This window comes from Nycticebus coucang, chromosome 14, assembly GCF_027406575.1.
Source record: "Nycticebus coucang isolate mNycCou1 chromosome 14, mNycCou1.pri, whole genome shotgun sequence".
Lineage (NCBI taxonomy): Eukaryota > Metazoa > Chordata > Mammalia > Primates > Lorisidae > Nycticebus > Nycticebus coucang.
The window spans coordinates 81,192,491-81,264,579 of record NC_069793.1 but is presented as its reverse complement, the minus strand read 5'-3'; the positions used below and the strand labels follow the sequence as shown (position 1 = coordinate 81,264,579).

General features: G+C 38.0%; 1 protein-coding gene and 1 pseudogene across 7 annotated transcripts; both read right to left on the bottom strand.

Moving 5' to 3' along the window:
- Positions 1-13,020: 13,020 nt before the first annotated feature.
- Positions 13,021-47,775, bottom strand: EED (embryonic ectoderm development). Of its 7 annotated transcripts, XM_053561531.1 has the most exons (13): positions 47,640-47,775; positions 42,693-42,845; positions 40,329-40,421; positions 37,004-37,069; positions 35,304-35,429; positions 34,560-34,641; positions 29,363-29,454; positions 27,135-27,268; positions 24,530-24,635; positions 22,994-23,068; positions 15,146-15,304; positions 13,744-13,817; positions 13,021-13,358 (listed from the first exon to the last, which is right to left on the bottom strand). In XM_053561531.1, the coding sequence occupies exons 1-13, from the start codon at positions 47,751-47,753 to the stop codon at positions 13,232-13,234; spliced, it is 1,401 nt and encodes a 466-aa protein (XP_053417506.1). In that variant the 5' UTR covers positions 47,754-47,775; the 3' UTR covers positions 13,021-13,231. The 7 variants fall into 7 exon arrangements, with proteins under 7 accessions (XP_053417506.1, XP_053417509.1, XP_053417507.1 ...); XM_053561534.1 differs by lacking the exon at positions 35,304-35,429 and having other exon boundaries at positions 36,974-37,069; XM_053561532.1 differs by lacking the exon at positions 22,994-23,068.
- A 16,959-nt stretch (positions 47,776-64,734) lies between these two features.
- LOC128565418 (trifunctional enzyme subunit beta, mitochondrial-like) lies at positions 64,735-66,661 on the bottom strand (annotated as a pseudogene).
- Between the last annotated feature and the right edge of the window lie 5,428 nt (positions 66,662-72,089).

Sequence of the window (72,089 nt, the reverse complement as noted above, 5' to 3'; positions counted from 1 at the left end):
CTGGACTTATCTCTCCTAAATCACTGTGTTTCAAGTTGCAGGTGGTGGTCATTAGTGTGTTTGGAAATGAAGGAGTCACAACCAGCAATACAAAAAAAATGAAATAGAAAATCTCAGAATGCATCATTAAGTATATCATTTCATGGAACTTTCTGTCTCTGGAATGTATGTACGTGTGTGACTGGGATATTATGTATGGTCTGTTTCTACTGTGGGTTGCAATAAAAGAAAAGGTTTAAAAATCACCGTCCAAGCCTGAAGATGCAATCAAGCAGAATAACTGTTCCCTTTGCCTCAAATGAACATTTTAGTTCTTTCAGCATTTCTGGACAAGGTGACCATCAGTTCTTTAGACCTTTACCTTTCTCAGCCATTTGCTTAAAAACAACTTTAACATGACTGAATGTCTAACAAGCCCTTTTCCAGCATTCTGTAATAGATGATACACCCAAGGGTACATCTTAGTCTTTTCTCACTTCATTCTTTCAGCTTCAGGGGTGTATGACCTAAGTAATAGTACAAAGCACTGAGCTCAGAAAGGCCCAGTGCTTGGCTTATTGTTTTTAGTTTTTAGTTTTTAAAAGACAGGATCTTGCTCTGCCATCCTAGCTGGAGGACAGTGGCAAGATCATAGCTCACTGCTGCCTCAAACTCCTAGGCTAAAGTGATCCTCCTGCCTCAGCCTTCCAAGTAACTGGGATTACAGGCACACATCACCATGCCCAGCTTTTTTTTTTTTTTTTTGAGACAAAGTCTCACTATGTTGCCCTCCATGGAGTGCCATAGTACCACAGCTCACAACAACCTTAAACTCTTGGGCTTAAGCAATTCTCTTGCCTCAGCCTCCCAAGTACCTGGGACTACAGGTGCCCACCACAACACCCGGCTATTTTATTGTTGCAGTTGTCGTTGTTTAGCTGGCCCAGGCCAGGTTCAAACTGCCAGCCTGGGTGTATGTGGCAAGCGCTGTAATCACTGAGCTACGGGCACCGCCCAAACCAGCTAACTACTTTGTAGAGACCGTGTCTCACTATGTTGATCAGGCTGGTCTTGAACTCCTGACCTCAAGCAATCCTCATGAGCCACCAAGTCCGGACCCATGATTGGTTTAAAATTCTGCTGTCCCTATCTTGAAATTCTTTTTTTCTTTTTTTTTTTTTGTGGTTTTTGGCCGGGGCTGGGTTTGAACCCGCCACCTCCAGCATATGGGACAGGCGCCCTACTCCTTGAGCCACAGGCGCCACCCCTCTATCTTGAAATTCTTAATAATTTTATCTTTAAACTTGTGTTTTGTAAGTGAAGTCCAATGGAACAGGCAACATGCGTGAGTACAAGAGATGTCCCTTGCCACTCCGTTAACATATAGATATGCAATTCCCCTTGAGCACGGAGTTGCAGTGAATCCAATGTGTGCCATGCAGTGAAACTCAAAACAAGTGCCAAGTAAAGCATGTTACATCTACTACTGGGGGCAGAGGTGCTGACAGCCCAAAGAGGCCATACTTCGCTTTTTTTTTTTTTTTTTTCTTTTTACAACAAAGTCTCAGTCTGTCACCCTCTGTAGTATGCTGTGGTGTCATATCCCACAGCAACCTCAAACTCTTGGGCTTAGGCGATCCTCTTGCCTCAGCCTCCCAAGTAGCTGGAACTATAGGCACCTGCCATAACAGCCAGCTAGTTTTAGAGACAGGGTCTCACTCTTGCTCAGGCTGGTCTCAAACACATGAGTTCAGGCAGTCCAGCCACCCGGGCCTCCCAGAGTGCTAGGATTACAGGCTTTAGTCACTGTGCCAGGCCATGGTTTCAGTTTTAACCAGAACTTGGTTTGAATGAAGAAAAAAGACAAAGAGTATTTTTTTTTTTTTGTAGAGACAGAGTCCTACTTTATGGCCCTGGGTAGAGCCCCATGGCATCACACAGCTCACAGCAACCTCCAACTCCTGGGCTTAAGCAATTCTCTTGCCTCAGCCTCCCGAGTAGCTGGGACTACAGGCGCCCGCCACAACGCCCAGCTATTTTTTGGTTGCAGTTTGGCCGGGGTCGGGTTTGAACCCGCCACCCTCGGCATATGGGGCCAGCGCCCTATGCACTGAGCCACAGGCGCCGCCCAAGACAAAGAGTTTTAAGAGACACAAACCAAGAAACCCTATTCTTACTTACTATGTTGCTTCTTTGATTAGCCACCATTTGTATTGAACACAATGACATAGAAAAAGGAAAAGATAAGGCAACTAGTAATTCTTTTTCCTTTTAGTTCATCCTTAAATGTAAATCAAATATACAGTGCTGCTATGTGTGGTATTGAATAAAATAAAACATTTAAGTTACTTTTGTGCAGCATTTCCACTGCCCTGGCAAGAACAAAACACATGAGTATACAAGCCACAAAATACCAATTATGCAATTTCTGTAATTTCACATAAAGGTTAAAGGTTCTTATGTTTGCATTTAAAACTATCAACATACAAATTCATGCTAATAATTTTTTTTTTTTTGAGACAGGGTCTCGCTCTGTTGCCAGGAGTACAGTAGCATCATCATGGCTCAATGCAACCTCACCTTGTGGGCTCAGGCAATCCTCCTGCCTCAGCCTCCTGAGTAGCTGGAACTATAGGCATACGCCGCACTACACCCAGCAAATTTTTCTTATTTTTCTGTAGAGATGGGGTCTCACTATTGTCCAGGCCTAAATTTTTGACTTTACTTAGAACAACATTAAATAGTAAATTTAGAAACATCATGACAAGAAAGAAATTATGGAAGAAAGGAAAAACCTGTATAGTTAATACCTTTATCCTTTTTTTCATGATACTTAAATAAGGGGCTTGCATGTTCATTTTGCAACAAGCTTTGCAAATTACATAGGTAACTTTGTCTTTAGTACTAAAAACAGAACTAAGAGCATTTTCTGTTCCTCTTGAAATAGTCTACATAGCTTTGACACCACACATGGGATCCGTGAAGTGCAGAGGGCTCCAGGAAGACTTTGTTCTGAAATCCAGAAATGTTCTCTGTTTCCACCATCCAAGCCCTGGCATGTGTCAAAATGACTTTGGCTCTCTTGGGGACAGAGAGCATTCTCTTGGCCTGGATGGACCCTGCAGCCTGGGGGTGCTTAACCCTTCTGTTGAACAGGGTCTTATCCACTTTGGGGTTTGAGGTCAGGTGAGCTAGTTGTGTACTTTCAAAAGTGCCCTTACTGTCCAAGGTACAGTTATAATCCAGAAAGGAAATGAACTCCATGGTGTGCAACTACATAGAAAACTCAGTGGGGGGCGGCGCCTGTGGCTCAGTGAGTAGGGCGCCGGCCCCATATGCCAAGAGTGGCGGGTTCGGACCCAGCCCCGGCCAAACGGCAACAAAAAAATAGCCGGGCGTTGTGGCGGGCGCCTGTAGTCCCGGCTGCTCGGGAGGCTGAGGCAAGAGAATTGCGTAAGCCCAAGAGTTAGAGGTTGCTATGAGCTGTGTGATGCCACGGCACTCTACCGAGGGCGGTACAGTGAGACTCCGTCTCTACAAAAAAAAAAAAAAAAGAAAAGAAAACACAGTGGGTTGTCACAGTACCGGAATAATTTTTTTTCTTTAACAAAGATCCAAATAAATCAAAAGGAATACATTTTTTTTTTTAAGGCTGAGTCTCACTTTGTCGCTCTTTGTAGACTGCTGTGTCATAGCTCATGGCAACCTCAAACTTCTGGGCTCAAGTGATCCTCTTGCCCAGCCTCCCAAGTAGCTGGGACTACAGGTGCTCACCACAACACCCAGCTATTTTTAGAGACAGGGTCTTGCTCTTGCTCAGGCTGGTCTGAATTTCCTGAGCTCAAGCAATCCACCTGCCTCGGCCTCCCAGAGTGTTGGGATTACAGGCGTGAGCCACCTCATCCGGCCTTGAATACTTTTCTTTAAAACAGTACTTTGGATTGCTGTTTTATAAAGAAATACTCTTGATGAATGACTAGAAGAGAGAGTTTAGATCAAGGGTCAGGCCCTAGGTAGACTCACAGTATGAGGATACCACTCTTGGTTCCAGTTGTCCCAAAACAAAACCCAGGGACTGCCACGTCTTATTGTCTTTCAGACTGTGATGTAGAAGGCTTTAGGAGAACCTGCTGTCTTGGTGATCACTTTGCCTCACCACAAAAGGCTACTGCAAAGACATGGCATCAATTGGATCCTTCAACCATCTTGAAATAAACTGTGGAGGCTGCTTTTCCTCCACACATGATATAAATCAGGGTGAAATTCTGGGTTTGTTGGGGACTAAAGCAGACTGGCGCATCAGTGGCTGTGACTGTAGTGAAGGTGGGATGAGACATGATGGTAAGGAAGAGGCCAGAACCACCCACTACCTCTTCCAGCTTTATCACACGCCCACATACCCAGCAGTAAGTCATCTAGTTACTTCTTCAGTTATTGCCTGTGCTTCATTCATCTGTTCCCCCTCCTCCTGGATCTTCAACTAAATATATTGTTAGGCCTTTTCCCTTTATTCTCAGTATTTCTTGACCTATCATAGTCTCCATTTGCTTGATTCTCTGCATCACATTTTGGGTGATTTCTTAAAGTTTTATCCAACTCCCTGATCTCTGTTTAGCTGTGTCTAATCTGTCTAACCCATTGAGAAGTTTTTTTTTTTTTTTTTTTTGTAGAGACAGAGTCTCACTTTATGGCCCTCGGTAGAGTGCCGTGGCCTTACACAGCTCACAGCAACCTCCAACTCCTGGGCTTAAGCGATTCTCTTGCCTCAGCCTCCCGAGTAGCTGGGACTACAGGCGGCCGCCACAACGCCCGGCTATTTTTTGGTTGCAGTCTGGCCGGGGCCGGGTTTGAACCCGCCACCCTTGGTATATGGGGCCGGCGCCCTACCGACTGAGCCACAGGCGCCGCCCCATTGAGAAGTTTTTTACTGGAACAAATGCATTTTTCATTTCTAAAAGTTTTAGTTGTTTATTCCCCAAATCCACCTGGTCTTCTCTCTGCCCATTTTTGTGATTGTACCTTTTATTTCCCTAAGGGTTTCATTCATTCAACCAATAGTTGTTGAGCCCCTGTTATGTGCAAGGCACTGTTCTAGGTGCTGGAGTTATACCAGTGAAATAAAACAGAACCCACCCTCATATAGCCTATACCAAGCCATGGGATTATGGCGCATAGAATGTAGTACATGATATTTGAAATGGAAAATAAAGCCAGAAAGGGGAGAGTACAGGGAGGAGGAAGAGCTGCAATTTTAGATAAGGTAACTGTTTATATTCGCTACCTGATAATTCCAATTATCTGAATTGGTGGTCTAAATATATTGTTTATTGTTTCAACTCTCAGCCATAGCTTGTTTCAAGGTCTACTTTGTGATCTTTGATTATAAACTATTTGATTGACCTAAACCTTCAGCAATTTTAGGGACTTCTTTAAAGATTTCTTTTGTTTGTTTGTAGAGTGCCGTGGCATCTTAGCTCACAGCAACCTCAAACTCTTGGGCTCAAGTGATCCTCTTGCCTCAGCCTCCCCAGTAGCTGGGACTACAGGTGCCTGCCACAACACCCGTCTATTTTTTAGAGATGGGGTCTCACTCTGGCTCAGGCTGGTCTTGTTTTGTTTGTTTTTCTTTGTTTTAATAGCTAATATCCCCAGAAGGGGTTATCAAACTATGGCTTGTGGGCTGAATCTCGAATGTTGCTTGTTTTTTTTTTTTTTAATTTTTTTTTTGTAGAGACAGAGTCTCACTTTACTGCCCTCGGTAGAGTGCCATGACATCACAGGACTCACAGCAACCTCCAGCTCTTGGGCTTCCACAATTCTCCTGCCTCAGCCTCCCGAGCAGCTGGGACTACAGGCGCCCGCCACAACACCCGGCTATGCATGTTGCCTGTTTTTATAATTAAAGTTTTATTGATACACAGCTATACCCAGTCATTTACATGTTGTCCATGACTACTTTCATGTGATAGCAGCAGAGTTGAATAGCTATGACAGAAGCCATATGGCACACAAATCCTGAAATATCTACTATCCAGGCCTTTACAGAAAAAAAGTTTGTTGGCCCCACGCTACACAAATATATGAGGTCTGACAATTAAGTTCATGAACTCATCCTAGAAAAAGTGAATATTATACCTCATGGGCACTATGGTCACCTTCAAAGTACTCCCCTTAGGAAACTATGCACTAACACCAGCACCTAGTCCACTCTTCAAAGCAATTTTGGGACTCTTTTTATGAATTGGCCATCAAAGCTGTCATCATATTACTTACTATTGGTGTCCTGAATATCATCAAAATGTCTCCTTGTCAATATTTCCTTTATCTTCAGGTAAAGAAAAAAGTCACCAGGTGCCAGATCAGGTGGGTAGGGAGTGTTGCAAAACAGTTATTTGTTCTAGCTAAAACTCTCTCAAAGACAGTGCTGTATGAGTTGGTGCATTGTGGTGATGCAAGGTTGGCCAAGATTCTCAGGTAAGATTTTCCTGTTTCTCTACCAGTGCTTACTTGGTCTGCTGTGTTTCTCAAAGTCGGCAAATGATTCTGACCCACAATTCAGTGAAGTTTTGCATCTTTTTTTTGTAGTACTGCTTATTACCGGCTGCCCTGACCTCTCATCAGTGATGCTTTCTCTTCCCCCAGAAAAATGTTTAATTCATTAGTACACTGTTTTCTTCATGATATTGTCCCATAAATTTGGACTAACATGTCTCTGATTTCAGTTCTCTTCTTGCCAGGAATGGAACAAGAAATTTAATGTTTGCTGCTCTAATTCAAGCTCCAACATTCTTGCAGTGTCATACAAAAACTTGCAACAATAATGAAGACCAGGCTTAGTGCCCGTAGCTCAGGGGTTAGGGCACCAGCCACATACACTGGGGCTGGCAGGTTCAAACCTGGCCTGGGCCTGCTGAACAATAACAACTATAACAAAAAAAAAGCCAGCATTGTGGTGGGCACCAGTAGTCCCAGCTACTTGGGAGGCTGAGGCAAGAGAATTGCTTAAGCCCAAGAGTTTGAGTGAGACTCTGTCCCCCCTCCCCCAAAAAGTATTTAACTTTCTAAAGGGTGTGAATAGTATTTATTTTTTAAAATCTCTCTTAGAAATATAGACTAGGGTGGTGCCTGTGGCTCAGTGGGTAGGGCACTGGCCCCATATACCGAGGGTCATGGGTTCGAACCCGGCCCCGGCCAAACTGCAACCAAAAATAGCCAGGCATTGTGGTGGGCACCAGCTATTCAGGACGCAGAGGCAAAAGAATTGCCTAAGCCCAGGAGTTGGGGGTTGCTGTGAGCTGTGATGCCACAGCACTTTACCAAGGGCGATAAAGTGAGACTCTGTCTCAAAAAAAAAAAAAAAAAAATATATATATATATATAGACTAAACTTTTACAGATAAAATGACGTCTCAGATGTGCTTCAAAATAATCCAGCAGGTGTGTGGATCAAACAAGACTGGCTATGTATTTGTAATTGTTGAAGCTAGACTTTCAGTATACTGGATTCATTACTATCATCACTCTTCTGTATGTTTGAAACTTTCAAGAATGCAGCTAATAAAAAATCCTGTCTTTTCAGAAACATAATAAATAGCCAGTATCTCAAAGCTGGTTTTATCCTTCCTCAGATTCTCTTTGACCCCATGTAAGAAATATACTGGGCTTGGTGCCTGTAGCTCAGCAGTTAGGGCACCAGCCACCTACACCAGAGCTGGCAGGTTCCAATCCAGCCCAGGCCTGCCAAACCACAATGACAACTACAACCAAAAAATAGCCAGGCATTGTGGAGGGCACCTATAGTACCAGCTACTTGGGAAGATGAGGCAAGAGAATTGCTTAAGCCCAGGAGTTAGAGGTTGCTGTGAGCTGTGATGTCACAGCACTCTACCCAGAGCAACAGCTTGAGGCTCTGTCTCGAAAAAAAAAAAAAAAAGAAAGAAATGTACTGAACAACTGTTGGCTCAATGAAGAAATTAATAGAGAAATTAAGATACTTGAAAGCTAGGCGTGGTGTGCATGCTTGTAGCCCCAGCTGCTCAGGAGGCTGAGGCAGGAGGATTGCTTGAGCCCAGGAATTTGAGGCTATAATGTGATATGGTAATGCCTGAATAGCCACTGCACTCCAGCCAGGGCAACACAGCAAGACCCCATCTCTTTCTTTCCCCCCCTACACACACACACACACACACACATACAAATAAATCTTGAAATAAATGGAAATGGGAACACTACATATCAAAAATCATGGGCCTCAGCAAAGACAGTTTATAAAGGGAAGTTTATAGAATTAAATGCCTGCTTTAAAAAAGATCTCAAATAATCTAATGTTATACCTCATGGAACTAGAAAAAGAACAAACTAAACTCAAAGTTAATAGAAGAAAGGAAATAACAAAGATCAGAGCAGAAATACATGAAATAGAGACTAAGACAATAGAAAAGGCAACAAAACCAAGCGTTAGTTTTCGGAAACACTGAACAAAATTGACAAACCATTAGTGTTTAGCGTCTACTAAGAAAAAAAAAGGTAAGACTCACCACACAAGGACACTAGAAGAATACTACAGGCCAATGTTCCTTATGAATATAGATGCAAAAATCTTCAACAAAATACTAGTGAACTGTACTCAACTGAACATTTAAAAATTATAGGCCTGGTGCAGTAATCCTAGCTCTCTGGGAGGCCAAGACGGAAAGAACCCTTGAACTCAGGAGTTTGAGTGGGAGCCTGTCTCGACTAAAAAATAGGAAACTTAGCTGGGCATTGTGACAGACACCTGTAGTCCCAGCTTCTTGGGAGGCTAAAGCAGGATTGCTTGAGCCCAGGGGTTTGAAGTTGCTATGAGCTAGGCTGAAGCTATAGCACTCTATCCTGGGCAACAGAGTGAGACTTTGTTTCAAAAAAAAAAAAAAAACTCATCCTCCATGATCAAGTGGGACTTATCCCTGGGATGCAAGGATATATGAACATATGCAAGTCAATAAATGTGATTAACCATATTAACAGAATGAAGTACAAAAACCATACGATCATTATAATAGTTCCAGAAAAAGCATTTGGCAAAAGTCAGAACACACACACACACACACACACACACACACACACACGCACGCCTTTTTTTTGGAGACAATCTCACTCTTGCCCTGGGTAGAGTGCCATGGTGTCAAAATACCTCACAGTAACCTCAAACTCCTGGGCTTAAGCAACCCTCTTGCCTCAGTTGCTTTTTACTTTGTTCTTGAGACAGAGTCTCAGTATGTCGCCCTGGGTGGAGTGCTGTAGCATCACAACTCACAGCAACCTTCAACTCTTGGGCTTAAGCAATTCTCTTGCCTCAGCCTCCCAAGTAACTGGGACTACAGGCACCTGCCACAACACCGGCTATTTTTTGGTTGCAGTTGTCATTATTGTTTGGCAGACCCGGGCTGGATTCAAACCCGCCAGCTCTGGTGTATATGGCTGGTGCCCCAGCTGCTTAGCTACAAGTACCAAACCAGTTTTTCTATTTTTAGTAGAGACAGAGTCTCACTCTTGCTCAGCATGGTCATAAACTCCTGAGTTCAAGCAATCCACCTGCCTCAGCCTCCCAGAGTGCTAGATTACAGTTGTTGAGCTGCTGTACCCAGCTGATTCAACTCTTTCATGATAAAACTCTAAAAAAATAGGTATGGGGGCAGTGCTGTGGCTCAAAGGAGTAGGGCACTGGCTCCATATACCAGAGGTGGCGGGTTCAAACCCAGCCCCGGCCAAAAAAATAGGTATAGGACTGTTCCACAACACAGTAAAAGAAACATGACAAGCCCATTGCTAACATCATAATGGTGAAAAGTTGAAAGCTTTTCCCCTAAACTCATTCTACAATGTATGTATCAAAACATCCCATTATACCCCATGAATGTAAATGATTGTCAATATCCCATGAATATATACGATTGTCAATTTAAAATAAATATATACAGTAGAACCTCCACAGTTAACCATCCCCTTACATTGACCACCTCAAGTTGACCTAATTTTCATAGACTGGACATGCACCACATGTACGCATCAGTACGGTAGGCCTAGTTCCTTATGTTGACCAGCTCCAGATGTTGACCAGTTTGTTATGGTCTGGGTGGTGAACTTACAAAAGTCCTATTGTATTTGTTCTTGCTTTCTAATTCCTAATACAAGAGTTTCTAAGACCCTTGTAATGGGGTGGGGGGGGTTGTCTTTTTATATGCTAACAACTGGTAGCTGTGGGGCTCTAGATAGCTTCCACCAGGAAGAGAAATGCTATTCCTAGTATTTCAGGGTTAAGAAGACAGAAATAAAGCATAAAGAATGTAACTGATAACTGCCCTCTGAGTTCTCTCCTGCTGGACCTTTCCTTGATCTGTACTAGCTTTACCCCTTAAAAGTTCATTAGGATCCAAAGTAATCAAAGTTTCTGAGTTTCCTCTGTGGAGAGTTCTATTTATAAACACTGATACTTTGTGATTTTTATTTTTTTAAGGGTTGTTCAAAGAAGGGAATTTTTTGTTTATAAATTTGTAAACAAAACTCATTCTATCTTGCAATACATATGGGCACTTTCTAGTCCAAATTTATGGGACATTATCTTATTTTCCCAGACACATCTTGCTATTTCATCAAACCAAGAATTTATTACTCATCAGTTAATCCCAGCTATATTTTTTCTTCATTTTTTTTTTTTTTGTGACAGTTTTACTTGGTCGGCCTTGGTAGAGTGCTATGGTGTTATGGCTCACAGCAACCTTAAACTCTTGGGCTTAAGAGATTCTCTTGCCTCAGCCTCCCAAGTAGCTGAGACTACAGGAGCCCATCTTAACGCCCAGCTATTTTTTTTTAGAGATGGGGTCTCACTCCAGCTCAGGCTGCTCTCAATCCTAGAGCGCTAGGGTCACAGGCATGAACCGCCCTGCCTGGCCGCCTAGCTGTATTTAAAAAATAAGAAAAAACTGAATTACAAAGAAAGATGTAATATTGAAACAAACTGTCATTCTTCAGTCTTTTTACTGAACTGCCCAAAATATATCATTTTCTAAGTATAAAAGAAGAAACCATCTTCCTAGTCTGCTTTTTTTTGAAATAGTGCCTTGAGCTGTTGCCCTGGGTACAGTGCTGTGGCATCACAGCTCACAGCAACCTCTAACTCCTGGGCTTAAGCGATTCTCTTGCTTTTAGCTTCCATAGGCGCCCACCACAATGCCTGGCTATTTTTTGGTTGTAGTTGTCATTGTTGTTTGGCAGGACCGGGCTGCATTGGAACCCACCAGCTCTGGTGTAGGTGGCTGGCGCCTTAGCTGCTGAGCTACAGGTACCGAGTCTGCTTTTAGAGCTTTTATCAAACACAGTTAAGAATTAAAAAATTTTCACTTCCTACTCATGAAGAAAATTGACAGAGGATATTTCTCAACTTTTGTATGGATCAAAAGATGAATAAACACAGCACTACTCTAGACTCTAATGATGGTAATCAATTGTACAGTACCAGTGAAAATTTCAGCCTGAAATCTTCAGATGACCCTATCCTAAAATTTTCTCAAACTCAAGAATCAAGTACTGAGTAATATATATATTTCTAAGGACCAAAAGGAAAGACACTTTCACCCCGTTAGTCGTGTAACAGAAAGAATTTCATCTTGCAGTAATTTGGCCACTTCATTTTGCTAAAAGGATGTGACATTATTCCTTATCTTTTATGATGTAAGTCAGAATTTACTTTCAGAAATGTTTGCTGTTAAGTTCCTATTAAAATTTCTAATTATTAATTTTTTAAAAAAATCCTAGCACTCTGGGAGGCCAAGATGATTGCTTGAGCTCAGGAATTTGAGATCAGCCTAAGGAAGAGTGAGGCGACCTCCACCCCCAATCTCTGCTAAAAATAGAAAAAATAGTTGGGCACTAGGGCACGTGCTTGTAGTCTAGCTACTTGGGAGACGGAAGCAAGAGCATCTCTTGAGCCCAAGAGTTTGAGGTTGCTGTGAGCTGTGATGATGCCACAGCACTCTACCCATGGTGACAGAGTGAGACTCAGTCTAAATAAATAAATAAATAAAATAGAAGGCCCACTAGACCAAGATGGTTAACGGAAGATTTTCCTGTTTACAGTTAGGCACTACACTATTTTTAGGGAAGTAAACCTTTCAGAGAAAGCTCCAGTGTAATACTATATATCAAAACCAAATTTTAAAAATATACATACTTATAGAAACAAGGTTCATGAATTTTTTAAAAAACTTGACAAAATTCAGTGTTTTGTATTTCACCTTGGCTTACCTCATTTTACCTTAACTTTATGACCACTCAGGCTGTCTTCACTCCCTCTGCTTCAGATTAACCCCTACTTTGGTCCCTTTGCCCACAAAGAAACACAGTGTGCCCATATCTAAGACAAAATAACTATTCTCAATCCTATGGTCTCAATTTACTTACCTCTCTACCAATAACATCTTTCTAGAAAAGGGGACGACTCACTAAATGAACACACTCCTCATTAAGCTCATATGCCCTCTCTGCTCTAACAATAATATTTCCCCTAATGCCCTAGTTGCAAATTTACTGGTGAACAGTTTTTTAAACTGTTAACAACAAAAAAAGGCTAAAACATTGTATGTCCTAACTCTGTACAATTTTAAACATTACTTATAAAACTATTACAGAAAAAAAAACTTAAAAATACAAAACCATAGGAAACAAAATCTCCATAATTATAAACAAAATATATTTAGGGCTCATTGTGTGTCAAATACTATTCTAATCACCTCCTAATCTTTTGATACTCTCAATAACCCTGAGGTAAGTAATCATTATTCCTGTTTCACACATAAGGAAACAGGCAATGAATGACTTATCCAGGGTCACACAGGGGCAGACCCAAGATCTAAATTCAGTTTAGTTCTATCACTTACAATTAAATCTCTATATTATATAGCTTTCTCTAGTTAACTACAAAAAATGACCACTACAGAAAAGATAAGGCATAATTTTATTACTTTCAACGTTTTCCATCACAATGACAATAAAATAACACACAACTTTACAAAAATAAATTTTTATTAAAAGCAGTAGAGTCTGAGCAGGAAGACAGTACAAAGAATGTAAACCATGTAAACATCACTACATTCAGCTCAGCCTGATTGAATGCTGAAAGACAACTCTAAAATGCTCTATGTGCCCTTACTAGCAAGATACATTAATTCTATTTTACACAGACAACACACTATAATTTTGATTAGGCAAAAATATTTTATCGAAGTCGATCCCAGCGCCAAATACTGGCATCATCACAAACAGCTATAAGAATGCTGCTATCCCTGCTAAAACTGGTTTGTCGAATAGCTGCGCCACATTTATGGTGAGTCAGTGTTGTACATCTAGAGAAAAAATATAACAGGTTAAATTAAATACCATAGCTAATATCAGTGTCTACCTTAAACAATGATTAGAAAATAAGCACACATCTTGAGGCATATTAAACAGAATATACTATACTAAGAGCTCAGGGCCAAATTTTACAAAATTTGGGCATATTTTAAGTTCAAGAAGTACCACATAATTTAAATAAAGAAGAAATAATCTGTCCCTAAGGTACTCATGAAAAACAATCATCACTGGAATAAAACAGAAATACTTTAACTGAGACTAGCAAATGTTAAAATGAGTTAGGCATGGCATTGCAGATATCAATTATTTTCTCCATATTGGCATAAAATTTGAGAAACAAGCAGAAATTTTGAACAGAAATTTCTAAATACTTACTTGGCTTTATGAGGATCTTCTACTTCTAAATCCCAAACATAAAGTTTGCCAACTTGATTGCCCAATGCAAGCATCTGTATAAACATGTTTTTTAAAACATCAAATTAATAAAATCACCAACCTCTAAGCATTCAAGCAATCCTATGATACCTTTTTTTTTGGAGACAGAATTTTACTTAGTCACCCTCGGTAGAGTGCCATGGAGTCATAGATCACAGCAACCTCAAACTCTTGGGCTCAAGCAGCTCTTGTTTCAGTCTCGCAAGTAGCTGAGACTACAGGTACCCGCCACAATGCCTAGCTATTTTTAGAGACGGGGGTCTCACTCTTTTGCTCAAGCTGGTCTCAAATTCCTAAACTCAAGTAATTCATCTTCCTCAGCCTCTCAGAGTGCTAGGATTACATGTGTGAGCCACCATGCCCAGCTATAAGATATTTTTGTTTTGGAGACAGAGTCTCACTTTTGTTGCCCTCAGTAGAGTGCTATGGCATCACAGCTCACAGCAACCTCAAACTCTTGGGCTCAAGCGATTCTCATCCTTCACCTTTCCAAGTAGCCAGGAATACAAGCGCCTGCCACAACGCCCACCTATTTTTAGAGAGGAGGTCTTGCTTTGGTTCAGGCTGGTCTCAAACCCATGAGCTCAGGCAATCCACCCGCTTCAGGCTCCCAAGTGCTAGGATTATAGGCGTGAGCCACCACACCCAACCTTGTAAGATATCTTTCTTATTTTAAAAGTCCTCAGCTCCAGCCTTTGCTTGTGTTCTTGACAATGTCCTTGTATCTTATATTCATGATTTGTAAATACGAATAAGACCAATTAATACTCAACAGGTACCTTGAGCAAAAAAGAAGGCATTTTGCAAATTTATGAAAGACTTTATAATTTACACTGTTGGCAGAGTACTCACTTTTTCTTCTGCCTTCGGGAGTTATGCCAAAGCTGTGGAAAGCTCTTCTAAAGCTTTCTTACAGAAATAAATACCCAGGTACTTTGCTTCCACAAAAATCCAATAGATTTCTTTAAAATATTAAATAACTAGTATTTTATCTGTCTTCCATCATAATTTTTCTCTAAGTTATTCTAGGGAAAAGTTACGTAAGATTAACACTCTAATTACTAAAACACTGAATCTTAGTAATGTTATGTTAATGTTTACGTTACGGAACATAAACACCTAACTTTCATCACTGATACCTAACTACCAATTGCACTTAATAAGCACTGCAAATGGTGTGCAGAGCCATAAAAGTTGAGTGAGTAACAACAAAGGGCAAAATAACACAAAACATTAAAGTAGATTCTTAAAGGAAAAAGAACATGGTTACAACAGAAAAAGCTAGAATTGCACTGGCCTTGCATAAATAAAATCATTTCAAAATGTCAAAATATGTTGATACCTTTTGCCAGAAATCCATAGAAAACCTCATGTACCAAATGTCACACTGGCTATAATCAAATCGCCCAAGAATAGTCACATTAGACTCACTGGGTTTAATTTTATCTATATCATCTTCCATTTTGCCAGGTTTCCAGCACACAATGGCATTTTCACAAGACTAAAAAAGAGAAATGAGAAAAAGAAATGTTAATTGTAGAACTGAATTTTAAATGTTAAAAGCAGGGCTTTTCTCTACTATGGTTTTAGAATAGCTCTTAGAATCTGGTTAATCCATCTACCAAGCACATTGATGTATATTCATTTATATTTAGAGTCAATGTCTGCACTTTAGAACAAAAAAATCTGATTATCAACAGAATTAGACAATACAAAAAAGAATCACACTGTCTGCAATGTTTACTTTGAAAGTCACAATTTCTCTTCCAAATCAAACCAAGTTCAGCTCTACATACTCTGATACCAGAGACTTTGTTTTATGGCGAAGGTACAATTACAAACACATAATACTATAATACACAGCTCTTTGTAAGCCCTTATTTACTTGACTAGTTTCATCTTTCCCTATTCAATTTCTCATTTCACTTCTAACCACAGGGGAATCCCAGGGGTCCCCTTTACCTTGTTTGTTAACTATTAATCCTTCATCCACCGTGTTGTGCCACATAGTAGGAACTCAGTACATGTTGATAAACTCACAGAAAGGGCCTTAGAACTGAGGTTATTAACAGGGCAATGGAAAAGAAGGTGGTTTAACATTTAGACATTGATAAGAGAGTAAGATTGAAATACGCTGCAAAGTTATATTTTTCTTATAACATCAAATCTTTGTCCACACACTTATACTTAAGCAATAAATAGTAAAGAATGCAATGGAAGAAAAACTGTAAAACTGTACGCACTAGTCATAGAGAGGTCACTACCAAAATTTTGAGATGGCTTGTGTTATGGTCCATTATTTCACTTCTTTTTTTTTTTTTTTGTAGAGACAGAGTCTCACTTCACTGCCCTCGGTAGAGTGCCGTGGCGTCACACGGCTCACAGCAACCCCCAGCTCTTGAGCTTAGGTGATTCTCTTGCCTCAGCCTCCCGAGCAGTTGCATTATTTCACTTCTAAGAAACACAGTGGACAGCATCCTTTCTGATTCACCCATACAAGTTTCAACTGGCTTGGCTTATTGGTGGGAGCTCAGCTGGGAGGGCTTGGTTTGTTTCTGTTCATGTGGATTTTATGTTTCTTGATTTTTGTGTATCTCAAAACTTTTTGTAATAACCCACATATTATCGTCTAGGTCAGTAGCTGGCCAACAAGGGGCATATGCCAATGTGTCTGGGCTCTAGTGAGAAGAGACCAGAATGCAACTAAACATCTTATGATACCATCCACAAAAAACAACTATATGGCCCAACCTTAATAGCACCAGGATTGAGAAACCCCTAGAGTTTTACAGGACAGCCTACACAGTCACAGGTGATAGTCCTGTGGGAGTCACTGCCATTCACAAAGTTTAACAACAAGGGCCACTGGACGATTAGGGAAGGAATAATACATTCTTTTTTCTTCTCCATTTTTTTAGACTTTTGAAATCTTAGTGCTATATATCTGTATATGAGTTTTTACCTGTAAAGTACCTTAGAAACCACCTCGTTTAGGAACTCTTGACTAAGTGCATAAATGGAACAATAAGCCTGTGTAGTTTTTCCAAAAGACTCATGTTGGCCCCAATCCTGCTGAATCAGAAACTCTGAAAGTAAGGGCAAGGCAAAATAAATGTAAAATAGCTCTTCAAGTGCTGCTTACTGACTGTACTGGCAAGGAATTCTTAATCACTAGAGCTCCGTCATGGGAAACTAAAGCATGGGAGGTAAAAAGAAGTTGCCAGAGCTGGAGGATGGCTGCACTTCAAATTCATATAGAGAGCTTTACAAAATTACAAATTCACAGGACCTTGTGGCAGATTTAGAATCTCTGAAGGTGAGGTCTAGGAATCTATTTTTCCAATGCTTTCCTGGTGACTGATGCAGAGCCAGATTTGAGACCACCAATATATTTTGGTTCAGCCTCCCACCTAAAATTCAGAAATTCTTTCCTGAGGAGTGATTAAGTCCTAAGAACAGAAATTTTAAAAAGCTACTGACTTTCTACTTCTGTTAGAAAAATGATGGAGCAGATGTAATTTTTCCACCAAGTTCAGATTAAACATCTGAATATCTATCGTATAAGCAAACAAAAGACTCTGAAAAGCAAGACAATCTTGGGACTCTTGGAACAGGAACAATATAGTATCGAGTACTCTGGGTTTTCTTTTGTCTTATGTATCCCAGATCGGATGCTAGAGAAGACAGCAAATCAGAAATACTAACGTGTGAAGAAGGGAAAAAAAGCTTCAACAAAGACTGCTCTTTTGAGCCTAAGGACCAATAGAGAGCAGCAGCCTAACAAGACATAGAATTTTCAGAAAACAAATGCTCAACTCCTGCCAAACAACACAGGAAAAAAAAAATACAGAAAAATCTGTGGATCCATCTTCACCTGAACCACAAAGGCCAGCCAAAAACGATTCTCAGGTTGTAACTAAGTGCCTCAAGTGCCTACCACCCTTTGTGGTAATGGAGTAAACCTCCCCCGTTCTGGCTGGGGTGATATCAGAAGGACTAGTACAGTCAGGATGTTCTTAACCACTCAGCAGTAAAGCTACCAATTACCCACAATGTCAGGGAGACCACTAAGGGAGCAGTAATTAGGCATCCTGGTCCGGCCTAGCCAGGGTGGTGTCAGCTGAGACCTATGGAAAGCTGTCAACCCCACCCAGCAGTAACGAGGCACCAAAACCAACCAGGTGAACCTGGACTTCACCCCCACATGGTAATCATGAGGTAGTGCTCCCCATTTCCCCAGCTTTCTGAAAAAGCTATCAGAGAAAGCCTGCTGTAAGAGAAGATCTAGCTAAGATTAGAGTTTCATAGTATCCAAAATATCCAGGTTTCAATCAAAGATTATTCATCAAACCAAAAATCAGAAAACCTCAACTTTAAAAAGATAATCAACAGATGCCAAACTGAGGTAATGCAGATGTCAGAACTATCTGACGTGGATTTAAGATAGCACTGATGAACCCAAACACACTCAAAGAAAAAACTAGCCTCAGCAAAGAAAAGGAAGATATGAAAAATCAAATGAAAACCTTGGAACTGAAAAATACTATTTTAACGAAAATAAAAAACTCAACTGATGGGCTCAACACCAAGAGGAGTCAGTAAATCTAAAGTCATAGAATAGAAATTACCCAATCTAAACAAAACAAAAACAAAAAAAGAACAGACTTTAAAAAAAAAAAAAAAAGATTAAGTTTCAGGGACCAAACAAAAACTCTTAACATTATTTTATTCTTTTTTTGTAGAGACAAGAGTCTCACTGTACCGCCCTTGGGTAGAGTGCCACGACGTCACACGGCTCACAGCAACCTCTAACTCTTGGGCTTACGTGATTCTCTTGCCTCAGCCTCCCGAACAGCTGGGACTACAGGCGCCCGCCACAACGCCCAGCTATTTTTTTGTTGTTGTTGTTGCAGTTTGGCCGGGGCTCGGTTTGAACCCGCCACCCTTGGCATATGGGGCCGGCGCCCTAGTCACTGTGCCACAGGCACCACCCAACATTATTTTCTTATCAAAATGAGAGAAAAGAGTAGGGCTGAAAAAGAATTCAAATAATGACTGAAAACTTTCCAAATCTGGAACAAATTATGTTCCCAAAACAGAAACCTATTTACAGAATCTAGAAGATTATATAAACCCAAAGAAATACACATCAAATCATATCATACTCAAAACCTCAAATTAAATACAATGAATCTGAAAACTAAAAGCAAAGAAATAAACCCTAAAAGCACTAAGACAGAAAGAACACAAAATTATAGGGGAAAAATAATTCCAATGATAGCAGATTTCTCATCTAAAATTATGGCAGCCAGAGAGATAGCATATTTTTCAAGTGTTAAAAGAAAATTGTGAAGGAAGAATTTAGTAAATATCTTTCAGGAATGAAGCAGAAATGAGGCCATTTCTCAGACAAAGAAAAACATTAAGAATTTGTTAACAAAAGACCTACCCTAAAAGAATGAACAGCTACAGAAAATTTTCTAAACAGAAAGGAAATAAGAAGTCTTGGAATTACCAGTAAGAAAACAACAACAACAAAACAGAAAAAGCAAAATGAATAAATGCAATACTCTCCTTTTCCTCTTGAGTTTTCCAAATTACATTTGATGGTTGAAGCAAAACTTATGATACCATCTGACATGGTTACCAAATGTAAAATAAATATTCAAGACAATTACATTATAAAGTGTTGTAACAGGAGGGAAGGGTTCTAAACTTTACTCAAACTGATAAAATGATGATACGTAGCATACTGTGATAAGTTACATATAGATAAAACACCCAAAATATTACAGATCAATAAAATACTATAGATAAATGAAAATGGAATTCTAAAAAGTATTCATGTAAACCTAGAGGAAGTTTGGGGGGAAAAGAGAAATAAAAAAGCTAAATGGCAGATTTAAAGCAGTAAACTGATGTTAAAGGTTAAATATAAATGGTCTAAAAACAACTAAAAGATAGCAGAGTGGATTAAAAAAATTATGATCCAATTGTATGTCAAACTTACTAAAATATAACAATATACATAGATTAAAAAACAAAAGGTTCAGGGCCAAGTAAGGTAGCTCACAAGTTTGAGACCAGCCTGAGCAAGAGTGAGACACACCCCTCCCACCCCCGGTCTCTACTAAAAATAGAAAAACTAGCTGGGCATTGTGGTGGGAGCTTCTAGTCCCAGTTACTTGGGAGGCTGAGGTAGGAAGATCACTTGAGTGTAGGAATTTGAGGTTGTTGTGAACTGGATGAAGCCACTTCACTCCTGCTTGGGCAAAAGAGTTAGACACTATCTCCAAAATATATATATATTACATATTTATATACAAAAATATATATGTATACATAAAAATGAAAGTTCAAAAAAGATTACATAATGATAAAAGGGGCAAGTCCCCATGACAAAGCAACACTAAATGTGAATGTACCATACAACTGAACTGTAAAACATGATAGAACTGAAGAGAGAAAGAAAAATCCTCAATTGCAGCTAAAGGTTTCAACACCTGCCCCTCAGTAACTGATAATAAAACAGTATACACACACAAGAAAAAAAGTCAACAGGGATATGGCATTCAGTAACACCATCAAACAACAGAATCTAACACTTACTGAACATTCCACTCAATAGAAAACACCTTATTTTCAAGCTCCTGTGGACCATATCTAAAATAGAGCCATAAAACAAATTCTCAAAAAAGTTAAAAGAACTGATTTAACAACCTAAACTCCCACCTTAAGAAACTAGTAGCTGAGCAAAATAAACCCCTAGCAAACAAGAAAGTATCAATAACATTCAAAACAGGAAAAATAATGAAATAAGATCAATAAAATTGACAATTCTCTACAAGACTGACAAACAGATGCAAACCAAATTTGGCAATGTAATAGGGGTTATCACTAGAGACTCAGGAGATACCAAAAGGCTAGTAAGAGAATACTACAAAACTCTGTACATATAAATTTTACCCTACATGGAATGGACCAATTCCTTAAACAGCAGAAACTGTGACTCATACAATATGATTAATTTGCATAGCCGCATAGCTATTAAGGAAATTGAATTCATATTTTTAAAAAAATCCCTCTCAAAACTACACAGAAGCCCAGCTGGGCAAGGCAGCTTATGCCAGTAATCCGAGGACTCTGGGAGGCCAAGGTGGGAAGACTGCTTGATTTGAGATCAAGAGTTCAAGACCAGCCTGAGCAAGAGCAAGACCCCCATCTCTACATAAAAAAATAAAAAAAGAAAATTAGCTGGTCATTGTGGCAGGCATCTATAGTCTCAGTTACTAGATTAAAAAAAAGTAAAAAAAAAAAAAAAAATTCAGACCAATAAATACAGACACAAAAATCCTTAACAAAGTATTAGCAACCAGAACTCAACAACATATAAAAAGCATTATATGGCATGAGCAAGTAGTTTACTCCAGGGTTACAAAGCTAGATCAATATTCATAAACCAATTGATTTAATCCACTATTTAACAAGATAAGGAAAAACATCATGATCATACCAACTGATAAGAAAAAGCATTTGACAAAATAACATGCATTTGTGAAAAAATCTTGCAAAAACTTTAGAGGAGACAGAACTGTCCCAACTTGATAGAGAATATCTATAAAAAACATACAGGTAACCTACTTAATGTTGAAAGACTGACAAATCAAGAATGTCCTTACACTGGTATTCAAGGTAGAACTGAAAGTTCACCAGTGCTATATATAGGGAAGAAAAGAAAAGACAAGGCATACATGTCAGACAGAAACAAACAAAATTATCCTTATTTGCAAATGACATGATGATCTATATAGAAAATTGCTAAGTCATTTACAAGAAAAACCTCCCAGCATAAGTAGTTTAGTTCAGTCACAGGATTCAAAATCAATAAGCAGGGTGGCGTCTGTGGCTCAAAGGGGTAGGGCACCGGTTCCATATGCCAGAGGTGGTGGGTTCAAACCCAGCCCTGGCCAAAAAAACGACAAAAAAAAAAAAAAAAAATCAATGAGCATAAATCACCTGTTATTTCTATATACTAGCTGTGAACAAAAGTAGAAATTTAAAATATAAAATATCATTAACAATTGTTCAAAAAACTTTAGGTATAAATCTAACAAAGCATAAACAAGATTTATATGCTAAAACTACAAACTGCTGATGATAAAAATCAAAGATCTAAATAAAAGAATAATACGATAGTCATGGATTAGCAAACTTGGCATGAAGGTATCATTTCTCCTAAAATTATATATAGTTTTAACACAATTCCAACCAAAATCTCCTTCCCTGCAAAAAAAATCCAGCAAGATGTTTCGTAAATATAGACAAGATTATTCTAAAGTTTCTATGGAAAGGAAAAGAAACTACAATAGCTAAAACAATTTTGAGAAAAAAAAATACGGGGGGAGAAATCTAATTCCAAGACTTATTATAGAACTAATACAGTTAAGCCCATATACATAATACTAGTGGAAAGAAAGACATATAGATCAATGGAACAGAACAGAAAAACCAGGAACAGCCTCACATAAGTATGGTCAAACAATTTTTGATAAAGTGCTAAAGAAATTCAATGGAGGAAGTATAATCTTTCAACAAATCCTGCTGGAGCAACTGAATATCCACAGGGGGGAAAAATGAACTTCAACTAAACCTCATACCTTATTAAAAAAAAAAACAACTAAAAATGGAACATCCATTTAATGTAAAACATAACAGTATAAAACTTTTACAAAAAGCCACAGGATATGTTTAAGGTCTAGGGATTGGTGAAGAGTCCTTAGATACAACATCAAAAACATGATCTACAAAATGTTTTTAAAACACCAGTAATTTGGATTTCATAAAAATTAAAAACATCTGCTCTGTGAAAGACCCTAGTAAGAAGATGAAAAACAAGCTACAGAATGAAAAAAAAAATTGCAGACTTCATATCTGACATAGGATTCATGTTTAGAATATATTTGGAATTTTCGAAACTCAAAAGTAAAAAAACAAAATACAACAAAACCAATCCGATGAGAAATGAGCAAAAGATACAAAGAGACATCACTACAAAGGATATATGGATGGTAAATAAGCACATGAAAAAGATGTTCAACATCACTAGCCATCAGAAAACGCAAATTAAGACCATGATGAGATATCACTACACACCTATCAGAACAGCTAAAATAAAAAATAATGACAATACCAAATGCTGGCGAAGATTCGGAGACACTGGATCTCTCATACATTGCTGGTGGGAATGTAAAATGGCACGGCCACTCTGGAAAATAGTTTGGCAGTTTCTTAAAAAACTAAACAAACTTAACCATGTCCCAGCAATTGCCCTCCTAGGCATTTACCCAGAGAAATGAAAACTTTAAGTCCACACAAAAACCTGTACACAGCTATTAATTACCAGCTTTATTTGTAATAGCCCCAACTGGAAACAGCCAAAATGTCTTACAATAGATGGTTAAATCATCTGTGATATATCCATACCATGGAATGCTACTCAGTAATAAAGGAGAACTACTCATACAGGCAACCAACTTGGATAGATCTCAAGAGCATTATACTGAGTGAAAAAAAATCTGAAAAGGTTCAACAGTTTTGAAACGACAAAATTCACATGACAACCTTCATTAAACTATACATACACATTGTACCAGTGTTAATTTCCTGGATTTGATATTGTATTATAGTTACACAAGATGTAACCATTGGGGAAAATTGGGTAAGTCAAATGACATCCCTCAGAACTATCTTTGGAACTTCCTGTGAAACTATTTCTAAGGAAAAAAACAAACAAGAAACCTATAGACAATAAGGCAAAGAAAAAAATAAATCAGGCTCTGCTCAAGAAAATGAGGTGGCCTGAAATCCACATCAAGAAAAGAAACTGGATGGCAATTTCTCCAAATTTGACAATCTTAAATGTTCGTATAACATCACAAATAACTTCTCTAAATTATCAGCTAAACACACACACACACACACACACACACACACACACACACAAATGTTTCCCGATTTACAATGGTTTATGATTTTTTTACATTATGATTGTATGAAACCATCATAATTTTGACATACTCAAATTTTGAATGTTAATCTTTTCTTGGGCTAGCTATATGCAATACACAAGATTTTGAACACTATTATAATACTACATATAGGCTTTGTGTTAAATGATTTTGCCCAATTGTAGGAAGTGTTCTGAGCATGTTTAAGGTAGGTGAGGCTAAGTTATGATGTTTGGAATTAAATGCATTTTCCTCTTATGATATTTCCAATTTATGATGAGCTTATCGGGATATAATCCCTTCACATACTGAGAAGCATCTGTATCAAAACACTAAAACAGAGGTTGGCAAACTATAGGCCCTGAGCCAACTCCAGGCACCTGATTCTGTAAAAAATCTTACTGAAATACTAACAAACACATAAAACAAACTACTAGCTTGAGATACTGGTTATCTTGTAGTAAGATGAAATATCAGAGACACTATCACACTGGAAGCTACATTTCTCATCTTACTGGAGCACAAGGAATTTTAATTCACGAGGATGTTTTATCCCTAAAACAAGTTTCTAAATATATTAAAATGAGACTTAAAAACAAAGGGCAGTTTCCTATCTGCCATCAATTTAAGAAACTACATAAAAAGTTCCCTGCGAAGTTCCAACACACACACAAACACACAGAAACAATGGAAGTACAGCTTAACTGCAGTTACCATACCTTAGAAAGTATCAAATCGCCTAACCATCGCACACAATCAACATAATTCCTATGTATGTCTCTGGTAGAAAAATCAGGAAAATGGATTTTCTGAGAAATAAATGGCCTGAAGGAAGAATGGAAATGTAAAAAGTTAAAAGAAAAAAATTACCGTAGAATCACACTCTTTTTCATTTTTGGATTTATAAAACTTTGAAAAATAAAATTTATGACTATTAATTCCTCTGTGTACCTATATAACTGAATACGTTCTTACTTGTTTATTGAGAGCTGAAGTCTCATTTCACTTTTATTTTTGTCACATTTAGTTTATAGCGGCTCCTGCCTTTTACTCTATATCTAGCCCCAAATTAAACACTTTAATACTGGCTATCCTAACCAAAGATAAAGACCTGACTGTGGGGATTACTAAGTTTTTCATAGAAAATATACTAAGCTACTTACTTAATCCTGTAAAATTTAATGGTATATGAAGTCATCTTTGTAGGAACAATGAAACATTATTCCGAAATCTGCTAAAGGTAAGTTTAGATGAGAGTCCTGCCTTGAACATTAATTTCTGAAAATGACACCTTGCATGAATTTCAGTTACTAATTAGGAATTTTTCAAATAATTTCTGTATTTGGGAAACCACCATGTGGCACTATTTTTATTTCTTTTTTTTTTTTTATTGTTGGTGATTCATTGAGGGTACAATAAGCCAGGTTACACTGATTGCGCTTGTTAGGTAAAGTCCCTCTTGCTATTTTTATTTCTTAAATATATTTGTGAGAAGACAATCAACAAAACAAGGTGCTACTAATTTTGGAGTGATTTAATACTACACCTGACACGTCTAATCTAATGATTCAGTTTTTAATCAGAAATAATGCAGAAGTATAATATGCCATAAATTAATTGTCTTAAGAAATTCACATTCTCTCTTTACCTTTTCCCTCACATGTAAAAGGTACATTGGGCCCATCATCTCAAACAATCTTTCTAATTCAAAGTCTGGGATCTTGCTTATTAAAACATCATTGATATAAATTCCTAAATCTGCTGTAATTAAGTTAATAGCTTTATAGCTAAGTAAATATTATAAATATGGGCTAAGAATCTCTCAAGAAGACTACCACAACTCAATGTTACATTTTGTAAATTGTGAAATATAATTTGTATTCATTCCAGAAACCTAGAAAATAATTAAAATATATGAATTTAATATTATACTAGCCCCTGGTGTTTTAAAGGAGAAATTTGAAAGTTGTAATAATCCTTAAAGGCTACTGAGGCCTGATGAATGTTAGCACACTTATATATATTTACTGATGCTTACAAATTTAACTAACAGTCTATTAATAATCTAGGTTGAGAATTTAGCTCTTTGCTAAAACAAAAGTCAAAGTTAACATATGCAGACATATGATGTTTATAATGAAAGTACTAATGACAGCCTCATAAGATTCTAAAAGGACAATTACTGTACTAATTGAGAAATTAAAAAAATACATATGTTATACATATATATATTTATTTTTTATTTATTTATTTATTTTGAGACAGAGTCTCACTCTATCACCCTGGGTTGAGTGCCATGGTTATAGCTCATAGCAACCTCAAACTCTTGGGCTTGAGCAATCCTCTTGCATCAGCCTCCCAAGTAGCTGGGACTAAAGGTGCTTGCCACAACACTTGGCTAATTTTTCTATTTTAAGTATAGAGAGACCAGGTCTTGCTCATGCTCAGGCTGGTCTCCAACTCCTGAGCTCAAGCAATCCAACCATCTTGGCCTCCCAGAGTGCTAGGATTACAGGTGTGAGCCACCCAGCCCAGCCTCAAAAATGTATAAAGAAAACTTATACATTACACCCTATAGTACCATAAAGCAAAGCTCCTACATTTGAATTTGCTCCATTTATTATGAAGTGAGCATCATTTAGAGCAGTGGTTTTCAACTGATAATGCTGCAAAAATTTTTAAAAATCCTTAATTACATTATTTTCAAAAGCAGTTCAAAGCACAGTAAGTATACTTTTTTTTTACTCATTTTTTTTTTTTTTGACCAACATAATTCAAGTGTGTCACGAAGTTTAACTATAGGTTCAAGTGTGCTGTGAGATACAAAAGGTTGAAAAACACTGATTTAGAGGAAACCATCAATATTATCATGAATTAGAGGTAAGAACCCACCCCTGCTTTTTTCAGACAAAGTCTCTTCTATCACCCAAACTGGAGGGCAGTGGTGTGATTGTAACTCAGAGCAACTTCCAACCCCTGGGCTCAAGTGATCCTCCTGCCTCAGTCCTAAGAGTGACAAGAACATGCCACCACATCCACCTATTTATTATAATTATTTTTTTGTAGAGAAATTCTTTTGTTGTTAAGACTGGAAACTCTTGACCTCTAGTAATCCTCCTGCCTTAGCCTCCCAAAGTACCAGCCAAGAACCCCATTTTTTAAAATTGTGATACACTGTCATGAATTAAAATTTACACTGTTAACAAATCGTAACATAACATTATTCTAAAGTGTCCTTTACTTTCTCTACCCCATAAGTTTAAATGTTTTAAAATTATTCAACAGTACAACATAACAAATTGTTTTGAATACTACAATTATTACCTGTTAGTTTTATTTGGGTTATAATCATAAGATTCCTTAATTGCATTCATCATTCTCTTTGAATTGATCCTCCAAAGTTTAAGAGAGTGATCCATACCACAGGACATTATTTTTTCACCCAAAAGATCATAATCCTGTATGTAAAATGAAAATTTTAAATTAAGTATATAAATTACAGTCCCAAATTATATTTATCCAATTTTCACCTGATGTGATATAGTGAACATTATCTTTTAAACCACAATACTAACTACATTTTGGGTTTGACCTATATAGGCCATAATATAGTTTTGTTTTATTTATTTATTTATTTTTATTGAGACAGAGTCTCACTTTGTCACCCTTGGTAGAGTGTCATGGTGTCATAGCTCATAGCAACCTCCAACTCTTGGGCTCGAGTGATTCTCTTGCCTCAGCCTAGTAGCTGGGACTATAAAGGAAGATTTACAGTTTTAATTGGTTTGTCAAAACCAGAGTATGAGCTTTTACAATACAAAAAGCAAGAAAATAAATTACTTGAATTTGGTCTTATCTATTCAATTGTCTTTAAACATTTCTCTTGCTTTATTTTGAAGGTAAACTGTACTATGCCAGAATAATTACTCGATGACACTATATGCTAAATAGTTACATTACTATTCCTGTCCAATTCTGATCAAGCAATGAAGATACATAAACCTTTAATAGGTGAAATTTAACTTTACCTGTTCTTCTAAGTCAAAACATTTCCAACATTTACTTTTAATATCACTTTTTAAATACATAAAAAGGTCTAATAAAGAAAATAACCGATTTCAACTTCATCATTTGCTGTTTACTAATTTTTGATAGGCACCTAACAGATTCATCTTATTTTACAGGTGGACACTGAGGCCCAGAGATGCTACTTAATTTAGTGTAAAGCACATGAGTTAAAGAAAATCTCACTCATCTATTCTTCTAGCAGGGAACTCCTAGTTTACACAGAAATGATCCTGATTTCATTTTAACAGATGATAGAGAATTCTATTAAAGGAAGATGTTTTCCTTATTAACTTAGATATTATGTCTCAGTCTAACTCTCCAGTTAATCATGAATACTGTTTTGTAAGAGTCTGAAAACTTCAGGTGTGTGTTACTTCTAATTACCTCACCATCAACAGCAATGATACATCCTTAAAGAATCGATAGTTCTAATTTGTAGTTATTTTTTTTTTTTTTTTGGCCGGGGCTAGGTTTGAACCCACCACCTCCGGCATATGGGACCGGCACCCTACTCCTTGAGCCATAGGGGCCACCCTAATTTGTAGTTATTAATAAAGGACAGTACACTTGGCTTTTATACATATAATGCCAGATATGGAACACTGCTGCAACTCTTAGAACGTCCAAGGGCATCCCAAGGTAGGTATGATTCTCAAAAACACAGATAAATCCCAACTATAGGAATATTTAGTGCCTCCAATTAATATGCTACACACTTCAAAATATACACACCTTCACATACTTAAATTTAAAAAAACAAATAGGAAAATTTCTAAAGGAATTAAGTGAGATCTACATGAAACATAAATAAAGCTAAAATAATGTAAAAATCTGAAATCTGAGTAAAAACACTTATAGATCAATGGATTATAAAACATCAATATAAAGACATATTTGAGCCAACTCTTGGCCTTTTATAATACCATTCTACCCAAAGAAAAGAGCTGAAAACAAGTTATGCAAAACTCAGTGTAAGCACAATAAAGCACTTCCTAAAAGTGAATAGTTTATGTTTCAACTTCACAGAAAAGATTTAAAAAGCTTGTTAATGGCTAATTTTTTTCCTTTAACAACTGAGAAATAATAAAACATTAATTTAGTGGTTTTAGACTAAGAGAAAAGGAACAAGTTCATAGTACTCATGCAGGTTATTAAGAATCAAATACAAAAAAAAATAGCTTTTACTGGCTTATTCCTTCATATGTAAGATTAAAATCTTATATGTCAAACACAAGTGAAATGTCTGCCTGACAGGCTATATGAAACAAACACATGCTTTCATATAAGAAATTCCATGGGGGCGGTGCCTGTGGTTCAAAGGAGTAGGGCGCTGGCCCCATATGCCGGAGCTGGCGGGTTCAAACCCAGCCCCGGTGGAAAATTGCAAAATAAATAAATAAATAAATGATACTTTCTTCTTAAAAAAAAAAGTTCCATGGGGATTGTTCAGAGCTATGTACACTGCCCTGCAGCTTTCGACTTACAGCACTTAGAACTTCATCTCTGTGCCCTTCTACGCCTCCAAATATTGCCACCAGAGTGTCCGTTTGGATATTCCATAATCGTAAAGCATGATCTAGTATAAGCACATAAAAAAATTCAGATGAAATTTCATTCATTTACTATGAGCTTTCAACATCTTCTTGACGAAAAACTGTCTACAGAAGTTTGGACTTCTTAAATTATGCACAGTAAAACCTAAAAATGGAATCCGTATTATATAGCAACTTAAAATATTTACATCACATATAGAATTAACTAGGTGTTAGGTGAATGTGTCCTCCAAAAAGCATGTGTTAACCTCGTATGTAACACAGGGCCCTAATATGAGGTGTTAAGGTCATAGGGCTTCATCCTCAGGAATGAATTGATACCAGTTACAAAATGGCTTAATGCTATAAATTCAATCTCCTCCCTCACACCTTCTCTTGTACTGTTGGCCTTCCACTATAGGAATAATGCGGCACCTGCTCTCCCCAGATGCTGGTGCCATGCTCTTAGACTTCCCAGCCTCTAGAACTGTGAGCCCAGTAAATTTTTGTACATTACAATTTATCCAATCTGTGGTATTCTGTTATGGCAAGATAAAGCAGACTAAGATTGGTACTGAGAATTGGAACTGTTGCTATAAATATCAGAAAATATGGAAGCAGTTTGAAACTCAGTAATGGGATTATAGCTGGAAGAATTTGGAAAAGCAAGCTAGAAAATGCCTGTTTTGCCATGTATGGAGTAATGAGGTCAATTCCAGTGAGGACTCAGAAAAAGAGAAGAGTTGCAGGGAGAGCCTAAATCATCTTTCAGATTACTTAATTGGTCATGATCAGAACGTTGATAAAACTAAAGATAGTAAACATCATTCTGATGAGTTTCAGATGGAAATGACAGAGTATCGGAAACTGAAGTTAAGGCCATCCTTGTTGCATAGCTGTAAAGAACTTAGCACAACTGTGTCTGTGTCTGAGCAATGAAGTAGGATGGCAGGAAGAAGAAATATCTAAGCATCAAAGGATTCAGTGTTGCATCACTTCTTTTGGCTGCAGACGGTAAAATGAGAGAAGAGAGAAGAATTTAAAGATGGAATTTGTAATTAAAAGGGAAGTAGAGCCAAAAGATCTGGACAACTCAGCCTGGCCACACCAACAAAAAATTGTTTTGGGGAGAGAATACCAAAGGTATAGCCAAATGACCAATTGCTAAAGAGATTAATAGGGATAAAAGGAAGCCAGGTTCTATTCATCAATATAAATGGAGAATGACTTCCAAGGCATTTCAGAGATTTCTGAGGCAAAGCTAGGACCTTGAGGATAAGGCTTCCAAAGAGGCACACACACGTCCTCTACATTCATTTCCTAGGGCCACCTCAAGACTCTGCTCCCTGTCTATTCAGTGTTTCTTCATTGTTCCGGGTGTAGCTCAAGGGGGTTTAGGCCGCAGCTTCAGAAGGTGCAAGGACAAATCTTAGCAGCATCCACAAGGCGTTAAGTCTGCAGATGCACAGAATGCAAAGCTGTGGAGGCATGGCTTCCTCCATCTAGATTTTAAAGGATGTCAAAAACAATCTAGGACACAGGCAGAAACTTGTCACAAGTGCAGAGCCACCACAGACAGCCCCCTCTCAGATAATACCTAGCCGAACTGTGGGGTCAGAGTCACTACAGAGTTCTCTACTAGGGCAATGCGGTAAAGCTGTGGGGGCTCCACTAGATCTTGGGATCCCCCAGATCCCAGCACTGTAGAGCTACCAGCATGTAACTGCCTGGAAGAGCTACAGGCATCTGAATCCAACCCATGGAAGATGTTGTGTGAGCTATACCCAGTAAAGCCATGGAGCAGGCTGCCAGAGGTCTTGAGGCCCCAACTCCTGCCCCAGTATGCCCTGGAAACAAGACGTGGAGTCAAGAAAATTATTCTGATGCCTTAGGTCTAATGTTGTTTGCTGGGATCCTAACTTACTTGGGATCATTTAGTCACCCTTTCATCTTGCCTATATCTTCCTTTTGGAATGGAAATGTGTATCCTATGCCTATGCTACCACTGTAGTTTAAAAATAGACAAATGATTTGATTTCATAGGCTCAGAACTAGAGGAGAATTGGCCTGAGGAAAATTCTGCCTGGAGTCTCACTCATGTCCAATATGGATGAGACCCTGGGCTTTGGAATTTTGAGTTGATGCTAGAATAAATTAAGACTTTTGGAGTTACTGGATGGAGTAAATGTATTTTGTATGTGAGGACATGAATTTTAGGAAGCAGGGAAAGAATTCTAGTTTGAATGTGGCCCCCAAAATCTATGTGTTGGAAACTTACTCCCTAATGCAGAAGTTCTGGGATGTGCAGACTAATGGGAGGTATCTAGGTCATGAGGGCCCCACTCTCACAAATGGATTATAAACGACCCTGGGGCTGCGAACTCAATCTCTTGCTGACTCTTAGCCTCTCTTCACCAGCAAAAATAGAATGATATGGTAACTAAGTAAATGTTTATATCATCTTAAAAATATTTTATCCTATTTTCTTCAAATAATTTTTTCTTTTTTTTTACAAGTAATTTTCTTTAAATAACATCCTCATTTGACGTAAATATACTTTTGAGGTAAGAAAATAAACACTTAGGGATTTGATGTGACTAATTTCACAATATGCCACAAAACAAGGTAATTTTTGCCTTCACCACACATCAACAAACTGAAGGAGACTGATTAGATTTACAGGATTCTACAGTAAGCCCAAATTATGAAAACTACATATATTGTGACTCAATTTTATAGAATGATAGTCTTTCTTTAATGCCAGCTAATTTTCAAAATTTTTTTGTACAGATGAGGTCTCATTATGTTGTCCAGGCTGGTCTTGAAATTCTAGGAGGTCTTAACCTCCCGAAGTGCTGGTATCTAGGTGTGAACCACTGCACCTAGCCCTTGACCTTTTTTTTTTTTTTTTTTGAGACAGAGTCTCACTTGTTGTCCTGACTAGAGTGTCATCGCTCACTCAAACCTCAAACTCCTGAGTTTAAGTAATCTTCCTGCCTTACCCTCCTGGGACTATAGGCATGCATCACACTGGCTAATTTTTTCTAATTTTTGTGGAAACGGGGTCTCACTCTTACTCAGGCTGGTCTCCAACTTGTGAGCTCAAGCCTTCCTCCCACATTGGCCTCCCACCATGCTGGGATTACAAACCTGGGCCTGACTTTTTTATTAGTAGCCATCCTAAGTGGCTGTGAAATGATTATCTCATTGTGGTTTTGATTTATACTTTCCTAATGATTAATGACACAAACATCTTCTCATGTGTTCATTGGCCATTTATATTATGTCCTTTGGAGAAATGTCTATTGAGAACATCTGTCCACTTTTTAATTGTTGAGCTGTAAGAGTTCTTGATACAAGTGCTTTATTAGATGTATGATTTGTAAATTTTTTGTCCTACTCTGCAGCTTCTCTTTTTACTTTGATAGTATCATTTGTAGCAAAATTCTTATACAGAAAGAATTTTGTTCAAACAACTTTGAAAAGTTGATTTAAAAAAAAAAAAATGCCCTTACTGACAAAACAGGAGAAGATCAGGGTTAAAAAGTTGTGATATTTAGAACAAGTGAGGCACTGTTATTCACTCATAAGGAAACATCTGAGCCAAACCACTATTATAAGGAGATAATAAAAAGTATTAAGTTCTTCCTAGAAGTGATGATTTACAAACTTAAGCCTTGGTAGTTACAGAAAAAAGACATGAAACATTTTCATGTAAGAGTCTTCTCTTAAGGACATTCTTTGAGTGGATTGCAGGGGAAGTTACAGGTTTGACAAGCCTAAGAAAATAAACTTGACTACATCAACACAGTAGAAAAGCAAAGAGAAAAGGCAATCAAGAACAGAATGTCGGAGAACCTAACATTTTAGATAGCTCAGAAATGACTAAGAATGACTAAGAAATCCATCCACACCCAGAATAAATGTATATATAATGCCAGCAAAAGCATAAAGAGCAATGAGATGCTTGCTTTCTCTTTATGGGAAATATTCCAAAGGGCTTAATAGAGAACTTAGCATTTTAAGAAATTCTATAGGGAATCCTTTATAAAAGTATTTTTTTAAAAGAAAAAAGCAAAATGGATTTTCATATGCAGTATTTTTTATTACATGATTGGACAGGGTAATGGTAATTAGTAAAATTATTTGCAAAATCATCTTTTTTTTTTTTTTTTTTGTAGAGACAGAGTCTCACTTTATCACCCTCAGTAGAGTGCTGTGGTATCACACAGCTCACAGCAACCTTTGACTCTTGGGCTTAGGCGATTCTCTTGCCTCAGCCTCCTGAGTAGCTGGGACTATAGGTGCCCACCACAACACCCAGCTATTTTTTTGTTGCAGTTTGGCCGGGGCTGGGTTTGAACCCGCCACCCTTGGGACTGGCGCCCTACTCACTGAGCCACAGGCGCTGCCCGCAAAATCATCTTTAAAACTTTTAAAAATTTCATAACTTTCTTGATATGCTACCTAAAATCCATCAACCCACACTTAATCCTCAGCACCAATTATTTTACTTGAATCTGATGTTAAAAGACTTAAGTATTTATTTCATGGTCCTTTTCCCCAATTCTTGCTTTGGAGATAATACAGCCTGGGATTTTTCTACTAAAATTTACTGTTACTAATTTTTTTAAAATTTTACTTTCTTTCCTTAGAATACTATTGGTCCCTTAAAAAAATTATTTCCAAATAAAATGGACTTGCTAACCTAAATAACAGAAGGCTCTCGAAAAGATTATTTGGGAATAAAGCACTGCGATTAGAATATGCAGCTATACTCAACTATGTGCATATTTGGAGAGGTAAAAGCAAATAGGTTTTCAAAGAAAAAAACGAGGATTACATAATTGTTTTGAAATAATTATCCTTGGCCAGAAATATCAATAACAAGTGATGCCAGTCTGAGGCTAAATAAGCAAGTTACTGGGCATACGTCTGTACAGACCTTTTTTGTATAAGGTCATGATGGCCTTTGTGTGAGGTTATGGTTTTTGTAGTCTTTTGTGATAGTTTTTTCTTGTCAGCATGTGAGTATGAGAACTCTCTCTTCATGGTTTTTCTTGATTTTATTTTTCAGGGTTCGCTTAGTAATAGTGACTCATTTTAATTCTGAGAACTTTCATAGACTAAAGAAGCATCTGTTTCTTACCTTTGCTTACTGACAAGAGAAGATTTGGATCTCTTGGATGGAATTTCAGCTCATTGATAGCATTCCCATGGCCAACATAGTGCTACAATAAATTTAAAACATTTCAAGTTTCACATCTCAAAATCAATAAATTCTTTCATAAATCTTTAGAGAATGAATAGTTTCATTTAAAGTAGTGACTCTTCAACCCTGGCTGCATAAATCACCCAACAAACTTGAAGTAAAAGAAATATAATATGCTTAAGCCTCACTGCAGCTATTCTGATTTGATAGGATTAGCACAGGCTCAGGCATGTCTCCAGTTCAAAAGATCCTCAGGTGATTCTAATGTGTCCTCAGGGTTAAAAACAGCCAGGTACAGTGACTTGTTTTCATATCAACTTCCTACGTGTCCCCTTTATGTTCATCACAAGGTTCCCTTGACTCTACAGCTCCCCCCCCCACCCAAGTTTAAGTGTCTTGGAAAATAGATTCACTCTGTTAAATGTTCTTTTGGAGCCTCTCAAAGCAAGGCAAAGGAGAAGAAGAAAAATGATTTTTAAAATATTGCAAATATTAACATTTTCCCTTAATTTACATTACCCAAATGTGACAAAGATCTCAAAAGACTTGTCTAAAGAAAGCATTAGGCAAAGTATAAATCAAATCACCAATTTGGCAGCCACTGATTCCATTAAAGTTTAACATGACAAGCTTTCACAGATGTGCATTCAAGAGAAGCAGCTCTATAATGAGAAAACCCACCTTTATACACTGCATCGTTATAGGATTAATTATCCTAATTATGCCTCTGGATCCTGCTACAGCTAGCAGAGGATGGCTTGTATTGCTATCATAGGTCCATGCACAAGTGTAAAAGTTTTCATCAGCCTAATAAATGCCATTAAGAAAAATAATTTTTGAAAAATAAGCATGTCAATGATTACAACAGACATCCCAGTCTGTCTTTGGACTGAAGGAAAAAATTTTAAAAACATTTTTTAAATGATTACAAGAGAAGGAAACCTACAAAGAATTGCTAAAATTTTCAACATAAAAAGTTCTCAAAAAATCAAACAAAATCACAATCCCTCCACTCAACCACGTTTACTATTTCAGTGTTTGTAAAACTACTGCACTCTGTCCTTATAGTGCCCAAACAGCCACAGACAAGATATATATATAAACAAATGGACCTAGCTGTGTTCCGACAGAACTTTGTTTACAAAAACAGGTGGCCAGCCTGCAGGCTGTAGTTAGCTGTCCTCTGCTCTATCCTGATACTTCTGACTCTGAATATCTAAATCAAAATGTATAATTATTTAGTTTCCCACCTTTTTTCTGTGGGGGCTCCTATTTTTCCCTGTCTTCTAAAGAAGACTGAATGTCTTTGCCTTGTCTTGTTTGCTTGGTTTTCAAACTGATCTGGAAGAAATATCTTACTACCTAGCTTTAGCTGCTCTAACCTCCTGGCTTTTCAAATTTTTCCTTTTTTTTATGAACTCAAACTTGCAATGTTTTATTTCCTAAGCTGTGCATTTATTTTTACCCCTAAGCTTCCTTTTCTTTTTCCTTTTTTTGGAGACAGAGTCTTACTTTGTCACCCTCAGTAGAGTGCCATGATGTCACAGCTCACAGCAACCTCAAACTATTGGGCTCAAGCAATCCTTTTGCCTCAGCCTCCCAAGTAGCTGGAACTATAGGCACCCACCATAATGCCTGGCTATTAATTTTTTTTTTTTAGAAATGAAGTCCCACTCTAGGGCACTCTAGGAGTGGTCTCAGGCAATCTACCCACATTGGCCTCTCAGAGTGCTCAGATTACAGATGTGAGCCACCATACCTGCCCCGGCCCCCATAGCTCAGGCTGGTTTCAGGCAATCCACCCACATTGGCCTCCCAGAGTGCTCGGATTACAGACGTGAGCCACCGTGCCTGCCCCCTGCCCCAAGCTTTCTTTTTTTTCTTTCTTTCTTTTTTTTATTAAATGATAGCTGTGTACATTAATGCGATCGTGGGGCATGATACACTGGTTTTATACACCATCCCCAAGCTTTCTTAATCAAATACTTGGAATGACTGCCAGTCACAGCTTCTGATCAATTCAAGTTCATCATTATAATTATGATGAAATGATAAATTCTAGGCAAGGTCAAAGAAACTAGATATTTTAGCTAATCTCTACTAACATTTTCTATTACTAGATTTCTAATGCTCTGATCTCCTGCCATCCGCACCCACTCAGTTCAGCCACCCCACAATAAATTTCTAAGGATCAGAAAAACTAGATACCAGGATTCTCTTAGGTGATGGTGATAGTAAGGTGGCAGTGGTGGTGAAAACACAGCACTGGTTAAAGTTGAAAAGGGACAAGAACTTTAGGAAATTAATTTAGAAAAGTTTCAGTGTACTTATTGGAAATAAATATATTTGACCAGAGATAACAAAAACCCAGGAAAGGATACATCAGCATCCACATAAGATTGCAACAACCGGATTTCTCCTTGTGAATGACATTCATATAAGGTAACCTAATGAAAACAAAATACAGTAAGTTTCATCAAGTATAGAAACACACTGTTTTACTTTTAAACATATTTTACTCACAACTGAATCTTAAGTATACTACAGAAACTATTGCCTTAAAAGCTATTTTAAGCTTAAGGAAGCCATTACTAAGCCTAATGTTTTACATAATACCCAGAATATATTAAATATTGTAGCAATAGGGCAGGCAGCACCTGTGGCTCAGTGGGCAGGGCGCCAGCCCCATATACCGAGGGTGATGGGTTCAAACCCCACCCTGGCCAAATTGCAACAAAAAAAATAGCCGGGCGTTGTGGTAGGCGCCTATAGTCCCAGCTACTCGGGAGGCTGAGGCAGGAGAATCGCCTAAGCCCAAGAGTTGGAGGTTGCTGTGAGCTGTGATGCTACAGCACTCTACCGAGGGCAATAAAGAAAGACTCTGTCTCTACAAAAAAAAAAGAAAATATATATGTATATATTAGCAATAATAATTCTAATATTTTAAATTTACATTTCATCCATAATTGCACCAATTCTTCAAAATGAATAAAGTTGAACATCCCAAAGTAACTGTGGTTTATAATCATTTAAATTCATAATAAAAGTCTTTGAGTAGTTTTAGAGCAATTACATATAAGCAAGTCTACAATTTGCCTAAAAATGAATTATTTTTCATGGGTACAGCTAATCAAATATTAACTTTCTATGTATGGTGGACTTTTTCATTTGTGACATATCATAAAACTGAAAATATGCACACTAAGTGAAATTTTGCAATCCTAAACTTTTATAAATTTCCATTTTTCTTATAGCTTAGTCACCTTAGCAAAAGCCTGTTAATATTTTGTAACAGTATAAAAGAATTCTAAGATTTTGTATATCATTATAGTCTATCAATTCATAAAATAATCTCTACATTAATATTCTAAAAATATTCTTTATATGGCTGCTAACTAGGTTATGTCCTAAGAGATAATTACATTTTCCTTTTCTCTCTGCCCTCCCCCCAGTTCTCCTTTTCTTTTTAAAGAAATCCTAAAAGCAAGACTTTTTATAATTCAATAAACTATGTAACAGCCTTTATTGTCACTTTAATAGAGAACAGGGATTTTTGTTGTTATTAAAACGCTCAGAATGTTGCAATAAGCATAATGAAGCACAAAGCACACCAATTCCGGTACTATTATACCCAAGCATAATCTTAGGTTTATAAGATTAGGTTTACAAGGTTAAATCTTATAAAGCTTCCAATATTAAATCTATAAAGTTTAGAAGACTGTGTCTTAAAGGTGGATTCAAATTTAATTAATAAACTATATTCCCAAGGAGGAAAAAAAATAACCTCAATTTTTTTCTCGAAACTGTATTACGCTTCGTCTGAATTGTTTTTTTCAATATATTTAGGAACTAAACAACTGTGAGCAAGCTACGTATCACACAACTCACATTTAGCTGCACACTTAAAAAACAAAAAAGGCAGTTATCCTATGTTACCAACTTCATGGTAATTTTCAAACACATATAATTTCAAAGACTTTTCAAATTAAGGCACCAGACCTTAAATGCTATCAAAACACCCTTTAAAGAGTGTACAGGAAAAAACTAACTAAAACCAAATTTTACATTTTAGAAAACATGAATAGAAAAGATCTAGCCTAGGAAGGATGAGTATGTATTACTAGAATCCTCAAACTTTTAGAAAAGGAAAAAAAAAAATCCTTGAAAATATACTGACATTTGAAAACTACTAAATGGACAACTCCCCTACTATCAATTTAATTTTGATTGAGACTAGAAGAATACCAACATTAAGAAATAAAAATGAACATAGGGAACAAGTAACATGCATTAGAAACCATGTCCTTTTATTTCTCTAAGAATCTTAGCACAATTACTAAAGAAGCATAAAACTGTATTCTATTCAATTAAAGTAACTTATGGAACATCTCTCACATTCACCTCATACCCCGCTTTGGCTGAGAACAGAAGTGACCTTTATTTGTGGTCAACTTATATCCAATTAATCCATTTCCTCCACATCATTTTTTCTGAGTACACCAACCTATTTCTATGCTATTCCTTTTAATTCCTAATATAGTATCAACAAGTAACCAGAATGTTAACTTACAAAGACTTAAGAGGATAATTTTTCCCTAAGATGATTTCAACATAAATAGAAAACTTAAAGATTTCCTGGAAAGCCTAAAAAATCTTGTTCTCCACATATTTAGAAGTGAATGGAATAAATAAATATGAGCACTTCTTCAGCTCTGCCCCAGTTTAATTAAAAAATTAAATAATTGTTTTGTTTTTGAGACAGAGTCTCATTTTGTCACCTTTGCTAGAGTGCCATGGCGTCATATCATAGCTCACAGCAACCTCAAACTCTTGGGCTTAAGCAATTCTCTTGCCTCAGCCTCCCAAGAAGTTAAGACTACAGGCGCCCGTCACAATGCCTGGCTATTTTTAATAGATGGGTCTTCTCTTGCTCAAGCTTGTTTCAGACTCGTGAGCTCAGGCAATCCACCCACCCCAGCCTGCGAAGTGCTGGGATTATAGGCATGAGCCACTGTACCTAGCCAATAGAGTATTTTAAAATGTGCCAGCACGACACTCTTCACTCATCACTCTTAATTCAAAATAGTTTTGGTTTCCTTAAAAACAAACTCAAATATTTATTGTAAATAATTAAAACACTTTTGTCTTTTTTTTTTTTTTTTTTGAGAGACAGAGTCTCAAGCTGTCGCCCTGGATAAAGTGCCACGGCATCACAGCTCACAGCAACCTCAAACTCCTGGGCCCAACTGATTCTCTTGCCTCAGCCTCTCAAGCTATTTTTTTAGCCCAGGCTGGATTTGAACCTGTCAGCTCCAGTGTATGTGCCTGGCGCCCCAGCCGCCTGAGCTACAGGCACCAAGCCAACACTTTTGTCATTTTTAAAATTTCAGACTTCTTGTCCTATTTGAATGATAAATAACAAAACACTTCAAAAAAGAGGAAAAGTCAATTCTTTCAACAACTCAAAATATTTATAATAAAGACAAATCCAACTATAAAAATCATTTCATGAATTGAGAATAATATTAAGATGTATTTTCAGTTGTAATTCTAGTTTTGTCAATTTCTAGAAAACTTCACTCTTACACAATCATATCGTTAAGTCAGCTATATACAAAATCTACAGTGAAATCATTCCATTTCAATGTTACATTAACACAATATCAGATAATCAAGCCAAATACGAAACAGACCCTTAACACTCACTCTGTTGCTTCCTACAGTTGCAAATACTAATGGATCTCCTTCTTTACTGTGCCAGTTAAACTGAACTCCAAACAATGGTTGGTTATGATCTTCCTATAAAATAATCATGAAATAAGAAGAATTAAAGTATTTTAGAGACCAAAAAAATGGTAGTAAACTAACTTTGCCCCTTCAAATTTTTTTTTTAAAAGCAATCCATTATTTTGTGTATCACTAGTTTAGTGTTGACATTTTAAAATATTGTAAAAGATAATGTTTTCTAATAATCAAAAGCTTAAATCAGGCCAGGCACGGTGACTCATCCTAGCACTCTGGAAAGCTGAGGTGGAAGGATAACATAAGGTCAGGAGTTCAAAACTAGTCTGAGTAAGAGTGAGATGCTATCTCTACTAAAAATACAAATAATTAGCTGGGCATGGTGGTACTCACCTGTAGTCCCAGCTACTTAGGAGGCTGAAGCAGGAGGACTGTTTGAGCCTAGGAGTTTGAGGTTGCAGTGAGCTATCATGATGCCACTGCACTCTAGCTAGGGCAACAGATACATATAGACTCTGTCTCCAAAAAAAAAAAAAAATAAAAAAGCTTAAATTACTGGTTAACCACTTACCCATGAAAATACTTTGACATTTGCCTTTTATTTTCCTGAACTCAATCATATTCTTCTAATTCATAATAAACTGAGTAATTTTGGCAGACACCTTTAACTTCTTGGGCCCTAAGAATACAATTTATTTTTCTGAAATAAGAAACTAATAAAGGGCCTTAAAGAGGTAATACAGCTTCTTTGGCATTCACTAAATTTTATTAGCTTCAATTTTTCCCTTGTAAGGTGAAACATATCAGACACCACTCAAATCACTTCTTTCTGTTAGTGCTATACTAACGATTTTAAATAACCTTAAATTTGGGTCTTAAAAGAAAAATATCCCAGTAAGTATAATGAACAAGAATACTTAACCAGAAGGGAGGTGTAGAACAGTGTAAGCTCACAGTCACAGAAGATATAAGGAGATACACCTCCCAAATTATTTACTTTTGCTAACAAAGTTATTTTTCAGCTTTAGGATTTTACTGGTAATTTCCTGGCATTTTACACTAAATTTTCACTTCAAGGTACTGTTTTCACTGTCTAAAGTAACAACTTTCATTTTCTTTCTTTCTTTTATTTTTTTTGAGATGGAGTCTGCTCTATTGCCCAGCTAGAGTGCAGTGGCATCATCAGAGGGACTTCAAACTCCTGGGTGCAAGTGATCCTCCTTCTTCAACCTTCCAAGCAGCTGGGACTACAGGCATGCACCACCACATCCAGTTAATTTTTTCTATATTTTGTACAGATGGTCTCACTCTAGTTCCGGTTGGTCTCCAACTCCTGAGTTCAAGCATTCCTCCCTCCCACATAGGCCTCCCAACATGCTGGGATTACAGGTGTGAGCTCTCATGCCCAACCACAACTTTCATTTTCTTATCTTTTGAAAAGACACAGTTTTAAGCTTTTGACACACTCAGTACTTAAAAACATCTTCCAGATATAGTACCTGAAAGAAGTAGGTTAATACAAATAAACATTAACCTCCAACTATAACTGACACTGTTTTTTAATATGCTGAGATTAATTTCTCTCCTTTCACAGGTGTACAATTTGACACAGAGCAGGAAAATGTCATATAGTCATAGCTTCTTGTCACATAAGTCATATGCTTTCCTAAGACTATCAAAAGCATATTTAGATAAACAGAAAATGTTTTAACTTGCATATGCATAGGATAATGTAATGTATACTTTCTCTTAGTATAGAATGACTCCAAATTATTGAAAAAGTGACAATAAAAGAAAACATCTTGAACAGTAATCCTTTTCATAACGTAAATAAAAATATTACTGAAGACAGCAATTTAAATAAACCCTTTTCCCCCAAATATTAATATTCGCGTTTTTAAATGTGTATGCCTTTTTCTTTGAAAACAATTAAAAAAACAAATGACAAAAGTTAAATTTAAAAAACTGTACAAAGTAAGACATCTGTTTCAATTTATACTGACTCAAAGTTAATAGGTCACATTGAGTTCTTTTTAATAACTGGTGCCAGAAGTGGCTCATGAAGGGTAACATTTCCCAAAACCTTTTATTTGAATACGAACAGTAAAGCAAAAACATTCAGCAATACTCAGTGACATACATTTAAATTAAAACAAAAATCAAAACCAGGAAAACTAAACATGTGGCCTATAATAAATATGCAATCTGAGCCACATACAAAACAACTCTTTCAAAATACTGTAACATTAAAATTTTCAGTATAAAACGTGCCACTGAGAAATAGTTCTGAAGTCTAGCATTAAGCCCACAGGATCTTTTTGCACATACCTTGAGGCTATTTACACATTTGAAAGAATATTTGCATTTCTTTGACTTCCATTTTCCCTTTCCCCAACTTTTCCTTCCAGGTGCATTTGGTGTGTTTGTAGGTGTATCGGGGCGTTCAGTGTTTGTACCACTTTCTATACTGACAGCATCATCCTGTAAGCAGTAAATTAGGAAAAATTATATGAAACAATATTGTATTTAGCAGGAAATAACTTTGTCCTGGGAAAACGCTGACTGACCTAAAAGAAAGTTTTTGCAAAATAAAGACAAAAAGTAATCCAGGTACATATTAGAATCTTGCAGATATTTTATATTTCATAGCAAAAATGAAAACAAAATGCTAATGAGAATGATAATAGTTTGTGCCAGTCACTTTAATGCACAGGATCATTTAATCTTTACAACTCTTCACAGAAGCTACTGTTAAGATAAGGAAGTGTTGTTTAGACAGCCCAACTGGTTGCTGGCAGGGGTTGCTAGAATTCAAAGTCAAAGCTGTGACTTCTAAATGCAACTGATATACATATCTTCATAATTTATTTGACTAAGTTGCCCAGTCTGAAGCACCTGAGTGGGCACCTGAGTGTTCAAAGTAGGAGTGTTTGGCCAGGGCTGGCGGCGCCTGTGGCTCAACAGAGTGGGGTGGGTTCAAACCCAGCCCCGGCCAAAAATAAACAAACAAACAAACAAAAAAAACCCCTGCAAAGCAGGAGTGTTAATGGTTCCTACCTTAGAAGGAGTTTTATTAATAAAAAATCTTATTACTCAAATTCTGCTAATTTATAACACAAATCATTGGGAATTTTTTTTTTTTTTTTAGACCAAGTCTCACTTTCTCACCCCTGGTAGAGTACCCTCATGTCACAGCTCCCAGCAACCTCTAACTCTTGGGCTCCAGTGATTCTCCTGTCTCAGCCTCTGAGTAGCTGGTACTACAGGCACCTGCCACAACGTCCAGCTATTTTTAGAGACGATGGGATTTTTTTTTAAAGTCCTACATATTCTATACTATTTACAAGTGAAATTTGCCTCACAGTTCTAAAGTAATAATAATACTCGTACATTAGAACTCCAGAGACACTCAATAGTTAAAATAAAGTCCTTCTGAATACAGAAAGGACTGCATAAAATTCTCCTTTATGCGTTCTCTCCAGTGCAGAAGGCATATCAATGGCCCTCTAATCTCAGAAGATAAATTTCTCTATCTCCTTTGATTACAGATTCCAATGTCTTCTTTGGACTAAAAAGATATATTTAAATCTATGACCTTAGGGCAGTAGTTCTGAAATTTTCTAGAGGAAACCTTTTTTCCATGAAATACCCATTAATATGTTAGAACACAGTCTAGGAAACATTGCTTTAGGGACTATTTCTAAATTATTACTTCCTAAACTTCGTTTTATGATACTACAGAAGGTTAAACATAGAGTGTCAAAAGGTATATAAAGTCATATTAATTCACTTAAAACAATATAGCATTATATAGTTCATGGGTGTTTATACAACCTCAGATGATTCCAAATGACAGGCTTTTTTAAAAAGTACACTATCTGAAACATACGATTATGTACTATAAAAAAAAATAAAAAGTGATAGGTGACACGAAGTAGGTACTTAACAAATATTTGAACTGTAATTTAATGTAAATGTAATAATTCTTTATAGAAAGAGAAAATGTGAAATTTTTATCTCTTCTCCCTGCCTTTCAGTTGTACTCAGTTAAAATCAACTGTAGAAAACTTGGGTCTTAATGGAAATCTACGTGTTATCTACAGCACACCCTAACAAGTTACCAAATTACAAAGCCATCTTAAAAAACTCTTTTTGTCCCCCCAGGAGAGATTCAAAATTTCTTCCCTCACTTAATGGAAAAGAAAGTTTTTGTCTCCAGCTCATCTCTATATTCCTTTACTCCATGTAAATTTGTACCGTTTTGACTTTTGTGGTTAACCAGTTACTGTATAACATTTGCCTGGCTTCCTTGTATGAGTAAAACAAAACTTTTAACGTGTTCACTTATCTTTTTTCTGAAAAAATATCTTTTGACTCTAGAGAAATGAAATAATGAAACTCTCAGACATTTCTATACCAACCTCTTTAGTCTAGCTGAACAATGAGCTGCCAATCAACAGGCCACACAAAACACACTCAATAGGGCACACTGCATATTTTACTTCTGACCACTTAAGTTACCCACCTCCTCCAAAAGCAAATCAAGATGGAATCAAACGAAAATGTAATACAGTTACAATGTTATTTTATCTTTAAATTAAAATCAACTCTTTGCTGAATGTCTAATATGTGTACATACTGACTCCCACTATACGCCCTCTTCTCACAGTAAGCAAAGATACTTACTGAGCAACAGATATGGCAAACCACCTTCATTTGCCCAACAAAGAAACAGATTCAAGGGAGAGTAATTCATCCCTTAACCTTGCCACAGGTTACTTAAGCAAAAAGAAGTCTCCAGATTTAGCTTTCTGATTTTACCCTCACCTCAAACATTAGTACTCTTCCAGGAGCTAACTACTCCAGGGTCATAGAATCTCAAAAAGTTTGATAAAATGGCAGACAACACATAACATTAAGTTTAAGATGTGTTCTTATAGATATAATTTGACTGTAACAGCAGTAATTGCTCAGGTTACCTTAACTCCAACTCAAAACCACATTCTTTTTCCTGTTTGCTTTGAGCCTTTTCAGCTCCCTCAAGAGTAAAACTACTGTTCTGGTTAGTTTCTTCTGAACTCATTTTTATTCAGTCTTCTCTACTTTCTTCTCTTTACTCTCAAACAAATAAATCATACAATTTTATGATTTGATTTTGTTTGTAACCTTATATAATGTATTTCACACACTTTAAAATGTTACTCTGAGGCTCGGCGCCTGGGAGCTGTAGGGTTCTAATCCAGCCCAGGCCTTCCAAATAACAATGACAACTGCAACCAAAAAATAGCGTTGTGGCAGGCACCTGTAGTCCCAGCTCCTTGGGAAGCTGAGGCAAAAGAATTGCTTAAACCCAAGAGTTGGAGGTTTCTGTGAGCTGTGATGCCATGGCACTCTACCCAGGGCAACAGCTTGAGACTCTGTCTCAAAAAAGGAAAGAAAAAAAAGTTACTCTGAGAAGGCTCCACAGGATTAAGGCTTCCAAGGCATGTGCACAAGAGTTAAGTCTGTCCAAATGGAGGAACCAAAACAAAGGCTAATCCAATCATTTGGTTTTGAATAGCTTTAAAATTGCCCTAAAGAATATATTCCCTTTTAAGGGCCTGAAAAAAGAAAATAATCTTTCCATTTATTCTGTCCCTTCTGAAATTTTCCTCCTCTAAATAGGTTTAACATTTTCATTGTATCATCCCTGATTACATATGTGAAAAGGCCAGAAATATAACTACATTCTATGTAATCAAAAATAATAGCAATTATTATAAATAATTAAAATCTGTATAGTACGTACTATGGGAGAGGCAGTCTTTTAAGGCCTTTACCTACATTAACCCATATAATCCTCACAAATACCCCACAAAATAAATGCCACTAACTGTACTCTTAATACTCTTAATCTGCTTAGAGATTAAGCAAATGCAAAAATACACAAAATTAACAGTTCCAAGGACTGAAATGAAGACGGGAAAATTTTTACATCCCAATACATAGTGAGATTGGGGAGCAGAAACAGAATTTAAAAAAGGGGGGCTTAAAGTACCATTTAACATACTCTGGATCTCCAAAAATTTCAAGTCTAAGAACCCACAAACTGATAATTCCTGAAACATCTTTCTTCTCTATGCAAAAAGAATCTTTTCCCATTTCTTTGGGGAAAATCTTGGTCATGACATCATGCATACATATGCTTCAGGGCAGAATCTAGAAGATGTAACATTTATTCCTAAAACTAGCCAAATTGAGAAAACGAAACTTCCCAACTCTTCTAAAATATTTTAAAGACTTTCAAAAGATGTTCACAAGATGTTGCCACGTATCATGAGAAGCGAGCTCACATTTTGGAATATCTATGAGTAAACTATCAAGACATTTCGTTGACCTTATTGGGTATCAACCTAAAATACGAAACTGACAAATTATTAATGTCAATTCAGCTATTACTAACCAATCACTTTAACACAGCTGGTTAACTTTTGAGACAGGATGATCACCAATATCCATTTCGGAGTTTTAAAAAATCTGATTTCAAAACACCTTACACTTGCCAAAGCTACTAGTCCCCTACACTTAAATATAATATATATGCCTTTACCACTGCTGCCTACAATCTTTCATGTCGTTCCCTTTTACCGTAAGTAAAAACTTCCAAAGGTGAAGCCGTCCTCTCGCATACCTCCCTTAAAGGTGGTTCCCCCTCCAAGTCAGAAGACGACCCTCTTCAATTGTGCATCTCCTACAGAAAATGCAATCTCCACGGATAAGACGGAAGTAGACACAAACTCCCCCTTTATAAACCCTCCCAAACTTCAAAAATCTAAGATCTACGCTTTCCATCCTGGATATTCCATAGGGCTCTAAGAGTTGACACAGTTCCTAAACTCTTTTAATAGGGTCTCCAACCAACTCCGCCCCCTCCGTCCAACTGTCTTAGAGAAATCTCTAACAAGCCTTTTAAACTACTAGAATCTCAGATCCGCTAACCCTTGGAAAGGCTCAAACACTCCCCCATCACATGCAAAAGGACTTCAGAGCAAACCTCTCAGATGCACGCAACCACTTAAATCACTCTCCTTCGCCAAGTTTCTGCTGGGTCTCGGCTCCAGCTCAATATTCCCAAAAAGACAAGCTCGATTTTCTCTAGCACGCCCGCGTTTTCCTAAGGAGAGAGTGACACTTCTCCCTCCCCCCACAGCCGCCCGCCCGGCCCCGCGACTACAGTTTTAAAAGCGCTCAAAACTTTCACTCCAGAGTTCCGTGACTGTTAGGGGCTGCACTCACATTCTCGTCTCCAGAGAGGTCGGGGTTGCTGTTCTCATCGCTGCTCAGCTTCTGCTTCTTGGCTGCAGGCATGTCTGTTCCCGCCGGTGCAGTCGACACTTCCCTCTCGGACATATTCCTCCGCCTCCCTCCAGGTTCCTGCCGCCTCGGGCGGGGCCTCCGCCACACCGCCGTCAAGCAAGCCCGGCCAGAGCTTGCCGCAAAGTTGCCACTGCCGCCGCCACCGCCACCGCTTCCCCCACTGTCGCAAATCGCGCCCAGCCGCCGAGGCGGGCGTGCGTGCGACCCCGCCACACTGCTGAAAAAGGGGCGCGCACGCGCGCCCTCCCGCGCGGCTTCCTGGCTCCTTCCCTTTCCCTACTCCCGTCTTGCCCTTTTCCCGCCGCCCTCCCGGCAGTTTGCGCGGAGATGTATGATCCGTTGGTTTAAGAGGGTAGTATTTCTTTCCTCACCACCGCCTCAAAAAGAAGAGGCGGAACTTAAAGGAATGCTCCCTCACCCCCTTTCTCCTTCCAAAGACGTTTCAGCCGCAATTGGCCCAATCCTTCGATCTGCGACCCGCTGCTGGGAGCGAAAGTCTGTGGAATGGACTAGACCACCGATGTCCCAGGGGTCGGGGGAAGATACGAGAAGTCACTTCTTGCTTTAACTGTGTATATGAAGTGTCCTTGATCTTGAACTTGGAGGATAATTCATTAAAGCAGTTACAGAGCTAATCGTAACTTAATTCTTTTTTGAGGGCGTTAACTCAAATAACGTAGACCACTTCCCTCTTTCCTCCCCCATCTAGCAAATGGGAAGTACTCATCAGGAGATGCGCATGCTCCGAGTGTATTCTCGCGCTGGGCAGTCGGGACCCGCCCCCTCCAAGCCCCTCCCCTTTTCGAATTCTTGTTTACTAAACCGACTAGTCTTCTGGGTTTCTGTAACCCGAGTTGGAATTCTAAGCGCTTCCAAGTTACAGTCTTTGGTCGCGCCTTAAATTTTTGTCGTTTATTCTGATGAATCTTTATTTCCGTGAATGATTACCCAGTTGTTGCCAAGGTTGAGGTTTAAATAGAAATATCCTAAAATTACATGATTGCAGCGGAAGTGCTCTTTTTAACTGGTAAAGGATTATTAAACTCTGAACAGTGCCAAGGCCTATAATCTAGTGGTCATCTCCAAATGTATAGAAGACTGTTGAGACTTAACCGGCGAACAATTTTTTTTTTTTTTTACATAAGTTACAATGAAATTTTAGGAGAGGGCAACAAAACATACTTCACCAAAATATTTGTCTCTGTTACAGTAACTGGGTTCATGACTGATTCCAGATGCATTGGTGAATCATGTGGATTTGTTAGGTCTTTAAACCATAAACGTGTATCTGAGCAGCAGAGAAAGGAGAATGATGATAAAAGTAAAATACAGTTGTGACTATCTTTCTGGATCTCCTCTCCATCTTTAAAAATGAGGAGATAGCAAGGGACCTATCATTTCCTGAGTACTTGTATTTTCTCTTTTAGACATAACCTGTCTAGAGTCCAACATCCGTTAAATTCTATTAAATGGTATGCTGAAATTACTTCTGCATAATGCATTTACACCCAGAACCTCAGTTTCATTATCTGCACATTACAAGTCACTCTTCCTTTTGGAGGTAAGGAAAGAATGAGAAAAGAAAGGTAAAGCAAAGGCAGGGCAAAATAAGAAATTTTTGCAATGAAGACTCAGGAAAAATAAGGAAGCTGACAACATTAAAATTCAGGTCTTAATAATTGCAGTTATTTGTTCAACACTTCTAATGTGCCAAGTATTGCTAAGCACTCTTCAGTTGGTGAGAGAGATGAAACTGGTATAGATTCAGCTACTGAGGAAATAAGCTGTGCTTTGGGCCCGGTGCAGTAGTTTGCACCTATAATCCCAGCCTATTGGGAGGCTGAGACGGGAGGATCCCTTGAGACCAGGAGTTGAGGCTACAGTGAGCTATGATCATGCAACTGCACTGCAGCCTAGACAACAGACCAAGAACCCCATCTGTAAAAAATACAAAGATGTGCTTTGGTATGATAATTTCATTGGCAGAGATACATATACTCCCCTTTGTTGGAAAGGATGTTTTTGAAATACAGCTCTACAAGTCAGGATAATCAACTGAAGCATTTTAAATTAAAATTACTCTGGCTGTGTGGGATCAGTGGGAGCTAGGAAGTGGGAGTCAACTTCCAGTCATAAAATTAGACAAGTGCTGAACATTTGGATAAAGGACACATATGGGAGGAGAATGCCTTACAGCATTCATTATAATAAAGCAAAAATATTTTTAAAGAGCCTTCTTTAAATTTGGAGGGATTATTTTTAAATTTTTCTGATGAATCAAGGATGATAAATGGAAATTAGTTCATATTATTACTATGTTAAAGAAAAATTTATTTTCAGGCTTGTTAAAACAGTAAGGAAGACTTCACTCAGGACTATTTTGATAGCTATCAGGTCTATCACAGTAGGGAAGAGAGTCAGACTTAACTCCAAACACAGCAAGGAGCGGGGCTTTATAGTCAGGGAGCAGAGCTGGAAGGTCAGCAGTTGGAAAATTACTATGAGGAATATAAAAGGTGGGCAACTCTTGCTAAACAAACTTAACAGTATTCATGCTGAAGGAAGGCCAAATATTAAGGCTGTGGGATTCTCACTAAACTGACAGCATAATACTTGCTACAAACTGACCTAGGCAGGCTGAAGACAGAACCCAAGGATAAGATCTAGTTAAGAACAGGGCTTAGAAGCACCAGACTAAAGTTTGGTCAAGGAGAAGGTCTTTGTCATTAATTTAAGGTATGTAAAATGTCATGGGTAGTCTATTTAGAGTAACATTTTTATAGTATCAATTTAATAAATACAAAGTCAATTTCCTATAAAAAATCATAAGTTTTGTCAAGTATAGTGGTGTGTGCCTATAGTCCCACCTACTCCAAAGGCTAAGACAGGAGGATTGTTTGAGCCCAGGAGTTCAAGGTCTGCCCTGGAAAATGTAGTGAGATCCCATCTCTAAAAAATAAATAAATTATGAGCTTCTCAATACCGAATTCTCCTGTGAAGGATTTCAGCCATTACAGTTGGAGTGGTCTTATCACGAACATATTATAAATGAAAAGACTGAGATTTAGGATAATTAAACAATTTGCCCAAAGTATGCAAGTCCTTGGAAAGCCAAGGCATCTCTATATTTATGTAATTTTTTTTTTTCACAGAATTTGGTCTTTACTCAATCTTTTTTTTTTTTGCAGTTTTTAGCCGGGGCTGGGTTTGAACCCACCACCTACAGCAGCATATGGGGCTGGCACCCTACTCCTTTGAGCCACAGGTGCTGCCCCAGACTACTCAATCTTTATACAGTATCAAAAAAGATCAAAAATAGGTCTCCCTTGAAACCAGAAAGAGGACAAAACTGAAAGAAATCTAGACAATAATTTATAGTAATGCATGTATTTCAGTTTCTTAATTTTGACCAATGTACCATGGTGATGTAAGATGTTATCAATGAAGGAAAATTGATGAGAAGAATACAGGAACTCTCAGTGCTATCTTTGCAAATTTTTCTATAAAATTATCCCAAAAGAAAATCTTATATAAAAAAAAAAAATCTATCTCCGATTAGACTGTTGAGAAGTTAGTCAAAAATACTCATTAGCCTTTAAGATAATGGTTGACCTATCTCAGAAAACTTTCCAAGATCATTTTAGTTATATAGAAAAGAAAAATTCACAGACTTCCTTGTCATCGTCCTCTAGTATCTTTTAAGCTTCATATCAGGAAATGAGTTTCAAAAGCTAAATTAAATCCTTCCCATTTCAACTGAAGTCTCTTTCTCATTCATTCAACATTTTTATCTCTTCTGTTTCATAAATAGCAGCTGTTCATCATCACTCATGCAACACGTAATCATATGCCTGCAGATCTAGTTTTCTATGAGCAGAACATCATATGGCTTCTTTGAACATTTAAAAATCAATCAGGAAGAATTTACTAAATGCCATTTATGTGCAAAGCAGTATGGTAATTCCAGGGGGTGGGGAGGACACTAGAAGGGAAAATAAGACACAGTCCTTATCTTCAAAAAACCTAATATTCTTCCAGTGTTAAAAAATGTCTCCTGCATTTAATAAATATTTACTGAGTACCCACTATGTGCCCGACACTGTTTCAGGTGCTGCAGAGACTTGATAATAAGTAAAACCAGACAGGCTCCTGCTGTCTTAGAGCTTATCATATCTAGTAGGAGAAACAAGCATTAACCAAATAATCACCAAATAAAGGTAAAATTACAGACTATGGTGAGGGTTAGGATTACTGCTAGCCCATGTGATATCTCTGCGGTTTTTTAAAAGACACAACTATATCAATTTACAATCGCCAAAATGTGGAAACAGCCTAAATGCCCACCAACCCAGGAATGGATTAACAAGCTGTGGTATATGTATACCATGGAATACTATTCAGCTATTAAACAAAATGGAGACTTTACATCCTTCGTATTAACCTGGATGGACATGGAAGACATTATTCTTAGTAAAGCATCACAAGAATGGAGAAGCATGAATCCTATGTACTCAATTTTGATATGAGGACAATTAATGACAATTATGGCTATGGGGGGGGAACAAAAAGAGGGAGGGAGGGGGTGTGGCCTTGGTGTGTGTCACACTTTATGGGGGCAAGACATGACTGCAAGAGGGACTTTACCTAACAATTGCAATCAGTGTAACCTGGCTTATTCTACCCTCAATGAATCCCCAACAATAAAAAAAAAAAAAAAAAACAGACACAACTATAGGCAGAAACAACCCAGAGTAGGTACAGGTTGGCAAGCAGACTGTGCCTTCAGTGAATTAGAAAAATGCACCCCTTCTTTAAGGTTGATACAGCCCTGCTCCATGGCAAAGGCTTTGCAAAGGGAATACAAAATGAATTTCAGCTGTAGTTATCACCATGCACCATCTGCACAGGAGTACACAGCAGCCCCACAAATGCTCCATGGACAGAGATGTATTAATAACAAAGTGAGGCTTGGGAAGGTTTCCCTGAGAAACAGAAGAGTGAAACTAAAAAGAATGGGAGTTAAGCAGGTGAAAGAGGAGAAGAAATAATGTAGGGAGTACTAATAGCATTTGCAAAGAGCAGGCATGTGGGGGGGGGCAGCAAATGCCATTGGTAAAATGAAAGGTCAGTGCTAGTGAAGAACTGGGAAAGCAATGGGAGTGTGGTAACAGATAAGGCTAGAAAAGAAGGTAAAGGATCAGATCGTGCTGGACCTGTAGACCATCTTAAGATTGCTATGTTAAAATGTATCTCCTGGCTCAGTGCCCGTAGCACAGCGTCAGCCACATACACTAAGGCTGGCAGGTTCAAACCCAGCCCAGGCCAGCTAAACAACAATGACAACTGCAACAACAACAACAAAAATAGCCAGACGTTGTGGGGAACGCATGTAGTCCCAGCTACTTGGGAGGCTGAGGCAAGATAATCGCCACAGCTCTCTATCCAAAGTAACATAGACTCTCTCTCAAAAATAAATAGGGGAGGCGGAGCAAGATGGCAGCCAAGTAACAGCTTCCTTGCATCTGGGCACGGTGAGTCTGGGGAGATAGGAATCCAGGCATCTCTGGCTGGTGGGATCTGCCTATCATCACCCCTGAGAGGATACAGGGAGTCAGCGAGAGACTTCTGGACCCCAAGAGGAGGACTAAAACAGCGGAAAACCAGCAAGTGGTCGCGTATGTTCAATCCGTCTAAACCCGCCCGCAACTGTAAGTTCAGTAGCAGCGAGACTGCAAACCAGAAAGGCCTTACCTGTGAACTGTTTTGGTGACTTTGGACTTGGCACTCAGCTGAACTGCCTTGGGGAGAGCCTGAGCGGGAGTGTGGAGAACTTTGGCCTTTGTCTAGGGCCCCAGTCTGAGCCGCTGAGCCAGACGGAGCTAATAGTGTTTGGCTCTGGGTCACAGGCAGCCATTGTGAGCGATCTGCCCCAGCAAGCTCCGCCCACAGGGTCTCAGAGCTGGAATTGGGTGGGAGCTGGTAACCCAGCGACCAAGTAGCCTAAGGGCGGAGTCTGAGTTGCCTTGCAGCCCTAACCCTGGGGGGCAGAGGGAGACCAGTTTTGGCACACAGGGTAAGTGGATAGCCACTTCAGCAGTGATTCCAGTGACAAGCACTTCCCTGGGAAAGCTTCTGCTCAGCAAGTGAACAAGTTCAAGGTGCCTTTTAAGTGGGCTGAAGAGAGATTTAGGGTGTCTACCTGCTGGGGTTTGAGAAACTAGCAGCCTCCAGTCGTATCAGAACTGTGATTAAGATCTCATACCCCAGAAGACCACGTGTTGCCCAGACAATATTCAATAACATATACATACTGCTTTGTTTTTGGTTGTGTTTTTTTTTTTTTTTTTTTTTGGTTTGGTTGTTTTTTTTTGTTTATTTTGATGTTGTTGATTGTTGTTTTGTTTTTTAAGTTCAACCTTTTCCATACAGATCCTTTTTCTTTCTCAATTTTTCTAGTTTAATTATAATTTCCCATTGCTGCCTATTTCAATAATCAGAACTTCATTTTTGTTAGTGTTTCTACCGCTATTATTTGGTTTTTCCAGCCAATTTTATCCCATAAAGTTTTCTGTTTGCTTGTTTTGGTTTGATTTATAGCATTTTTGTCTTTCCTCTCTACTTGGTGGAGGTCGAGTACTGTGTCTGATCAGGTTAGCAAAGAGCTGCTGACCTCAAGGGAACCACCCAACTGGGCACCCCCAGAAGGTGGTTTTTTTTTTTAAGGTTGTATCAAAGTACCCTACTGTACACCTATATTGCTCTGTCTCCCTCTTTCTGTGCCTCTCTTCTTTTTGTCAATATTCCTTTTACCCACACCCTCTCCTTTCTCTATTTTTCTTTTTTTTTTCTTATCAGTCGGTCCTCCTTTCTTTCATCCCTTTTTTGCTCTTCAACCTTCTCACCCTTCTGGTCCTGTAACCCTTAGTCCACAGGCACGAGAACTTAAAGAGCAAGAGGAAGTGAAAGGAAAATTAGGGCAAGGAAACAGATAAAAGAAATCACTCATGAGGAAGAATCAGCAGAAAACTCCAGGCAACATGAAGAACCAGTCCAGAACAACCCCGCCAAGGGACCATGAGGTACCTACTGCAGAGGATTCCACCTATAAAGAAATGTTAGGAATGGGGCGGCGCCTGTGGCTCAGTGAGTAGGGCGCCAGCCCCATATGCTGAGGGTGGCGGGTTCAAACCCAGCCCCGGCCAAACTGCAATCAAAAAATAGCCAGGCGTTGTGGCGGGCGCCTGTAGTCCCAGCTGCTCGGGAGGCTGAGGCAAGAGAATCGCTTAAGCCCAGGAGTTGGAGGTTGCTGTGAGCCGTGTGACGCCACGGCACTCTATCCGAGGGCGGTGCAGTGAGACTCTGTCTCTACAAAAAAAAAAAAAAAAAAAGAAAGAAATGTTAGGAATGACAGAAAGGGAATTTAGAATACACATGTTGAAAACAATGAAAGAAATGATGGAAACGATGAAGGAAACTGCTAATAAAGTGGAAAATAACCAAAAGGAAATTCAAAAACAGAATCAAATAAGAGATGAACGATATGAAGAATACAAAAAGGATATAGCAGAGCTGAAGGAAATGAAACAGTCAATCAGGGAACTTAAAGATGCAATGGAAATTATCAGCAACAGGTTAGACCATGCAGAAGAAAGAATTTCAGAGGTAGAAGACAAAGTTTTTGAGATAACTCAGATAGTAAAAGAGGAAGAAAAGAAGAGAGAGGAAGCAGAACGTTCACTGTCAGAATTATGGGACTTTATGAAGCGTTCCAACATACGAGTTATAGGAATTCCAGAAGGGGAAGAAGAATGCCCCAGAGGAATGGAAGCCATACTAGAGAATATTATTAAAGAAAATTTCCCAAATATCACCAAAGATTCTGACACACTGCTTTCAGAGGGCTATCGGACCCCAGGTCGCCTCAACTCTAACCCAGCTTCTCCAAGACACATTGTGATGAACCTGTCCAAAGTCAAGACAAAAGAAAAGATTCTGCAAGCTGCCAGGAGTAAGCGCCAGTTGACCTACAGGGGCAAATCCATCAGAGTGACCGCAGACTTCTCTAATGAAACTTTCCAGGCAAGAAGACAATGGTCATCTACCTTTAATCTACTTAAACAGAACAATTTTCAGCCCAGAATTCTGTACCCTGCTAAGCTAAGCTTCAAAATTGACGGAGAAATCAAATCATTTACGGATATACAAACATTGAGGAAATTCGCCACAACCCAGCTCTACAGGAAATACTTCAACCTGTTCTGCACACTGACCACCACAATGGATCAGCAGCAAAGTAAGAACTCAGAAATTAAAGGACAGAACCTAACCTCCACACTGATGCAAAAGATAAAACTAAGCAATGGACTCTCACAAAATAAGACGAATGGAATACTACCATACTTATCAATTATCTCAATAAATGTTAATGGCTTGAATTCCCCACTGAAGAGACATAGATTGGTTGACTGGATTAAAAAACACAAGCCATCCATTTGCTGTCTGCAAGAAACACACCTGGCTTCAAAAGACAAATTCGAGCTCCGAGTCAAGGGTTGGAAGACAATTTTTCAGGCAAATGGAATTCAGAAGAAAAGAGGAGTTGCAATCTTATTTTCAGATACATGTGGATTTAAAGCAACTAAAGTCAAAAAAGACAAAGATGGTCACTTTAGAATGGTCAAGGGAAAAATACAACAAGAAGACATTTCAATTCTGAATATCTATGCACCCAATTTAAATGCTCCCAGATTCTCGAAACAGACATTACTCAGTCTGAGCAATATGATCTCTGATAATACCATCATAACAGGGGACCTTAACACTCCTCTTACAGAGCTGGACAGATCCTCTAAACAGAAATTGAACAAGGATATAAGAGATTTAAATGAGACCCTACAACAACTGTGCTTCATAGACTCATATAGAACACTCCATCCCAAAGATAAAGAATATACATTCTTCTCATCACCCCATGGAACATTCTCCAAAATTGATCATATCCTGGGACACAAAACAAATATCAACAGAACCAAAAGAATTGAAATTTTACCTTGTATCTTCTCAGACCATAAGGCACTAAAGGTGGAACTCAACTCTAACAAAAATGCTCGACCCCACCCAAAGGCATGGAAATTAAACAATCTTCTGTTGAATAACAGATGTGTGCAGGAAGAAATAAAACAGGAAATCATTAACTTCCTTGAGCATAAGAACAATGAAGACACAAGCTACCAAAACCTGTGGGATACTGCAAAAGCAGTTTTGAGAGGAAAATTCATTGCTTTAGATGCCTACATTCGAAAAACAGAAAGAGAGCACATCAACAATCTCACAAGAGATCTTATGGAATTGGAAAAAGAAGAACAATCTAAGCCTAAACTCAGTAGAAGAAAAGAAATATCCAAAATCAAATCAGAGATCAATGAAATTGAAAACAAAAGAATCATTCAGAAAATTAATGAAACAAGGAGTTGGTTTTTGAAAAAATAAATAAAATAGATAAACCATTGGCCAGACTAACGAGGAATAGAAAAGTAAAATCTCTAGTAACCTCAATCAGAAATGATAAAGTGGAAATAACAACTGATCCCACAGAGATACAAGAGATCATCTTTGAAAACTACCAGAAACTCTATGCCCAGAAATTTGACAATGTGAAAGAAATGGATCAATATTTGGAATCACACCCTCTCCCTAGACTCAGCCAGGAAGAAATAGAGCTCCTGAACAGACCAATTTCAAGCACTGAGATCAAAGAAACAATAAAAAAGCTTCCAACCAAAAAATGCCCTGGTCCAGATGGCTTCACTCCAGAATTCTATCAAACCTTCAAGGAAGAGCTTGTTCCTGTACTGCAGAAATTATTCCAAAAAATTGAGGAAGAAGGAATCTTCCCCCAACACATTCTATGAAGCAAACATCACCCTGATACCAAAACCAGGAAAAGACCCAAACCAAAAGGAGAATTTCAGACCAATCTCACTCATGAACATAGACGCAAAAATTCTCAACAAAATTCTAGCCAATAGATTACAGCTCATCATCAAAAAAGTCATTCACATGATCAAGTAGGCTTCATCCCAGGGATGCAAGGCTGGTTTAACATACGGAAGTCTATAAACGTTATCCACCATATTAACAGAGGCAAAAATAAAGATCACATGATCCTCTCAATAGATGCAGAAAAAGCATTTGATAAAATCCAGCATCCTTTTCTAATTAGAACACTGAAGAGTATAGGCATAGGTGGCACATTTCTAAAACTGATTGAAGCTATCTATGACAAACCCACAGCCAATATTTTACTGAATGGAGTAAAACTGAAAGCTTTTCCTCTTAGAACTGGAACCAGACAAGGTTGTCCTCTGTCACCTTTACTATTCAACGTAGTGCTGGAAGTTCTAGCCAATACAATTAGGCAAGACAAGGAAATAAAGGGAATCCAAATGGGAGCAGAGGAGGTCAAACTCTCCCTCTTTGCTGATGACATGATCTTATACTTAGAGAACCCCACAGACTCAACCACAAGACTCCTAGAAGTCATCAAAAAATACAGTAATGTTTCAGGATATAAAATCAATGTCCGCAAGTCAGTAGCCTTTGTGTACACCAATAACAGTCAAGATGAGAAGCTAATTAAGGACACAACTCCCTTCACCATAGTTTCAAAGAAAATGAAATACCTAGGAGTATACCTAACGAAGGAGGTGAAGGACCTCTATAAAGAAAACTATGAAATCCTCAGAAAGGAAATAGCAGAGGATATTAACAAATGGAAGAACATACCATGCTCATGGATGGGAAGAATCAACATTGTTAAAATGTCTATACTTCCCAAAGCAATCTACCTATTCAATGCCATTCCTATCAAAATACCAACATCGTACTTTCAAGATTTGGAAAAAATGATTGTGCGTTTTGTATGGAACCGGAAAAAACCCCGTATAGCTAAGGCAGTTCTCTGTAACAAAAATAAAGCTGGGGGCATCAGCATACCAGATTTTAGTCTGTACTACAAAGCCATAGTGCTCAAGACTGCATGGTACTGGCACAAAAACAGAGACACAAACACTTGGAATCGAATTGAAAACCAAGAAATGAAACTAACATTTTACAACCACCTAATCTTTGATAAAGCAAACAAGAACATACCTTGGGGGAAAGACTCCCTGTTCAATAAATGGTGTTGGGAGAACTGGATGTCTACATGTAAAAGACTGAAACTGGACCCACACCTTTCCCCACTCACAAAAATTGATTCAAGATGGATAAAGGACTTAAATTTAAGGCATGAAACAATAAAAATCCTCCAAGAAAGCATAGGAAAAACACTGGAAGATATTGGCTTGGGGAAAGACTTCATGAAGAAGACTGCCATGGCAATTGCAACAACAACAAAAATAAACAAATGGGACTTCATTAAACTGAAAAGCTTCTGTACAGCTAAGGAGACAATAACCAAAGCAAAGAGACAACCTACACAGTGGGAAAGGATATTTGCATATTTTCAATGAAACAAAAGCTTGATAACTAGGATCTATAGAGAACTCAAATTAATCCACATGAAAAAAGCCAACAATTCCTTACATCAATGGGCAAGAGACATGAATAGAACTTTCTCTAAAGACGACAGACAAATGGCTAACAAACACATGAAAAAATGTTCATCATCTCTATATATTAGAGAAATGCCAATCAAAACAACCCTGAGATATCATCTAACCCCAGTGAGAATGGCCCACATCACAAAATCTCAAAACTGCAGATGCTGGCATGGATGTGGAGAGAAGGGAACACTTTTACACTGCTGGTGGGACTGCAAACTAGTACAACCTTTCTGGAAGGAAGTATGGAGAAACCACAAAGCACTCAAGCTAGACCTCCCATTTGATCCTGCAATCCCATTACTGGGCATCTACCCAGAAGGAAAAAAATCCTTTTATCATAAGGACACTTGTACTAGACTGTTTATTGCAGCTCAATTTACAATCGCCAAAATGTGGAAACAGCCTAAATGCCCAACAACCCAGGAAGGGATTAACAAGCTGTGGTACATGTATACCATGGAATACTATTCAGCCATTAAAAAAAATGGAGACTTTACATCCTTCGTATTAACTTGGATGGACGTGGAAGACATTATTCTTAGTAAAGCATCACAAGAATGGAGAAGCATGAATCCTATGTACTCAATTTTGATATGAGGACAGTTAATGACAATTATGGTTATGGGGGGGAACAGAAAGAGGGAAGGAGGGAGGGGGTGGGACCTTGGTGTGTGTCACACTTTATGGGGGAAGACATTGCAAGAGGGATTTTACCTAACAATTGCAATCAGTGTAACCTGGCTTATTGTACCCTCAATGAATCCCCAACTATAAAAAAATAAATAAATAACATAAAATATATCTCCTGCTGATAAGACTTATACAGAAGGACCTAGAATGACATTTCTTTGTTTCATTTTAATTTTTTCATTGATATTTCATTTATATGCAGTGAAGTGCACAGGTCTTAAGTAGACAGTTTGATGAGTTTTGACATAGTCATACACCCATGATCTACACTCTATCAAGCTATAGGTGGAACTTCCAACACTTCAGAAAGCTCCCCACGCTTCTTCCTCACCAAACCTCCCCTTTCTTCATCACCAGGTGACTGCCATTATATTTTTCCTATATTGGTATATCAGTTTTGCCTATTCTAGAACTTCATATAAATAGAATAATTCAACGTGGGCTCTTTTGTGTTTGGCTTCTTTTGCTTAGCACGTTTTTGAGATTTATCAACTGGCACTAACTTAAAAAATACAGTCCCAATTGTAACAGGCAGAAAAGCCATCTGGGTCACTCATCAAATTGGAGTTGCCTGAGAATCATCCCCAGGGACTCTGGCACACCAGGCTGAGGCACAGCCTTTCAATGTGTATGTCTAACAAACTCACAAGTGATACCAGCACTGTGGATTCAAGGACCACATTTTGAGAATCACTGGTCTACATGATAAGATCAGGTGTGTCTTATAAACAGTTTCAGAAATGTATCCCCTCATTCAATAAACATTTTCTTAAGTATCATCTATGCACCAGGCACTTTCTAGGTGCTGGGATTCAAAAATAACTAAAATAGTACGCTTCTCCTCTACTAATTTGTAGCCTGATAAGGAAAGAAAAAAGAAGTAAATCACATGAGTATTTCTAGCTGTCTTAGACAGTCTGTTCATTTAATAATGGACAAAATCCTAACAGAGAGAAAAGTACTTTTGCTTTCCAAAGTCAATATGCCACAAGAATAAAAGCAGGACTGTAGAATAGCTCCTACTCTGAACACAGGATTCCTCACTGCCAAGCTGACTGCAAAGATGATCCGGAAGACCTACTTTGCTGTTTTCCATGCAAACATCTGGTACCATGCAAAGTGCTATCCATGCAGCATATTACTTAATCCCCTCTGTAACTATGACGCTGGCACTATTTAATCCACATTTTATGGATAAGGGAACTATAGCTCAGAGCGGTTAAAGATTTAGACAAAGCCTTTCAACAATTAAGTAGGACAATCAGAATTCAAACCCACATCTTGTTGACCCAGGTATTGGTCCTTTTAAGCACTAACTTGCAGCTCTCTGGAAGAAAACAACCTTCATAAATAACTTTAGTGCTGCTGAGTGCTATCATAGAAATAGTCAACACAGAATACAGTACTATGAAAGCATGGGTAGGGAGTAACTAATTTTAGCAAATAGAAAAAAGCTTTATAGAATAAGAATACCAGGAAAGAAAATATTTTTATACAATCTTACAATGTGTGTTTTAAGCTGTGTTATTACAAAAGGGTTGAAAGTTTGAAAAATTTAAAAGTTTATAAATTTTTAATGTCACAGTGAGCTAAAGTTAATTTAATACTGTAGAAAGAGGTATTAAAGGTACAGTAAAAATAGTACTGTTAAAGGTACTGTTAACAGTGGCATTTCTTTCTTCCTTCTCTCTCTCTCTATCCTTCTCTATATTTTTGGTAATAAGCATCTATTTCTTCTGGATTAAGATAAAAGGTTATTTTAATTTAAAAATCTAATACATAAACTTATTTTTAAATAGTCCCGTTCTTTTTTATTCCCTGAAAAGAACACCTCTGTACTTAATTTTGATCGCAAGTATTAATTACATTGTTTTGTAATTGTTTGTAATGCCTGGTGCATAGTCTATTTTCTCCATAATTTTCTGATAAATAGATTATAATTACTACCGGATTAATTACCTGTCATTATCGTAGTAGCTAGAATATTCCAGATAAAAGTCTAATTCTGAAATACAACCTTAAGAAATAAATCCGGATAAATAGAAGCTTTGTTGCTGTAACATGTGTAACCTTTATATTGTTGGAAAGCTTGTTACTCAGCCATAAGACATTCACTACTATCTAAAGTTAAGTGCCCAAACAGTCCTGAGATCTGAAATTTGACTTAAACCTGTGAGGGTAGCCCCTTAGAAGTGCAAAAACTGTATTTCTAATTTCTTTGTAAATATTTGAGTTTTCTTTTTTCATGTTCATATTGGTTTATTATATGATGTCTCAGGAGAATTAGCTTGTTGGATCAGGTAGTGCTATTTGTGTTGGAATAAGGCAACATCAGGGAAGTTTTTGTGTTGAAAGAGTAATTACATAGATTAAATTACACAGACTTTGCAAAATAAGAAACCCCTCCCCCCCAAAACTAATAAGTTGCATTTGAATTCACTGAACTTGATACTGATTCACCATCTGTGTGTATAACCAAAGTAAGAAAAGAAATATACTGAATGTATATTTTATGCTAAAATTACTGGCTGCTTTTTGTTTGAAGCTATGTGTATATTTAAAAATATGTCTGGGAAGGAACTTTGAATAGGGTTAAACTACAGAGATTTTCCAAATGAAGCTATGACAAGTAAAAACATACAGCATATGCTTTAAAAAGAGGGGTAGAAAGCTAAATTAGAATTTATATGTTTTTCATTTACTCCACCAAAAGTTCTTATTTTATTTCATTTCTTTGCGGGAACAAAGGTGACTTCTGGGACTTAGAACAAAGACTTGGTAGAAGGACTTGAAACATTCTGAAAGTTCAGAGTGGCCAATAATTGTGAAGAGAAATTTTGATGAGTTAAGTGTAATTGAATCAGAAACATATGGATTACGTGTCTCAAAACGTGCATGAGTTTAAAAGTGCAGTCCGGGGCATTCTGGAACCCAAATGCTTGAAATGTTCTACTTGACCATTTGAAGTATGTGCACTGAATGAGACCACAGCTATATGTATCCAACGTAAATGGTGGAGGTAATTTGTGTTAACATCATTTTCCCTCAGGTTTCTAAATCTCATGCCCAGGAATAAGAATGCTGTATTTGTTAGGGTTTTCCAGAAAAAAAGAACCAAAGAGGGTGTGGGTGCGTAGAAAGAGAGAGATGAATTGGCTCAAGCAATTATGGAGGTCGAAAAGTGCAAACTCTGCAGCTCCAGTCCAAAGGCAGTCTGCCGGTAGAATTCCCTCTTGCTCAGGTCAGTCTTTTGTTCCATTCAGGTCTTCAATTGACTGGATGGGGCTCACCCACATTTTGGAGAGCAATCTGTTTTACTCAGAGTCCACTGTTTAAAAATAAATCTCCTCATTCAAATACCCTCACAGAAACATCCAGAATAATGTCGGACCAAATAACTGGGCGTAGTGGCCCAGCTAAGTTGACACATGCAATTAACCATCTCATCTGCCTAGTTGGTTGATATTGTCTGCTTATTAAATTTGACATTTAGAATGCTAAAGCAATGCCAATTCAAAGGGATAAATGGATAAACTAACAAACTTACAGAGCTGGAAAGGTCACTGGAGACCTTGTAATGTATTTCTCACAAGGGATGTTGTTAGCATTTGGGGCATAACAGCTTTGGGACACGGGGAATTGTCCTGAGCATCCCAGGGTATTTAGCATCTCTGGGCCCAACCCATGAATGCTAATAGCTCTTCCAGTCATGATAACAACGTAAGAAAACCACGCACAGACATCCAATCACCCTAGGGTGGTGGATACATTCTTTATTAAGAACTATGCCTCTCCTGTTTTAGAAGAGGAAGAAGAGTTAATAAGGTCAGTTTACTGTATTTTCTCCGTAGACTATTAATTTTCTCTTTTTTTCTGTTTTATCAATATAATTTTTGTACCAGACTATTTTACAGTAAAGAGAGAATCTAGAATTATACTGTCTAAAATAAAGTTTAAAATATAAACATTGATTGGTTTAAAAGCTAGTATATATGAAGTTGAGTAAGGATTTTAGTCATAAAACTACCAGGATTTTAGTTAACACACATATGTGATTTCTGATATTAGCTAGAAGCATGGATAAATGATCTCCTATTTTGAATTTTTTTTTTTAAATTGATTAGTCCGGGAAAGCATTAATACAAAACAGAATATGTGAATATATTGGATGCCACTGTTCCTACTGAAAGGAAATATTTTCAGGGTGAAAATTAGCTTTGCTTTGGCTAGCAAAAACTTACCCTCCAGATAGGGACACAAATGTTTCTTGCTTCAGGAAGCCTTTCAAGCCATGCAAATGCACTTCACTGACATCCTACACCCTCCCTATGATGGAAGTCATCATTCAAGTTATAGGTGGCATTGCTATCTCCTCCATGAACCAGTAGGTGAGGTCAGAGACCTTGTGAAGGTTGTTTGTCTGCCTTTGTAAGCCTAAACCGGAACCAAATACCTGGTATGAAATAGGGTCAATAAATACTTGTTGGATAGGTGACTTAGGGAGGGGGAGCAGAAATAAAACACACTTTTTTTTGTTTTTGAGACAGAGTCTCACTATGCCTCCCTGGGTAGAGTGCTGTGGTGTCACAGCTCACAGCAACCTCAAACTCTTGGGCTTAAGGGATTCTCTTGCCTCAGCCTCCCAAGTAGCTGGGACTACAGGTGCCTGCCACAATGCCTGGCTGTTTTTTTTTTTTTTCCAATACGTCTTCACTTTATTAAGGTTGACCACCATGATATTTACATATCTAAACATGTAGTACAGATTTCAGTGACATTTAGATTCTGAATAATTTTTCCATAATTGTTAATTTAGGCACATTGGTTTGTATCTTATAGAAAACACTGATCTTTATGACACACATAGGAACAGGCGTAATATGCAAAAGTTACAAAGATGATTCCAAATCTCAGCTAATCTCTTTCCTAACTGCAACCACTCATTTAGTCTTTACTGATAATAGAGACCAAAACCAACTATTTATACATATCTGTATGAGATTCTTGTGACTTAGAAATCCCTGAAAGAGCAGAAAGCTGTGATTATTGAAAAGCTTAGAATACTGTCAAGGCTTAATTTGCAGAGTATTCAACAGAAGGCCACAGAACTGTTTTCCTAAGAGGAGCTAGGAACTACAGATGTCATTTAGTAATGCATTGAAATGGCATTGCCTAGTATGAGTGTTGCACAGAAACTTCAGGTCACCTCTTCTAGATCGATTATTTTGGATAAGCCTCCACTATTATAGCATGGCCCTGCCCTCCGGCTGCACAGGCAGCCACTAAGCCATACCGACCTCCTTCCTTCTGTAATCTGTTGGCAGTTGCCAGTGGCAATCGACAGCCAGTGGCTCCAAACGGTGTCCCAGGGACAAAGATCCACCCCAATTATTGAACTCCAAAGGAGGCAATCCAACCTTGGTTTTTCTACCCATGTAATTTTGTGCAAACCAATCAGAATCCATGGCTTTAAAATTAGCCAAAATTTGACCTGAGAAAGCTTCATGAAATTCAAAAACATCAATATCATTCATGGTTAATCCTGCCTTTTCTAGAACTTCTGGAGTAGCATATGTTGGTCCAAGTAAAAGTTGATCTTTTGGATCCTGAGATACATACACAAAATCCCTCAAATAAGCCTTCGGTTTATAGCCCATGGCCAGAGCTTTTTCCTCTGCCATATCAGCATTGCAGATGCCCCATCAGTCAGGAAAGAAGAATTTGCGGCTGTCATGGTGCCATCGGGCTTGATGAATGCAGGTTTTAATTTGGTCATCTGCTCCAGTGAGGAAGGACGGATGCCGTCGTCCTTGGTAACTGTATCTTTTCCTGGCACTCTGACAGGTATAACATCAGAAAGGAGTCCTTCATCTTGTGTCTTCTTGGCCAGACTGTGAGAGCGCAGTGCATATTCATCCTGTTCCAGGCGAGAAACAGCGAAGGCAGCAGCCAGTCGGTCTGCAGAGTGGCCCATGGTCTTACTGGTAGAGAATTCAGCCATTGCAGGGAGCTCAGGTGAGAGAAAATTCAGTCTGAATTTAGAGATTAAAGACAGTTGCTGGCCCAGAGTCTTGGCCTTATTGAAATCAAGCATCATTTTCCTCATTTTCCTTGAATGACAAACAGGGACATCAGACATTTACTCTACACCACCTGCCACAATCACATCACACTGGCCAGAAGCAATCAAGCAAACACCTGTGGTCATGGCTTGGTTGGCAGAGATACAAGCCATGGTTACAGTGTGAGCGGGAGTCTTGTCAGAGAAGCCAGCTCCGAGGGCACCCTCTCTAGCTATGTTGCCTGTTTTCACTTCTTGAATAACTGTGCCAAAGATGATATAATCAACAATTTCCTTTGGGGCACTGGTCTGCTGCAACAGCCCCATTAGAGCTGCTCTAGCCAAATCATGTGGCATCAGGTCTTTGTACGAAGTGCCTGACTGCAAAAATGGAGTCCGGACACTGTCCACCACCACTATATTCCTTACATTGAGTTTGGCTAAGGTCTTCTTTGATTTTGTATGGCCAGCTGGGGCAGCTCGAAGCTGAGAGGTTACAGGAAATTTCCTCTTACAGAAAATCTGAGGGTCCATTTTGATGCATTAGGAAGATTTTTTAAAGTGTAAGTCAAGATAGTAGTCATTCTGAAATCGTTTCACCTTAGCTCATGTCCACACTTGCTCCCACCTGCCTGGCTGTTTTTGGTTGCAGTTGTCATTGTTGTTTAGCAGGCCCAGGCCGGGCTTGAACCCCCAGCCTTGGTGTATGTGGCCAGCGCCCTACTCACTGAACTACAGGCATGGAGTCAAGAAAACAAACTTCTATCTTTATAGAAAACTATGTGTAGGAGAGAAAAAAGTGGCATTTTTTTCCCCACCTTTTGCAAGGCTCATGGTTGAGACCCCTGTAACAAAAGAGAGATTAACAGGAGAAACTCATACAAATTTATTTAATATAAAAAAATTTTTTTTGAGACAGAGTTTCACTCTGTCACCCTCTGTAGAGTGCTGTGGTGTCACAGCTCACAACAACCTCCAGCTCTTGGGCTTAGGCAATTCTCTTGCCTCAGCCTCCCAGTAGCTGGGACTACAGGCACCCACCACAATGCCCAGCTACTTTTTGTTGCATTTTTGCTGGGGCTGGGTTTGAACCCGCCACCTTCAGTATATGGGGCCAGCACCCTAGTTATTGAGCAACAGGCACCGCCCTATTTAATATAAATTTCGCATGACATGAAAACCATCAGAAATGAAGACCAAGTCTTAAGTTTAAATCTTTTATCCAGTGAGAGTCAATTTTTGTTAATGGTGTAGGAGAAACACTTGAAGAAATTAGCCTGGGAGAATACTTTATGAAGAGGACCCCCTCCAGGGCAATTAAAGCAACACCAAAAATACATTACTGGGATCTGATCAAGCTAAAAAGCTTCTGCACAGCCAAGAACACAGTAAGTAAAGCAAGCAGACAGCCCTCAGAATGGGAGAGGGTATTTGCAGGTTATGCTTCTGACAAAGGTTTGATAACCAGAATCCATAGAGAACTCAAACTTATTAATAAGAAAAGAACAAGTAATCCCACTTCATTGTGGGCAAGAGACTTGAACAGAAGCTTCTCTGAAGATGATAGGCGCATGGCCTACAGACAAATGAAAAAATGCTCATCATCTTTAATCATCAGAGAAAAGCAAATCAAAACCACCTTGAGATATCATTTAACTCCAGTAAAAGTGGCTCACATAACAAAATCCCAAAACTACAGATGTTGGTATAAATGTGGAGAAAAGGGAACACTTCTGCACTGCTGGTGGGAGTGCAAGCTAATATGTCCCTTGTGGAAAGAAGTATGGAGAATACTCGGGGATCTAAAAGTAGACATGCCATTTGATCCTGCAATTCTTCTACTAGGTGTATATCCAAAAGACCAAAAATCACTTTATAACAAAGATATTTGCACCAGATTATTCACTGCAGTTCAATTCATAATAGCCAAGTCATGGAAGAAGCCCAAGTGCCCATCGACCCAGGAATGGATTAATAAACTATGGTATATGTATACCATGGAATATTATTCAGCCTTAAAAAAGATGAAGACTTTACCTCTTTTATGTTTACATGGATGGAGCTGGAACATATCCTACTTAGTAAAGTATCTCAAGAATGGAAGAAAAAAATATTCAATGTACTCAGTACTATTTACAATCACTCACACTAATGTATATAAAAAAAATATCCAATGCACTCAGTACCAATTTACAATCACTCACAGTTTCATATGAAGAATAGATCACAACTATGGCCCAAGATGAAGGAGGGAGGAGGGGGAGATGGGGTTTAAAAGCTATTATATATGAAGTTGAGTAAGGATTTTAGTCATAAAACTACCCTAACCCTAACCATAACCACTAATTTCCTGTTATTATAGATTAGTTTGCATTTCCCAGAATTTTACATAAAAGGAATAACACTGTATGTACCCTTTTATACATACAGCATCTTGAGAGTCATTTGTGTTGTTGCACATATACATAGTCAGTTCCTTTTTATTGCTGAGCTGTATCTCATTGTACGGGTATATGATAATTTGTTTACCCATTTGCCTGCTAATGGATAATTGGGTTGTTAATAGTTTGGCGTTATTACGAACAAGACTGCTATGAACATTTATGTACAAGTCTTTTATGGAAGTATGTTTTCATTTCTCTCAGAGAAATACCTAGGAGTGGAATTTGGGATTATATAGCAAGTATATGTTTACCTTCACAAGAAATTGCCAAATCCTTTTCTTTCTTATTACCACTGAGCCTATGATTTTAGTGGGTTTGTAGTGGGATCTTGTTACAGTTTAACGTGCATGTTCCTAGTCACTAGTGACCACTCGTTTATGATCCATGTATCTTCCTTAGTGACGCGCCTGACCAGGTCTTCAGTCCATTTTTTTATTGGATTGTTTGCCTTTCTTTCATTGAATTTTAAGAGTTCCTTATATATTCTGGGCACAAGTCTTTTAGCTAATCTATGTCTCTTAAATACTCAAAATTTTTGAATTATGGTTGAGTTCAAATTATCAACTTTAAACTTTTTTTTTTTTGGTGTGTGGTCCTCTACCCTAAGATCACAAAGATTTTTCTCCTATGGTTTCTCTAAAATTTTTTGTAGTTTTAGCTTTGAAATTTAGATTTATATTAGATTTTGAGTTAATCTCTATGTATGATGTGAGATTAAAAAAATGGGGTTTAATTTTTTTTCCTTAAGTATATCTAGTGGCCCTAACACCATTTATTTGAAACACTTTTCTTTCCCCCATTGAATTGTCAAAAATCAATCGACTGCATATGTGTGGCTATACTTCTGAGCTTTCTAGGCTATTCCATTGATTTATGTCTATCCTTTTACCAGTACAATATTGTCCTGATTACTGTTGCTTTATAGTAAATAAAAAAAAAATGTTTAAGACAGAGTCTCATTCTGTTGTCCAGGCTGGAGTGCATAGTGTCATAATAGCTCACTGCAACCTCAAACTCCTGGGCTCCGGTGATCTTCCTGCCTCAGTCTCCTGAGTAGCTGGAACTACAGGTGCATGCCACCATGCCAGGCTAATTATTCTATTTTTTGTAGTGAGGGGGCCCTGCTCTTACTCAGGCTGGTCTTGAACTCCTGACCTCAAGCAATCCAACTGCCTCATCCTCTCAGAATGGTAAGATTGCAGGTATAAGCCACCACACCCAGCCTTTATAGTAAATCTTGAAATCAGGTAGTGTAAGTCCTGAACTTTTGTTCTTTTCTCTATGTTTTATAGGTCATTGAAATATTTATCTCCAAGATGATCCTGCTTGCCAGGATCAAGCACAACCTTCCCAGTCTTCTCTCCATAGTCTCTGATGCCTTTGTTAAAAAGGAGGGATTGTGCTTTCCTTTGTTGTTTTTAGTTTCTTCCTGGCCCAGGAGACCACTTCATGCTTTAGCCAAGAGATTCCTTGACCCATCAATGGCTAAAACCTGGTTTTAGCTAGTAAATGCAGAGGGTTTGCAGATGAGAACATCAGATGGGGCACTTACACATTTGCTCAGGTGAATTGCAAAAACAGAGTCCTGTGTAATATTATAAAAATTGGGAATGAAAATTATAACAAACAGATGAAATTTCTATTAACCATAATCTAAATCAAATTTAACTTAATTAAATAAACTAATTTAAATTTCTTTATCTCCCATTCTTGTCTTCTCACAAACTTCTTCATATATGTGATGCTCCATGAAAACTGGACAATACATATGTTCTGAAATTTTCCTACCTCTATCCTCGATGTTACCATCGCCTTATCTCCTGAAATGCCTTTTTGCTTCATGTTAGAATTTTTATTTCTATTTTCTCCTTCTACCAATACTTTTGCCATCTTTTCTTTTTTTATAGTATTCATAAATTCTTTTTTTTCATAAATTCTTTATTTGTCCCAAAGAAGGGGGTGAGTACACATAGTATTTTAAAGACTCAAGGTTATGTGAAACATATATATAATTCTTCAAAAATATACTGATGGCCAGTGGTGCTGTGGTATAAAACATCTCAGAAACATTAGATATTTGAAAATTCCATACTTAGTGTAGTTCTTGTATCCAATTTTGTAATACAGAGAGGACAGGTTAAATACAGTCTATAAGTGAAAAATTTTCAGAATGTGGCTGACAGGTCATGTTGTGATGGAAAAATGTGATGGTAAATAAAAACTGAAATGGAAACTCATAAAAAACTGAAGGAAGGAAAAATACTGAAGTTTTCTCATCTATATTAATTTAGGACAACTCCCCTTCTGTCATCCTAGATAATATTGGTGATGGATTATTTTATCATGAGAATAATATACATTTTTAATCTCACTGGTAGATTTTCTCCTAGCATATTTGATGTAGTGAGTAAATACTGAAGATATACGGCAAATGTATGTAATTGTAGAATAAATTATATAATGTTATGCACCATTTCACATGAGGAAGCCCTTGAGTGGCATGTTAGTATGTAATCTTTGGTACATGAAAAATGAGAAAATTGCTTCACTTAGTAATAACAAAAATATTTTCACTTATTAAAACTGAATATTTCCAGACATATTAAAGTAGTGGTCAAAAGGCCATAAAATGGTAAATGGAATGGCTTAAAACCTCTGTCTATTTTTTCATGTTTGCCATTTAAAGTCTCTTTGTTATGGATGATGGGAGAAAGCTTTCACATTCAGAGCTGGCCATGTTCCTCATTTTCAACTTACTCCAGTGTGGGGAAATTCCCCCTTCCATGAATTGGAATTATTTTATCTAACACTTGATCCAGTGTTAAAACTTGATCCCAAGTGAGGTTGCTGAATCTGACTTCAGACATCGTGGATTCAGTAGATCAAATTGAAAGGATTACTTTCAAGGATACAATATAGTCAAGTTAAAAATGATAATTCAGTGGATCCTTTAGGAAAGATAAGGATTTTCATCTTATCACTGAATAAAGTCATGAACCAGCCAGGAAAGCCTTCTGATAAAAGTCTTTTATTTTCACTCTTTCTTCCTTTATGAGTTTTCTTCAAACAGCTCCTTTTTCCTTCGTCTGTTAAGACTTAAAGCTCTGAGAATACAGATCAGAGTCCAGGGATAGTGTGAAATTTGAGAAGAGGTGGGGGGGGGAAAGGTTGAGAAGAGTTCCGAGTGCGACAAAAGTAGGAACTAGGTTAAGTGGGTGACAAAAACCGTTAGGCACTAGGCTAGAATAGGTGCACGTGAAGGACTCACTTTTGCCATCTTTTCAACCAGGACTAATTATGCCTTTTTTTGATCTCCCATGACACTTATTTTTGTTGCTTTTATGTTATTTATTATAGTAGTGTGATCACCTTTATTCACTGTTACCAAGTGCAAGACAGTTTGCTAAGTATTTAACATCCATTTTAACTTTTTTCTTTTTTCTTTTTTTTTTTTTTGTAGAGACAGAGTCTCACTTTATCACCCTCGGGTAGAGTGCCGTGGCGTCACACAGCTCACAGCAACCTCCAACTCCTGGGCTTAAGCGATTCTCCTGCCTCAGCCTCCTGA

Bases quoted from the DNA above. Each gene is read 5' to 3' on its own strand.
- EED (XM_053561531.1), bottom strand. From the start codon at position 47,753: ATGTCCGAGAGGGAAGTGTCGACTGCACCGGCGGGAACAGACATGCCT. The intron at 40,422-42,692 runs GTATGTGCAAAA...ATTATTTTATAG, and splicing joins AATGTGTAAATAGCCTCAAG to GAAGATCATAACCAACCATT. The intron at 13,818-15,145 runs GTATCAACATAT...ATGTTTATACAG, and splicing joins CTATGGATTTCTGGCAAAAG to ATGCTTGCATTGGGCAATCA.